Source organism: Pinus tabuliformis, chromosome 3_1, assembly GCF_031772625.1.
Source record: "Pinus tabuliformis cultivar Carrire ecotype Pingquan chromosome 3_1, CPIR1, whole genome shotgun sequence".
Taxonomy (NCBI): Eukaryota; Viridiplantae; Streptophyta; class Pinopsida; order Pinales; family Pinaceae; genus Pinus; species Pinus tabuliformis.
In genome coordinates, this window is record NC_142301.1 from 521,129,498 (window position 1) to 521,201,586 (window position 72,089).

At 38.5% G+C, this 72,089-nt stretch overlaps 1 pseudogene; it reads right to left on the reverse strand.

Moving 5' to 3' along the window:
- Positions 1 to 2,381: 2,381 nt before the first annotated feature.
- On the reverse strand, positions 2,382 to 31,513 carry LOC149188117 (rac-like GTP-binding protein ARAC4 pseudogene; annotated as a pseudogene).
- Positions 31,514 to 72,089: the final 40,576 nt, after the last annotated feature.

The window sequence follows — 72,089 nt, forward strand, 5'->3', positions numbered from 1 at the left end:
ACATGCAGCCATGCCTCAAGTGGAACATAACACTAGCATCCCAAACTTGCATGCTTGTTCGATGTTTTAATGCCTTGTTGAAACCACATTATCACACTGCTTAAAATGAAATGTTTACATCTTGAGGCAAAACATCTACTTTTCACATGAAAACCTAAATTGTGTGAGTGACTTGGAGAGCACTCCATTTTCTCAAGATAAAAACATAGGGTCTTACAAACCCATTCACACAAAAATTTGAATATATTTAAACTAAAGAAGGGTACCATACTCCTTCCAAATTTGTCATAGGACTTTTAAGAAACGAACACATATTTGTAATTATTAAATCTTTAATATAGACTCTCTTTTGTTTGCACCCACCTAATATGAAAGAACACTTAAATATTTTCAATACAAACAAGTTAAGAGCACATGTTTCCTTCTTACACTTAAAGGTTTCAATAAAATGAACTTGTTTCCTTCTAATAACAATCAAATTCCAAAAATACAATAAGTCTACCTCCATAAACTTTGATAACAAAATAACATTCAAATTTTCCAAAACTATAATATATTTACATCCATAAACTTTAACTAACAAAATCGTTTCATAAAAATGATAATCTTAAAATTAGATTATTATTAGGATGATCTTTCCAACCCAACCAAAAACATATATGAGGGTGCTAGTTTATTAAATGAAACAAAAAACATAGTATGAAATTGAAAATAAAATAATGTATGTACATCTAGCTGACCACATGGAAGCGCAACCTATTGAAAACTAATGTTTTGATTGAAGTGCATCCTATTGACCAAGTCGAAGCTAGAGTTCCAATTGAAGTAGTCGAGATATTTATTTCCTTGGCTACTTCACCTCTTTACTTAGTGGAGTAAGCCCAAAAAGAAAATATAATAAATCCATTGGTTTATGTCTTAGAGGTCAAGCAGAGTGAAAGGAAAAGGCATACAAGATCTAAAATGAATCGGAGAATAAAACTAAAATCCCCCAGAGAAATGTCTGTGATTCCACTTGCTACCTGTTGGGAAAACCTCCCCTTCATTATGCTCTTATTTAAGTTATGGAGGAACATTTTGGCATAATTGAAAAAATTAAGCATTAATTTTCCTTTACGAAACTGCTCCCAACCCAATGTTCATTTAATGTTCTAGAATAGGTAGTGTCTTCTCACTTTTTAATAGGCGGGAGTGAAAACTAGATTCAAGAGGTCATAGGTGGGAATGAAAACCTGATTGAAAAAAATTTACACATGAGTGTTTTAATGGTAGCAAACCCAGCATCGAACCCCAGCCGATCTTCAGTCCGTTAACTGTGACAAGGTATGTTTCATTTATAACTTCACTGCATTTACTGCATTTTGAGTTTTTGATGCAGAGAGGAGTACACACATATCAAATATTTGGTTCAACATCCACTTTTTTTTCCATCCACACTTGTATGTTTATTCTTTATTCACTTGTATGTTTCGGCCTTAATCTCTGTGTTGCATTTTGCTATTTTTTGTAGGCATGACATTGGCATTTTATGAGTTTGAGAGGCCATTTGTCATATTATAGGAGCAAGTGCAAAAAATCCAAATGAGACACTTAATGCTTAGAAGGGCAACAATGTGGCTGTTAGGGCCATTGTGAGAATCCTTTGCACCTAACTCAACCTCAAGGGAATAAGAAAGATGCTACAGAGCCCCAATGGTGATGTCACTCTTATTAAGCTTCTATTCCATTTAATCATTCTCTATTTTTGGATGAGTGAAACCCATTATGTTATGAAAATAAGTAGAATTTACTTAAAAAGCCTATGAATTATAAGTAGAAATTACATGAAAAAAAGTATGTAGATATTTTGCAAGGAGTGGAATAACTAAATACTCTGATATTTTATATACTAAAGTAAATCTTGCACATTGAGACAATACAACAAAACTGAGTAATAAAAAATTACATGGCTTTCTGATAGGGCAAAGCGCAAAGCACCTCCATGCCTTGAACATGATTCTTAGTAGTATGACTTCAACTATAATTGAGAAATCACATGGTAAAGAAAAATACTTGACCACTCTCATCATAATATCCAATGCATGTACACCCAACTTTCATTTACATTTCAAAATAGTTCTCCATAACCACAATAGCCAATGATATAAAATGAAAAAAACTGAGGCCTTTCATTTACATTTCAAAATAGTCCTCTATTACCACAATACACAATGATATAAAATGTAAAAACCAATACCTTTTTCTAGAGCATCTGGATTTACAATAAATTCAACATACTGAACATAGAGTAAAAAATCATAAGTACTTGGGAAATATTATGCCAACCTTTGATTAAATAATGCACTGTAAAGTTCTGTAGATGAAAAATATAGATAAATCCCTTAATGAATAAAGCATGTTCTTTTCTTGTTTTTCCATTTCTTTTTCTTTGGTGGTTGAAGAACCACCTTTATTACAACACCAAAAACAACCTTAACATTTTGTTTTGTTTTATAACTACATTCAATGTATGTCACAACCCCAATTTGCCTCTTCAAATCTTCACCTTCCACTATTGAGATTTGGGCTTCTTTGGCATGATAAAAAAAAAATTGTTTGTATTTTCATAAATCTAAATTTGTCCCCACCAAAATGATAGGCATAGATGGTGCGTAGTGTCTTAATTCTAGAATCCAATTTTTGGAAATGTTTTCATAAGTAGCCTTGCTGATCAAGGAGGAAGCCAGGAGGAAGACATTTGCACCTCTATAACTCAGGGACCTGATCCTATTGTAATCCTCTTGCCGCATCATGTCCCAAAGGCCAAGATTCATTGTACTTCCATCCACCACTACATTTGCACTAAAGTTATCAAAAACTATTGGTAAATAGTCTGTTGGAAATGTGTTTCTTGTGTAGGAAATAAGCATGCAAATATTTCCCACAACACCATCCCCCACAGTCACACACTTAATAAATCAGCAATACTCATGGTTTCTCTGACTCTTCAGAAAAACTAACTATATTTGTTGCAACATTTCTTATTCAGTGGCTAAATTCACAAAGGCTACTTAGATCAGCTAACATCGCAGAATAGATAGTCAAAATTTTTAAAGCACCCAGAGCGATTACAAACTAGAAAGAAAAATGGTTCTCAAATTAATATTTAAAAGGATGTCCTAGAGAGATTAATAACCATTAGAAAATGGAACATATTTTGAAAAGAAAGAAATAGACATCTCAATCTAGAACATCGAAGTTGGGATCTCTACTCACAAAAACCAAATAGTTTATGATATTCTCACTCTTCTCACACACTACAAGGCCCACCAAGTTCCTATAGAGAAAAATAAATTTTGATAGTTAAAGGCCATTGTAAGATATTGTCATAGTCCATGATGTTATTTCCATGCTCTTCTATGGGAAGTTTTCAAATGGATGATAAAAAATTGTTATCATACAATCAAGTGTTATGTTAAGCACCTTCGAGAAACCTTCCAGAGGAGAAATGCAATGTCATGAGGGGGGTTGGGGACTACTGTTAGAAAATTATATATTACAGAGAAATGGAACACATAAAATATATTGCAGAAATATAAACATAGAAAAAACATAAAACAAGAGAGACACAGATATACGTGGCTCACCCAATTCGGGCTACATCCACGGGAAACAAAAACTCCTTCTTTTATATTATCCAGCAGGCTGAAAAGATACAACCCACAACAAATCCATTGTAATTCCATCTTTTCTCTCACACAATCTCCTCTCTCTTGCTCACTCAGAATAAAGATCTACATATACGAAATACAATTCCCTCATATATATAGCGAGGGGTTACCTTCTAGGGAAAAAACCATGAACTAAACATAACTTCTACCATCAAATCTCTACCTAATGAATGGCCTAGATTGACTATGAAATTACAACATTTTACAAGGCAATTTTATATCTATGTTTAGCTTCGGGGGCACCTAAAGATCATTGCCACCCCCCCATACCCCCTTACAGTGAAAATATTATGTGAAACTTTGCTACCAGATTACAAACTAGGGTCTAATGTGGTGATACCTCTGAATAAAGAAGATAGTTAGGCTCCACACCCAAAATCTACTTCTTGTGCGAGGCCTGGATCTAGGAAAGCAAAGACACAGACTACAGACGCTTTGGTTTCTTCGGTAGGAGGGCTACTCCTGTGCTTACATTTAATTGATGCTAGGAGTATAAACTATCAAGGGAAGAGAGAGAATGAACGAGCATAAAATATTTCTAAAAGGAGTGAAGGGAAGCTAAAACTTGAGGCTCACAAAATGTTGAAATAGAGCCAAACACATCTCATAATCTACAACTGGATCTAGAAAATGGAATCCAACGCTGTTTAGAACATGTAGGAAGCTACCTGAAGGGTGGCTCCTTCCTGATGGCTCAAAAAAAATTGTGGTAAAAAGCCATACATGTCCAGTGATTTTCAAAAAGTACAGTCTTAACAACACAATGGAAATTCACTTTCATGAATAACTTTCTCCCTTGAAATCCCAAAATTATCTCAAAACTTCTAGCTTTGCTCCTTTTTTTGTGACTCCTCAGTCACTTTTCCTTTCATGAAATACGACCAATGTTCTCAAACCATAAATAGATATATCAAGTCCTACTTTATAAGGCATCTTTGATGACAACCAGCTCCATCCTACCTAAATGTTGATGCGATAATTTCTCACTTCCATTACTGGAGTGCTAAAATATGATCTTCCACAGTATATTTAACTGTAAATCGGGAGACCATTATAGGACACATTTGTAAAATTCAATGTTGTCTATCAATAGATTGGTCTTCAGTTGTTGGATTCCACCAAAGATTTATAAAAATAACATAACATGTACCAACCAGGTTCAGAGCAAGGCTCACAAATTTCAGGGACGTTGCCATAACAGTTACCTTATGGAGTGTCGTAAAATCATTCATAACTTTATCCCGTGCTATTACAAACATAGTTCCAACTTCCATATACCCTTCTATGTTGTATGCATGATTTTTTTATTGGAATCTCAAGAAAATATGGAATACTCATCCACTGGGAGAAAAATATGGCTTTCTTTGATGTCTCTATAATCTGCTTCTTATAATCCAAGCTCAAAAATGGATCATAAAACAACCATTAAATAAAGTGACCCAAACGTAGGAGGAGGATGATTTTCCTTAGAGATGTGTCGGGACAGGGTCCCCTAGGGTCAATTTTGGGGCTGAAAGCACAAGTTTTTGTTATGTAATGGGTAAACTCTATGCAAGTTGTGGTCACAGAGTTCATAGATGGTAAAGTGTCATAAAGGGTTTTACCCTTCGTTTATGTAAATTGTGTTGGCTGTAGTAGATCTACCCATGGTCTATGGACCATGGGATTATATAAAAAGGAGAGTATTAGTGATTCTAAGGCAAGTAAGTATTGATGAAGACAAATATAATGGGTCAGTAGGAGCTAAGAGAGAAGAGTCTAAGAGTATAAGAGAGGATCTGCAACTGTGTGCGTAGAGGGCTAGAGTAGAGTCTGCAACTAAGTGCGCAGATCCCTACAGCTGAGTGCATAGGGTAGTCTTTAGTCTATAAGCAAAACTGAAGTATCAATAAAGAGGATTATTCCAGATATATCTGTGTTCTGCCTATTTACTTCTGTTATGAATGAATTCGATTATGTTATGATGAATAATGGGTTTATGATTTAATATTATATTGATGCACAATTCTGCATGTTTTACATTTTTTTTTTATGTTGTGGTTCATGGACACCCTGGTCAATGGGTGGCACTATGTCCATGGAAATATCTGGGTTGATTGACCCCGAAGGGAATCTAGCCCCATGGCCCACTAGCAAGACCTGACCCCAAGCGCTCCGGGGAGATTGGACCCTCTGACCTCCCGATGGCGAGGCACTGATTTTGACCAGCTGAGCTAACCCTTGGGGCTATGTTTTACATTATTATATGAATGCAAGTAGTAATATCTATTTACATGAAGAATATTTTAATGCATGTTAATGTTATTAGATACTTAAGCTGATCTGGGTAAATACAGAAGTAGGAGTAATCACATATGCGTGTAAGGGGTTGATTCACCTATTTAGAGTCTATGAAAAATAGTCGTAGACTTTCGCAAAGGTCTAGAGGCAATTAAGAGAAGTATATCGATAAGCCCTAAAAGGCTTATCGATCTCCGCAAGGTATGTTGAGGGCATAAAATAAAATTACACTAATATTTGGGTGCAGAAACTTGGTTCCAACATCCACCCATACTGCTTCGCTTGAGACTTCAATCCGCGCTCCATGGATTGATGCCGAAAGGGCCAGTAGTGTAGGGATTTATTTAGAAAACTTAAATATGAACCTGGGTTAGGACCCACTAAGCCAAAAAATGGTTCCATTTCGAGGACTGGGATTTGCATAAAGAGATGTGTGATTTTGCATCACTGTAATCTGATGAAGAAGGAAATTAACGATTGGTTGGATAGAAAGGTTCATGAATTCGTGGCTCAAGAAAACATAAATCTACAATTAAAGAAATAATAGTGGTTGTACAGGTATCCATACACAGAGATACACGAAATTTTGTTTTGTTCCTTCCCAATCGAACTATACAAGTCGATCACTAAATTGGTAAGTGGCCAAGGAAGATGGAGGCTTGACAGTCCGACAGTGTGGACCCCAGAGTTAGTGTGGATATTGAAAGCCTCTGAAGATAATATCTTGTGCACTATCGATCACTGCCTTGATCGCATCATAGGAGGATTTGTGATAGAATTTGGGGTCGATACCTCGGTCAACTACAATGACACAGAACGATGCCTCTTCAAGGGACCACGAGGTAAGTATTTAAGGTTTTTGAATACTTGGATTAAGATGGTCTTGTGTTAAAAGAGGTTTATGCAATTGCCTTGATGTTTGGAGCTACGCAAAGTGGAAAGATCTTTAGGGATAGTGGGAGAATAGGCCTTGAATACAACCCGCTGATTGGACCTCCTCTGAGCGATGACGAGGAAGCATCACAAGATTAAACATAGAGCATTTTCCAGTTAATACGACAAGGGTTTCTGTGAATACCACTTCCATCCACACCACCTTCGCCCACACCGCCACCACCTCCACCACTGTTTAATATGGTGAACGCAGTAAAGTTTCCCATTTTCAAAGACCTAGGAAATGAGGACCCAGACCAGTTCTAGTTTGTTGCAAAGGCCTTATGGATAGCCCAGAATATTTCAGATGATCAGATAAAGAAAGCAACGTTGGTTACCGCACTGCAAGATTGTGCGCTAACGTGGTACGTTAAGTACTATACTGATAACTTGACCACTGTGTTGCAGACATTTAGACAACACTGAATAAGAAATTCAGTAGGCCCAACTCCAAAGCACAATCAGTCATTGGATTCAAGGAAATCATGATGAGGCTTGGTAAAACACCTTAGGAATGGATGAGAGACTGAAATGCCAGTTCCGCGAAGCTAATATGAATCTTACAGATGGGAAGCACCACGAATGGTTTGTTGCTTCGTTGTTACCTCATCTAAGGGTTGTGTTGTCACAACAAAAGATTGGGACCCAGGCGAAGGCCCTAGAGATTGCAATGAGATTGCATGAAATAGTAATTTAAGATGTTGCTTTGGGAGTTCAACAGATTCACATGGAGTTCCAGAATCTTTTCCTATAGGTCCAAAGTCTAAAAAAGGATAGAGAGGCTAGGCCAAAGGTGTGCGAAGAAGTATGGTGCCTGAAATTTAAAATCCAAGGGCATGAGAAGGATCAATTTACCTGATTTTCACCACTTCCTTCTGCATGGTCTTCCATATCTGCCTTTTTTGTTCTTCTACCCGAACCACTCTCAACACGCTAAGAAGGTTGACTATGGATTCCAACAATCCTCTTCTTCCCCTTTATGGGCCGTGTCACACCTAAACCACTGCTACCAGGGCCTAGGTGGACTCTTCCTATGTGATGGGTGTGAGTTTTTTTGGACTTTCTTCCTGCAAAAGAGGGCCCAATATGAGTTTTGGTTTTAGATTTGTCAATTTTTCTTTGGCCCCTTGTGGGCTTCGGACCCCTACCTCTTTTAGGGATTCATTTCAAAAAATGACAAAACAAAATTCAAATAAAAGCTGCACGTTTCAAAAAAATAAATCGGCACCTATGAATTCCTTCAAACAATAGAATCACATTGCAGGAAAAAATAATAGCAGACTTACCCCTATTGTAAAAAAATGGAAAACTCTTACCAATTCAAATCGCCTCCCCAGAAACGACACCAAAATGTTGGGTGCAAGAATTTCACCTGAGTAAACTCCTCAACACTTAATTGTCAACCGTAGAGATGAAGCACAGGCAATGCTAAAAATGGTATGAACTTGTCCTATCTCGAACCCTACTTCTTAAAGCAAATGCTTTACAGAATCATACAGAAGACAATCGGAAAGGTAATTGACACCAAAGCAACTCTAGTGCTGGAATGTAAAGGACAATTTGCAAGTAAATCAAGTAAATAAATTCCACACAATAGAAGCAATATTAAATTTTGTAATGAAATGTTATTTTCATATTCATATGGATGGCTAACAATCTGATAAGTGGGTCCTTGCAGAATTCTGTCTTCCTTATGATCTTCCTTCCACACAAACAACCTGTCCTTGCACTATTGCAATCTGCTTGCACTAGTGTAGGTACAATATCTTTATGCAAAAGTATATATGACCTTCCTTACTGAAGACTTATGTCTTAGTGAAGGTTCTTTAAGCCTCAAGGCTTAGAGTACTCTGTTTCTGTGACAAGAGGCCAGCTCTTCCATTGAGGAAGAGCTTCCTTCACCCAATGTACAAATTACCTTTGAAAGGACTGAAAGATGAGCTGAAAAAGGATTGCAACTGTAAATGAAATTTTGAAGTAAATTATCCGTGAAAAAGGAAATGCTTCAATTCATTAAACCTTGCAAAGGAAATAAAATTCATGAAATAAAAGCACTTCAAAAGAATCAAACAATAGCCTAAGTGTTTTGCATGTGTTAACTAACTTTAGTAATCCATTCAAAAAATCTTATGTTCTTTGAAAGTATAATATGTTTATGATAATTTTATGCAACTGCTTCCAGATTCTCTAAAGATGTACTTCTAATAATAAATACAATTACTAAGTTAATGATTTATTCACTTGCAAAATAACTAGAAATAATATGCAGAGAAGTGGTTCACTGTTCACTACAAATAAATGATTAAACCAAAGTGCAGGAAAAAACATGCACTAGTGCAGGAAAGAGTTCCTTGCACGATCCAATCAAAATTGAGCTAAAATAGAGATTGAGAGTAAAGGAAATGCAAGAAAGATATTTCATAAACAAAGTAAACACAACTAACTCTAAAACCACAGATCTGTTTCACACATTATCTACAAAAGATATTTTAAATTAGAACTTGAAAAAGAATGATTAAAACTATAACATCACATAGTTGCAAAAAAAATATCCACACCTTATTTCTGAATAATGAAAGCGAGAGGGGTAAACAAGCTGGGTTGGCTGGGCCCTAGCCAACCAGATCATTACTCTTCTAAGGAACAAAAAATCTCAGCACTTCAAATATACATCAAAGATAAATTAGATGTTGTGTATGCAAATCATGGTAGTTCTCTTGATTACTCGATTTAGCAAATATGCATAACAGTGCAGTCCAGCCCCAGAGCTGAGGCGATAACCAGATTAGATAAAACAAAATTACAATCAATGATTCCTGACTAGCCTCCTCATACCTATAATCTATATCTTATATGTCCTTTCAGCTCTAGCCATTTTCACTAATTACAGACATTTCTTGTTTAGGCCTTTTGGCCGACCAGACTTAGAAACCGAAATTATAAACTTGGCCAACAATTATAATACACACGAATTTCTCTTGGTAGTATCCTAACTTTGGAAAATATTTCCTGATTACACATCACTTGTTATCCTGCTTCAGTTCATCAGTAGCTAAACTTGGAGTCAAGGATCGAGACATGTCCTTGTGGAAGATTTGGCTTCTCGGAAATCTCGGACAGTCTTCATGGCGGTGTGGGAATCTACTTGCACTAGTCACACTCATTCATCATTAATACTAAGTTCCATGATTACTCTAGGAAATTTATATGAGTTACAAGATATATGTAAATAGGCATGAAATCCATATAAAATGATTAATAAAGTGTTGTAATAAATCTTAATATAAAATATGAGCATGTGCAGGAATGGGTAACTATCTTGTACTAGTGCGGGAAACAAGGGTCTTTTATTGAGATAAAACATAGGTTGATTTTGATGGAAATGGGGTAGAAAATAGGTAAATTTAGGGTACCAACATCCTCCCATCCCTAAGCTATTGTGTGTCCTCACACAACGTTTTACCTTTGTAAAAAACCTTCAAAAGTGAATGACCAGCTCCTCAATCCTGAACTTCAATGTTTATATCTGCCTTTACTATCTTTGGCTTCTTGTCTCAGGCTTTTTGTAGCTACTTAGTCACCTTCTTGAGGCGTCTATAGAATTTGGAAGCCCGATACTTCCATACCTTTACTTGCTACTTCTACTTCTTTACTTCTGCAAGTAACTCCACCTCGCTCTATTTCTGCTAATTCTGCTCTTTCATGGCCTAGTTCAAAGCCTCCAGGTCATGGACTTGTTTCTCCAGATCTACTATTCTGCTATTGAGGAAAAGAGTGGAGGGTGTTGTGCTAAGATCTTCAGGTGTGAACATCTTTTCTGCCACGAACTCGAAACAAGTCCCATCATCATCAAGGTCAAGGTCAAGGCTAGCAGATAAAAAAGACACTAGTTTTCCCGGAAACAAAAATAAATTGAATCTTATTTCCTTAGTAGCTAGGATTTTCATTGCCAAAAGTAAACAACGATTGTTTATCATTGTAGATTGCATATTTAGTAATTTTACATCTACATCACGCGGTGAACCATTGAAAGGCAAACTTCTAAGGAAGATCAACTCTAAAATAAATTTCAATGAACTTAACAACGCTTCAGAACCTAATGTAACAAATATAGAGGTCTAGGCTAGAGACATGTTTCGGCATCTAAAATCTAGTAACTATCATTTTCATTGAATATTGGGTGATTCCTCCTCTTTGATATGACAAGTGCTAGCACAGACTTGTGCTCCTCGTACCGTCGAGTATATATTGGGAGACCACAATAGGATTATATCCTTCATCAATAGGAAGCCATGTATGCCACCCTATCGATCAAAATGCACTGAACACCGCATTCAGGAAGATTGACTGCCGTACATAAGTCCTTGGTAATTTCTCTTTAATTTATCACCAAGGTGTATATTGTAGTTTTGCAATTGGTTTGGTAATCCCTCTGTCTAGATTTCCAGAGTAGTCACTTTCATTCCTTTTTGACTCCTTAAAATAAAAGGTCCATCTGAGCACTTGTCACTTCAGGCTCATTAAAAACCGAAGGGGACTAGAGTCATGTTTAGATTTTTCTCAACTCTTAAAAATTTTAAAAACAAAGTTGCATCAAAGCGTCATTAAAATTTATTTAATTCGAAATAACATCCATGTTCCTTCGTTGATCTTAGGTTGAGATAATGGAGTTCACCAATCAAGGAATCCCTCTTGAGGGGAATCCTAGTCCATTTTCCTCTTGGGGAAATATTGGTGCTTCATATATGGCCACATTATCCCTTCTAGGAATCACAATTGATCTGCTGGTATGGCTATTCTCAACCTCTGCCATTCAAAACACCGTGATTCCTCAACAATCAAATCAACAACCAGTTAATACTGAAGTTCACCCTTTTCCTTCTTCTTCATTTGTTTCTCCCTCCCCTTCTTCCTCTTCACTTGGTGAAAATAGTGATGTTAGTAACCAAGTGACTGAGAAGAAGAAGAAAGGGAAGGAGAAGAAGAAGAAGAAGCCAATTAAGCAAGGGGGCAACCATGAATCATCTGGTGAAAATCCGCACATTAAATCTCCTAAATTTCCTTGTGTAATTTGCAGAGGAGACCATTTTCATTGAGATTGTCCTTGCCTTCTATGGATCTTGAGAGACAGGTCCCCATATTCGTACCATCCAGTGTCATCAACCTCTGGTGATCATGTTGACATCACACCATCAACTAGTGAAAATGAAGTTCATGGACAAAAAGGAAAAGTCAAAATTCCATGTAAGTTATGTGAAGGAGACCATACCTTCCCCTGTTGTCCTTTTTTGGATGAGGCTAGGAGAATCTTGCATAACCATCCTACTTCACCGCAGCGACTTCCACCTGGATACAAGAAACTCTCCTCAAGTCCTTTACTAGTTGAAAATCTAATTGACATGACTCAATCATCGGTCGAAACACCTATCGTTGAAAGTGAATATTTTGAGTCCATACCAGACCAAAGTCAATAGGTCGAGATGGCAGTCGACCTAGTTTTACCTTCAGAAAGTTCACCTTTAGATGATACCATTCCCAAAGAGAGTGAGAACGATACTGTTCAAATTATTTTTGTCAGTTCAGAGTCCGATGAACTTGGGGGCAATCTGCCCATTCCTTCACAACAAGAGGAAAATCCCCCGGTTCCTGCTACTCAAGGGATTAATACTACCATTTATTCTGTACCCCGTCCAACTAGTCTAGTCACTTCCTTTGATTGGAATGGACTAGCAACATCCCTCCTTCCTTCTAATGTACCATTCCAAATCATCGTACAAGTTTACAAAATCATTGTCTCTGGCACTATCATAGATGAAGGGGCTTCAATGAGTATCCTTTCCTCAATTGCTTGGAAAGTGCTTGGTTCGCCATCACTTATGCCTATTACATAGAATTTGTTAGGCTCTAACAAAGGAACCAGTCGACCATTAGGGATCCTTCCTAAGTTGCTGATAATTTTGGGAAGGAAAACCGTTCACTTGAGTGTGATGGTAGTCCAAGGACCATTAGATTACAATCTACTCCTTGGACGCGACTATGTTTATAGAATGGAAGCCATTGTTTCCACACTCTTTCAACTGGTGTGTTTCCCACATGAGGGCAAAATTGTCACTGTTGACCAGCTTTCATTTCCCAGTTCAAACACAACTTCAAGTCAAACATCATCTCTAAATTGTCCTTTTGCATCAAGAGTCTCTTCAACCTTCATTCCATCCACCTAATTACCACAAGTAGTCCGGTCAATGTAACAAAGCTTAGGGGGCATGCACCCTTGTCCGTTTGATGGACGAAATCAGCTGAAAAGAGATGAATTTCCCTGTAAGTTAAGTGATTGGTCGGATGCACCACTCACCTTTGTCTAATTAGCAGACAAAGCCAAGGAAGTGTTTTTGTCTAATCGCTGAAAAAAACAATCTTGCTTAACCACAATGATTCCCATATGGTTACTGGAGATTCTCCTTTTCTCGATGCCTTGAGGCATGCAAACCTTTTATGCAAACTAAAAACGACAAATTTCATTTTTTTAGCTTTTTAGCTTCTTAGCTTTTTAGCTTTTTAGCTTTTTGGATTTTTAGTTTTTAACTTCTTAGGTTAGGTGATTGGTCTGACACACCATTCACCTCTTTCTACACCACAGATGAAGCAAAGGAAGTGTTTTGTCTAGCTGCTGAAGAAACCATCCTACCTAACCTCAGTAGTTCCTTAGCTTTCTATTTTTTCTAGCCTTTTTTTAGCTTTTTAGTTTTTGTCATTTCTAGCTTATGTAAAAAGAAAAATGAGCAATGTTATCACACGGTTCAAGCTCGTTAAAAAATAAACCTACCACTGAGCATATGTTCCCCCATAGTTCAAGCTCATTAAATAATGGACCCACATTCGGTAAATAACCTTTGTTATTGCCCAGCTATCAGCCTGTTGAGCCTTGGTTTTGTTCTCGCCATCGCCTCTGTTCTTTTGGCTGATTATATGCTTCCACTTGATTATTTACCTTTTTGAGGAACAACTGCGATGAGTGGTCCTGTTAGCCACCCTCTTCACATCACCATGTTTTGAGAAGTTCCAAGATTACCTGGAACCAACAGCTACCCTAAATGCCACTCGTTCCTAAAAAACAAGTCTCTTTTAAAATCTTTTCAGAGTCGTTAAATATGAAAAGATTGTCGAGCAATGGCCTTTACAACTTGTTAAAGTGATTGGAAGTGCCATCCCACTTGTATATTTTAATATTTTTCTGACCTGAGGGATTATCTCACGAAAAAGTTTGAGCGCTTGTCTTTTCGGCTCGCTAAAGTTATCAAAAAATCATCCCTTTTGTATTATTTTATCCCTTTTCGGACTTAAGGGATTATGCTATGAAAAAAATTGATGGAGTTTCCTTTTAGTCCCTTTTCAAACTTTCTAAAAATGAAAAGGATCGAGTTATCCTTATCGTTAAACTTGTTAAAAACAATAGCGACAAACTTGTCCACCTAGACAAGAAGGAGTTTCACTATCACTAGGCTCACTAAAACATAGTGATAGGTTTTCCCGAAGGGAAAATTATAGAACAAGCATATATTATCCTCCTAAAGCTTGACAAAAATAAAGAGGTACTAGTTAGCAATGACTGGGGAAAAAGGGAAGAAAACTTGAAGAATTTTATTGGTAGCAGGTTGCTCTTGAACATGACACTTTCACTCCATCACCATGATTGAGTCGGGTTAGGTTATTTTGTTCATGGTCATATCACCATTGGTCTTCCATACCATCCATTTTTTGGGGTTAATGCTACCAATCCATCTCAGTGTTGCCAGTATGTTCAAGAGAAGTCATTCAGAGAATTCACCATCTAGTTAATGTGTCATCCACTGCAATACCTTCACTCTCTATTTTTCATGACTGCCATTCTTGAACCTTGTGTCGTCAGATTATTTTTACCTCCAGAAAATCATTTTGTTCATTTCGTGTTGTTGATGTGGGATACATTAAGGCCCTCCTATGATGGGTCACTTCTTGTCGACATCAGCTCATTATCCAAGAAGTTGACTTAGAAACAACCCTTTCAGTACTTTCAAGCTTGCATGCCTCAATGGCAAGTTTCTCATTTCCGGCAACAAGTATACATCAATGGCCTTCAATCGAAAGATTTTATGTGGTGTTCAAGATCATATCATATATTCACACCACATTAATTGTACTATAGTACCTTGAGGGTCATTAACATTATCGGTGATTCCTCTCACAACTGTTAATAGCATACATTATTAGCTGGTAATCAGGCAATTTCTATCCATGTTCGACTTCAGGACATCTTTTCACATGGATCGACTTGTACATCGATCAAAGATTGAACGAGATTGAAGACCCCAGATCTAGTTTCATCCATCTGGGCTGCGATATATTCAGGAATATAAAGACATAAAATGCACACAGAAGCTGTACAGATGATCATTCAAGCTAAGGGATGATGACTCTACATATAAAGAATCACCAGTCTGCAACTACAGATGATTATCTATTCTATGTACATGAAAATGAATTTATAAATCTGAGCATGGGAATGCCCACCTCAGCTAGATCATGAAAATAATATGATGATGATGTATTGTATTGTATCTTATACATGTCACCTTCCAGTTCGAATACCTTGGATCCTCATGACAAAGCATTTCACTCGACATCAAAAGATTTACGACTTCATGCTTTAGGGGGCAACTGCTATAGAAATATTTGGGCATTGCAACCCCAATCTTATATGTCAATAAACCAAAGGCTCTTTAACCCCTAAAAGTGTTGTTTCATACCCTAAAGGATCATATTCAACTGATTACATCATTCCCCAAAAGTTCCACCTGAAAAACCACTCAAAACTGGCCAAAACTGGACCATACTGATTGTTCCACTGTTAGGGTGCAATGCATACAGACTCCTACACTAGCCAGGTGTGATGCATACTGACGAGGCCTTCTGGGAGTGCGATGAGTAAGAATGGACAAATGTCTGAGACAGTTTGCTAAGTGGATGCTCATGGAATCTTCTAGAAACTTCTCCTATGACACTTGCCTCTCTGAATTCACCCAGGGATGAGTAAGAGATCCAAGAAATATCCAAGTGGAACCAAGAACAAAAAGTGGAATGACACTAATCAAAAACCCATATATGACTCACACCCTTGCAGACATCTATAAATGGATCCCTCATCTGAGAGATTTGGGGGCTGGAATTTTGTAATTTTTAAGGAAGTGTTGATAGTTTGTCTTTAAGAAGGAGCATTTTATTGTTGGGTGATCTTGATTTTCATGAGGTGAAGAGGGCTTTGATGCTAGGAGGATGATGTTGGATTAGACAACTAGGTTGTAATTCTCCCTTCTATTTTAATAATGTTCTTTGAGTTTTCCTCCATACAATCATGTATTTGTGAATGTTGTTATTTGTGAATGCCATTGTATGTTCATTGTATTTCTGATTCTGCAATGCTTATGATATAATAGATCGAGATGCTTTGATGGTTTTTTTGTTGCTTTGTCTCTACAGGTATTATTTAAGTGAGCTAAGTAGGAGAGGAGTTGCAAGCTTTATCAAGGGAGAGAAAAATCAAGCAAGGAGTCAAGCGGAAGACTCAGGTTGGTTCCTTTGCCTCTCTCTTATCTATCATACATAGAGGAAATCACAAATCACTTTGATTGTTTGTTTCTAGTATAGCTGCCAATCCTAGAGGGCTAGCAGATCGAAAAGACACTAGTTTTCCTAGAAACAGCCACAAGTGGAGTGTTCTCAGCAACCCTCTTCTCTGCTTGCACTAGTGAACTTTACCTTGCCACTTGGCAGGAGACAATGTCCCCACCTTTCTCTTCTTACCTGTACTGGTGCTAGTAGACTCTTCTACACCCCTCACCTGGAATTCTTTCAGAAACTCTCCCCACATTATCCCCTTTTCTTCTAACTTCTTCTTGATCAGAATCATTATAAGCTCGTGATCCCAGAGCTTGTTTGTGACCTTGGCTTGCACTTCCACCCTGTACATTTTTCGCCATCTTCTCAAGGCTCTTGAGCAAGAAGTGAGGAAAATTAATCAATTTTATTACCTTGAAATGCAACAAAAATCGAAGGCGATATACAAATTCCAAGGTATAGCGTCCTTCTCATGTTACAAACTTCTAAAATATAAACAGTAAATGTTGCTACTTCCCAACCATGACAGTCTATGGAAGTCCCTTTCTCCAATTGACCTTAATTTTCTTATCGACCACGAACGAACACCAATGCTTCTTTGTGATCCACTCCTTTTTAAACCAGTGTTCCCCTGTAAGTGGCAAGCCTATGGCTTTTGCAATGACCTCCTCTATAATTTTGAATTTTAAGGACCCGACCCTGACTCGGCCTTCTTTGAACATCCTTGCAAACTCTAATGCCACTGCCATGTCGCACCCATCAAACTTCTGTAGAAATGGCAAGATCCCAGATTCTTACAATAGTGCAAGATTGTTCTTGTACTCAGCGATTTGTTCAATTTCCTGCAAAGACAATGATTCACTCCTCACAGGTGCCATTTTGAACCACATTCCACTTCACTCTGTTCACACCCTCGGAGGAATTTCTGAGCAACTCCAACGTTTGCCAAGAGTTTTATGCTGGAGGTTCATCTCCCTCCATCTTTTCAAACCCACTCACCATATCAGGTGTTGATTCGTGTTAACCCGCTATGGGTGAATCATAGTGATTGGATGCAATGAAGGTATAGGCATGGTGGTGCAACGACTACAATGATCAGATTGTGGGTAAGCTAATAACGGTCAGCCAGTGTGGAATCATTTCAAGGAGGGTGTGCAGGTTATTGGACAGTAGTACCATCCCACAGTCAGCATCATAATTCAATCAAACATACTCCAACATTTATTAAAAAGATTAGATTTTAAACATTAAACCTCTTACACTTTAAAGATTTGTTCCTAGATTAGTAAATAATGAAACAAAGCATCAATTAAAACATGGAATGAGATAACATATTAAAACATGTGCAAGAAAGTACACCCCCATAAATATCCCTGATAAACCACTCCAAGACTATGTAAATTTCTTTCACAGTCAACTGTGTTTCTGCACCAAACCTGCTTGCACTGTGTTGTGCTTACACCAGAGACTTTTACCAAACAGAGAATCTAATAGAACATACTTCTGTAGTTGGACTTAAAAAAAAATTGCCTCATTATACAAAAAAAATTTATTCGCCATCCTTTGGTGTTTCTTGAACATGCCTTCTGGATTGACTACATCAAATTCTGTAATCAATTTATGAGGTAATAAAGAGGTGGGAAAGGGGTAAAAATATTAGAATGGGAAGGAATATTACAGTAGGGATTTTAGAAACAATATCACCAAGAGGGATAAATGAAATAGGATGTGGAAAAAAAATCAAGGGAAAAGAGGGATTTTACAGCATTATGTAAGGGTAGCTTCTCAGAAGAAAGAGGAAGGTAATTCATTGGGGAAATTAGAAAAGAAACTAGTAGGAAATTTTGAAATGGGAAATAGAAGAAAGACAATATTTTTACCTTGAAATCTTCCTGCACTGGTGCAAGAAAAAATAACTGCAGTGGGAAGTAAGCATTTACTTGAATAAAAATGTCCATGCTAGTTACCCCAAACTTGGGTAAGTGCTCGGTTTTGTGAACCTGCTTCTTCTTGGTGGCAGCCAGCATATCTAAAAATCAAGTAACATTCCCTTTTTATTAAAATTTTATCTTCTTGCCATCATGTTGGTTTTCAGGTTGATCCTTCTAAAATCATGTCAGCCAACAGATTTTCATAATTACAAGAATTTTTTTCTTTGATTATTTTTTCTTTACAAGGACAAGAAGGAATCAATTATTCAACAGGTTTGTTACCACCTACCAACTCCTTTTCAAATTGTTGTTGGACTTGCCGCATAAAATCTCCTTTAGTAAGGCACTGAAAATATGCCTTCAGTCTATGCCCATTTACCACGAACACAGAATTCCATCCATCAATAGTTTTGATTTCTATCGCTCCATATTCGAACACTTTGACACCTCAGAGGGTACCATCCAGCATGTATGGAATTTTCCTCTAAATTGTTTGAATCTCAAATCATAAAGGAGTACCCAATCACTTGGTTGGAATTGCTTCTTCTAAATGGACTTGTCATGCCACTTCTTGCACTGTTGTTGAACCAAGATGTTATGTTGAACATCATCCCTTCAAATTTCATCTAACTCATTTAATTATAGAAGGTGATGTCGCTGTGCTTCAGAAAGATCTAGTCCCAATTGGACTGCAGTCCTGAATGTCTTTATCTGGAATTCTATCGGCAAGAGGACTTCTTTCCTGTACACCAGCTCATATGGTGTGTGTCGTGTGTTGTTTCGCCAAGTGGTTCGATAGGCCCACAATGATTCCGATAATTTGTCAGTCCAATCCTTTCTGTGCATGTTTACCATCTTTGTGAGGATGGGATTAATTACCTTATTCATGGACTCCATGATGCAGGGGCATTCAACTCAGTAATATCATTGTATTTTAGTAGACATAGGGGGTCTTTTGTTTTCAAGGAAGTTGGATTCCTATGTATTAAATTAATGTATTTATTAAGGTTTTGAGTGATTTTAATGAGGGATATTCAGAATAGGATTAATTTAGTATTGTGAGGCATATTTTTAAATATTCCCGAATGTTGGGGAACATGGGAGAATTAGCATAGTTGAGAGTTCATAGGGATTAATAGGTCTGGAAATTAATTGTAAAGCTTAGAATATGAATTAGCTGATGGTTTTGTGGATTAGAGAGGATCCTTAGAGATAAAGAAGAGATTTTAGGATTTTGTTGAGAAGGTTATGGATCTAAACCAGGAATTGGTTATAGAATCCTTTTCTATAAATGTAAGCCTAAAAGGAAAAGAAGAGGGTTGGCTAGCTAGGAATTAGTTTGTGAGTTAGATAGGTTTGATTGTAAGCCTACGGGTAGGAAAGGGAAAAGGCCACTGATAAGAAAATTAGGCTAGAGAGAGATAGAGACTCATGATGTAATTATTTGTTTATATACACAGAGATTTCGACTCCTGAGTGTGTGATGTGTGTTGATTGATGGAATTATAGATTATGTGTGAATTAGAAGTAATTCTGCATAACATAGGGTTGCAGGTGTGAAGAACTAGAGATCAAGTGTGGGGAAGAGTGTATTGGGTTCATACACAGACAATATTGGATAAACCTTTAATGTTACAGTGAAGGTATACTGTAAGGCTCTTTAAACCTAAGGAGTTACACAATGGAAGAATAAAGGAGTGAAGCAATAAAGAACGAAGTTGAAGATTAGATCAGAATGATTGAAGACTAGAAGGCGAGAACAAAGACACAGGTCGAAACCCAAACAAATGGACTATTACATAGTAAGAACCAAAAGAAAGTAAAGGCACGAAGAAATGAAGTAAACATGCACAGGAGCCATTGGATCAATGAGATCAATGGGCGAGATTGTGTGCGATAGACAGATAAGATATTATTGTGAAAATAAAGTAAGAAGTTTAGCAATGAAGATTAAGCCACGTGTTAGTAGAAGGACGGAGCAGTTTTCGTAAGCGTGAAGTTGTCTGTCACGCACCCTCAAAGTTGTAAGCGGTATTCCAAAATCGAATGTGATAAGGTTTTATGCAATGGAATTAAACCCTCATTAAATTCTAGCCATCACGACCATCTATTGGGTGATTGATCGGATGCATATCACTTCTGAAAGTGCGTGCTAGTTAATTTGGAATTCAGACATGATGAGGTTTTATACAATAGGCTTAAAACCTCGTTGAGTTTCGATAATCGTGATCTTTCAATGGTTGATTGATTAGATAGTAATCACGCTCAAATGTGTGCATAGGTTAACATGTCAGGAAAACTAGATGAGTTATTCAAAGAAATTTAACTTCTTTGAGTTTTGGTGAGTGAATGTGTTAAGGTTGGAGTTCACATGATAGCCATTGATCTGAAGGAAGAAATCAACGATGCAGATTTGAAGTGAAAGGTTGAGCATCGATATATGTGCCAAGGTCATGGAATGGTAGAAAGGTAAGGGTTAAGCATGGTTTATGTGTAATTTCTATTATATGGAACTATAATAGAAATAAAGCGGAACATATATATTATGGGTTAAGTCGAGGTTAACCAAAGTCTAAAAGACCATGCTATGGTTAATATGCACGGGTTGTTAACCAAAGGTTATGAAGAGTCGTATAAAGTTTCACTTAAAGTTTACCAAAGGGTTAGACTTTAAAGAGTCAAATGAATTATTTCCGCTTAAGGAATTAAACTTTGATAAAGTGGGTTTTTATCAGATATTATATTTTTGCTGGTTAAACATTGATTTTTGAAGGTTTCCATATGTATGGAATTTTAGAATTCCTGGGACAAGTATATGACAAGAAATTGAATTTTCATAATGTGTGTATTGTCAGCTTAGGTTGGCATCACTCCACCTAACCATTTTCTTGCGGGTGATACAGTGTAGATTTCCTATGTCGTATTTTGTATTGCTCCATCACACCCTGTACTAGGGTAGAAATAAACTACGATCCATTATTAGAAACAATTTCTCTAGGAACACCAAATATAGTAAATATTTCAGTAAAAATAAAATCAAAAACAACTCTTTCAGTAGTAAAAGAATCAACTTTAGCTTCTACCCATTTTGTAACAAAATTTGTACAAACCGAAATATTCTTTTTATTTGATGATGCAGGATTTATTGGTCCTACAAAATCAATGGCCCATTTTTCAAAAGTCTCAATCATAACCTGAGGACATAAAGGAATTTCATTGGTTTGATTAGGCTGGCCAATTTGTTGGCAACTATCACACTGCTTGACATATTGTTTTGCATCCTTGAAGAAGGAAGCCCAAAAGTAGTCAGCTCGTAAAACTTTATATGCAGTCCGCTTATTGGTGAAGTGACCCCCACAAGGTTCATCATGGGAAGATTTTAAAATATCGAACACCTCTTCCTCTCTTACACATCTACGAATAATGAGATCTGATCCGATGTAAAAGAAGTCTCCTTGGATCCAGGAATATGCAACACTTTTCCGAATGTTATTCCACTTCTCACGAGCGGATAAGTGAGGTGGTAATTTCCCAGTGACTAAATAGTTAGCTATGTCAGAAATCTATGGACATTTTTTTGACACAGAAAAAAGGTGTTCGTCAGGAAAATGATCATCAACAGGGATTGCTTCACCAGGATTATTTAATCTTGAAATATAATCTACTACTACATTTTACTTTCCTGGTCTATGAACAATGGTAATATTAAATTCCTATAATAATAGCAACCACCTAGTCACTCTACTGCTAGCTAATGGTTTATTCATCAAATATCTTATAGTGGAATTGTCAGTATCTACAAAAACATCATATCTTGTATTATAATGTCTGAATTTATTAATGGAAAAAATTAGAGCTAAAAAATATTTCTCAGTAACCATATAATTGAGTTCATCGGTTGACAAGTTTTTACCAATGAAATAAATAACATAAGATTGTTTGTCTTCTTCTTGTCATAAAGTTGCGCCTATAGTAGTATCTGAGGCATCAGAGGAAATATGAAATGGCAGGGACTAGTTTGGTCCTCTCAATACTGGTGCCTGAACTAATTTTTCCTTCAATGCCTCAAAAGACTGTTGGTAAGCCATGGACCAAGAAAACTCATTATCTTTAGCCAAAAGTCAAAAAATGGGGCTTGCTATCCTTGAGAAATTCTTAATCAATATCCTATAGTAGCATGCATGTCCTAGAAAAACTCTCACTTCCCTTTGAGTTTTGGGTATAGGAAGACTCGAAATGACTTCTATTTTTGCAGGGTCAACCTGGATACCTTTGACAAAAATAAGATGGCCAAGAACCACTCCCGCCTTGCACATTAATTTGCATTTCTTGTCACTCAAGGTGAGATGAGCTTCTTGGCCATAAAGAAGCACTTTTTATAGATTCTTGAGGGCTTCCTGAAATGAATCACCAAACACAGATAAATCATCCATATATATTTCTACGCATTCAAGGTCAGCAAAGATAGCCAAGACTACCCCTTGAAAGGTAGTCGGGGAATTACATAGCCCAAAGGAAAGCACTCAATAAGAAAATGTACCCCATGGAAATGTAAAAGTGGTTTTGTATTGATCCTTGGGTTCTATTTGTATCTCGTTATATCCTCTAAAAAGTTGTCTAGGAAAGAAAATTACTTCTTACCAGCAAGGGTATTCAGTACCTGATCGATGAAAGGAAGGGGGAAGTAATCTTTGAGAGTGGATTTATTAAATTCTCTATAGTCAATACAAATGCACCATCTCCCATCTTTATTTGGGATTAATACTAATGGAGAGACCCACTGGCTGTTAGAAATGGGATAGATAAACTCAAAATCTAAGAGTTTTTACAATTCTTCCTTTACAAAGTTTCTTAGAGCTGGGTTCATTTGCCTTTGGGGTTGTCAGACAAGTCAGGCTCTATCCTGAATATAGATATGGTGTGTACAAGTTTAAGGAGGGATGCCTTTCATATATTCATAACCCCATGCAAAGGCATCAAGATGCTTTTGCAACAAATTCACAAGCTACTCTCATTGAGAAGGATCCAAGTCTGAACTGATATAAAAGAAATTACCTAGACTAATCTCAACAAGAGTAGTGTCAGGCTCGAGAGTACACAAAGGTGTCACTAGAGATGGTGATGATGGAGGTAGAGAGTCATATCCTTACTGAAAATCTAGACTAAAAATCTAACTCAATGACTTGAAATTAGTCATGGTGTCTATATTGTTTAGGAAGTCTTGAATCTCACCCTCCTGTGCGGACTCAAAATTATGATGTATCAAGGAAAGAGGCTAAGTCTCCTCATCACTACTGTAGTCTAACCATAAAGTGTCTCGTAGCTCCTGAATAGATCTAGTGGGTGGATATAAGGTGACTTTCTTTTTGGAATCTCCATGAGAAATATACACATCACGAGAATGACATCCGATATAAGCATCGGCCGTAGCAAGCCATGGTCATCCCAATATCAAGGGATTCCCTCCCACAGGGTTCTTTGGCTAAAGCACAGTGAAATCTGTGGGATATTCCCAAGAATCTAGGGAAAACACCACATCATACAACACCCCTTCTGGCTTGATTTTAGATCAATTTTCCAGTTCAAGAACCGTGGGAGTAGGACAAATATGGACCAATCCAAGTTGATCCTTCGTTTTCCTAGTCATAACATTAAAGGATGCCCCTAGGTTCATAAGTACATTGGAGACAAGGACATCACCTATCTCAACAGAGACAATAGGGTATACTTTTCCATGTGCATACATCCTGTTATTAACTCTGCTACTCTACCAACAAACTATATGGTTTGTGGTTCCAATCTTCTCCTTCCTGGCTTCTTGAGATAGAGTTCCCTAATGATTTTTGTACAAATGGGGATATATTTGATAGCTTGGAACAAAGGTACCCTTATTAAAAGGTTCCTAAGCTCGGAAGCCAGGCTAGACTCAGGAATGGGGTCTTTCTTCTCCACAACTAACCTCTCTGGATAGGGAGGTCGGTTGGAAGAAGATGACAAGGGCTCAGAATGTACAGGGATAGGTTGAATGGTGTCATATTTTTCAGAATGGTCAGGAGTTTCCTCCTCTCCTTTCTCATCGATAATCAGCGTGGGTTGCTTTTGATTCTTTGAGGTGACTACCTTCCCTGATCTCAATTGGATATCATTGTCTCCAACTGGCATAGTATGAAATCTAGATGAAGAAAGCGGGGTCATTGAATGGATCATTTGTACCGCTTTATTATTGGGGTTGGGTAAAGGTTGAGTAGGAAGCTGAGAAGACCGAAACGATGGAGGTAATGGTAATGGTGGCATAGGTTGACATAGTTGAGGTAATGATGGTTGAGGTTGGGTAAGGTGCATATGTAGGAGGGTATGATTGCATAGGTGCATGATAGGAATTATGTGAATGATGTGAAAGGTTTGTCCCTCTCCATCCTTGTTGCCAAGATTGGGAGGGTTGTCCATATTGATATTGATTACCATGTTTTCAATGCTGAGAGTGACCAGTGTTAGGATAAGAATATGAATGTGCATTATAACCAAAAAATGTGATGGAGATTTAGGAACCATGCCTACACTTACCTGAGGCCAATTCCTTCATGCTCCCATAGAATGCAATGATTCATCTTCAGGTTGTCCCCCTTCAAATACATATTTTAGCCCAGGTATAAAGAGACATTTATTCATAGCATGGTTATCTACACAAATTTCACATTTATTAGTTTCTTTTATATCTAGAGGACATTCTCTGAAAGGATGCTTTCTTCTACATTTAGGATAGAAAATGGACACTATCTCTTGCTCTTCTACAAGTTTCTGCTATAAATTCAAAGATTATATTTGTTTACTAACAACATCCATTATTTCAATTTTCATATTGTCCATTTTGTTTTCTAATCCAATAATCATAGCATTAGTAGATTCGATTTTTACATTTTTATTCTGAATTCCTTTACCGTATCTATATTGGTTCCTCAACAATTTCCTGCACAAGTCACAGATCTGATCAAGAGTCTTTTGAGAAATATCCCCTTGTCCTAAAAGATTTAAATTATTTTTAGCATCATCGGTGAGCCCATGTAAGAACAAGGTTTTAATGGTACTTGGAGAAAATTTGTGCTTTTACCTTTGAAGGATATTCAAGAATCTCTCCAAGTAGCCATCTAAACTCTCATCATCATTTCACACAATAGTAAATATTTCATCTTGAATATCCATAGTTTTACAATATTCCTAATATTTTGAGAAGAACACTCTCTTTATTTTCTCCCAAGAGGATATAGTGTTTCCTCTTAGTCCCATGAACCAGTGGAGTGTTGCACCCTTGAGAGTAGTAGGAAACAACTTTAAATTTTGGGAATCAGATGAATAATCATAACTTCAACACAAAATATCAAACTCAAATAAGAAAGAGTCTGGGTCTTCATGTTCCTTACAATAAAAATGAGGAAGAGCTGATGGTGAAATATTTTTCATTTGTACTTTTGTATGAGGATCCACAATCGGGAATCCAAAAGTGGATTGTTCCTCATTTACCTGATTTTCACCACTTCCCTTTGGATCGTCTTTCATATCTTCCATTGTTTTTCTTCCATCAAAACCACTCTCAACAGGCTGAGAATGCTGACTATGGATTCCAATAGTCCCTTTCTTCCCCTTTAAGGGCGGTGTCACACCTGAACCACTATTACCAGGGCCTAGGTGGATTATTCCTGTGTGATGAGTCTGAGTTTGTTTGGACTTTATGCCTACAAGAGAAGGCCCAATATGAGTTTTGGTTTTATATTTGTTAGTGTTTCTTTTTCCCCTAGTGGGCTTCGGACACCTACCTCTTTAGGCATTCATTTCAAAAAATGACAAAACAAAATTCAAGTAAAAACTACAAGTTTTAAAAAAATAAATCGGCACCTATAAATTCCTTCAAAAAATAGAAGCACACTACAGGAAAAAATAATAGCAGACTTATCCCTATTGCAAAAAAAGGGAAAATTCTTACAATTCAAATTGCCTCCCCAGCAACGACGCCAAAATGTTGGGTGTGGGAACTGTTTTTTAGAAAAATCCTCAACAATTAATTGTCAACCTGATGGTTTCATAAACTTAGAAATGAAGCACATCCAATGCCAGAAATGGTATGAAATTTTCCTATCTTGAATCCTACTTCTTAAAGGAAATGCTTTGCAGAATTAGACAAAAGACAATCAGAAAGGCAATTGACACCAAAGCAACTCTAGTGATGGAATGTAAAGGACAATTTGCAAGTAAATCAAGTAAAGAAATTCCACACACCAGAAACACTCTTAAATGCTATACATCTTCAGATGGATGGCTAACAATCTGACAAGTGGGCCCTTGCAGAATTCTTTCTTTCTTCTAATCTTCCTTCCGCACAAACAACCTGTCCTTGCACTGTTGTAATTTGCTTGCACTAGTGCAAGTACAGTATTTCTATGCAAAAGTATATATGACCTTCCTTACTGAATACTTATGTCTTAGTGAAGGTGCTCTAAGCCTCAGGGCTTAGAGTACTCTGTTTCTATGACAAGAGGCCAGCTCTTGCACTAAGGCAGAGCTTCCTTCACCCAATTTCCAAATTACTTTCGAAAGGAATGAAAGATGTGTTGAAAAAGGATTGCCACTGTAAATGAAATTCTGAAGTAAATTATCTATGAAAAATGAAATGCTTCAATTCATTAAACCTTGCAAATGAAATAAACTTCATGAAATAAAAGCACTTCAAAAGAATAAAACAATAGTCTAAGTGTTTTGCATGGGTTTACTAACTTTAGTAATGCATTCAAAAATGCTTATGTTCTTTACAGGTATAGTATGTTTATGATAATTTTATGCAACTACTTCCAGATCCTCTAAAGATGTACTTTTAATACTGAAGATAGTTACTAAGTTAATGATTCATTCACTTGCAAAATAACTAGAAATAATATGCAAAGAATTGGTTCATTTTTTGCTGCAAACAAATGATTAAACCAAAGTGCAGGCAACAACATGCACTGGTGCAGGTAAGAGTTCTTGCACAATCTGATAAAAAATGAGTAAAACAGAGATTGAGAGTAAAGGAAAAGCAAGAAAAATATTTCATAAAAAAAGTAAACATAACTAACTCTCAAACCATAGATCTGTTTCACACGTTATCTATAAAAGATATTTTAAATTAGAACTTGAAAAGGAATGATTAAAACTATAACATCACACAGATGCAAAATAAATATCCATAGCTTCTTTCTGAATAATGAAAGCGAGAGGGGTAAACAAGCTGGGTTGGCTAGGCCCTAGCCAACCATCTCGTTCCCATTCTAAGGAATGAAAAATCTCAGCACTTCAAATATAAATCAAAGATAAATTAGACGCTGTGTATGCAAATCATGGAAATTCTCTTGTATTACTCTCTTGTATTACTCAATTCAGCAAACATACATAATAGAGCAGTCCAGCCCCAAAGCTGAGGCGATAACTAGATTACATAAAACAAAATTACGATCAATGGTTCCTAACTTGCTTCCTCCTGCCTGTAATCTATATCTCATATATCCTTTCGGCTATATCAATTTTCACTAATTATAAACATTTCTTGTTCAGGCCTTTCAGCCGAATAGAATTAGAAATTGAAATTACAAACTTGGCCAGCAGTTATAATACAGATGAATTTCACTTGGCCATAACCTAACTCTGGAAAATATTTCCAGATTGTGCACCACCTATTATCCTGCTTCAATTCAACAACAGCTAAACTCGGAGTCAAGGATCAACACCTGTCCTCGTGGAATATTTTCTTCTCAGAAATCTCGGACAGTCCTCGTGGCAGTGCAGGAATCTACCTACACTAGTCACACTCATTCATAATTAATACTAAGTTCCATGATTACTCTAGGAAATTAATATGAGTTACAAGAGATATGTAAATAGGCATGAAATCCATATAAAATGATTAATAAATTGTTGTTATAAATCTTAATATAAAATATGAGCATGTGCAGGAATGGGTAACTATCTTGTACTAGTGTAGGAAAAAAGGGTCTTTTATTGAGAGAAAACAGAGGTTAATTTTCATGGAAATGGGATAGAAGTATCTATGCTACGTTGTAACATGATGACTAAGTCATTGCATTGTTGATCCAAAATGGATCCTGTATAAAAACCTCTAAGTCTAAAGTCTTCATATATATTAACTATCGGGAAACACTATCACAGAGGAAAACACTAAAGAATGGAGGAAACCCAAGTAAAGTGAAGGTTGAAGTAATGTTGCACCAAAGTCGTTGGATCAGTGAGATCAACGGTCTAGATTAAATTGGTCATATTGCATCAGTGAAGGCCAAGGGAGTGTCTCAGAGGTATCCCTAAGGGAAATGTGACTATGATCCAGTGAAACAACGTGAACCGTTGATCGAGTGTGCAGATCAACGGTCCAGATCAACTACCAATATCACATCGCATGGAACTAAAGGGAGGACTTAACACATGATGGCAGGCTTAAGTGATATGTGATGGTCAGTTTATCGCATCGCAATGAACCAAGGGAGAAGGATCGGGACCCATAACTTAAATACTTGCAATGATCACTTCCATCATAGCGACTGGATGGGAGAAAGAGATCAACGGCAGATATAGCATCACAAATTTCTAAAGGGGTGACTTAACATAGGCGGACTTGAAGGAGTTATGAATAAAACAATGAAGGATTTGAGTTCCGTGGTCAACGGTATTTTGGGTGGGCTTCAGGCTGTAAGTCGTATTGGAGAGGCTCCACCCGATTCCATACATTGGCCAACATGTAGCAGGGCACATGAGAGAGAAAACCAATTTTTCGGGCGAGTAATCTCTGTGCAAGTAGGCCACCCGAAATGGTCATCAGCTGTTGGATTAGCGATCACAGATGAACGGTGGCGATTGATTAGACTGCTCGACGTTCCGAGGTGGATGTGAACCATCGGATTGAAGACAGATCAACGGTGGGATTGCGACAGTGATAAAACATAAACCCAAGAGGATTATAGATGCGGCACTATAAAGTTTTAAATCTGTTGGTTTTGTTCGGGCCTGACCCAGTTTCAGAAGTGTGTAGCCAACCAAATCCTGAAACTACCGGCCCTTTCGGAAACAGTCCGCAGAGCGTGAAATGAGGTCTCACCCAAGGTGGTATGGGACGGTACTGGAACTAGGTTTCTGCACCTTAGGGATGTCTTAATGAGGTCTGAAAAGGTCGCGAACCGATATTTCTCACTTATACTACTTTGCGCAGCTATCCGACCTTAACATAGCCCTAATACTGAGTGCAGAGAGGCACTATCTAGATCCCTTATCCTCAATATGTTTTTATTATAGATCTGACTTAATTTAGTGGATTTTATTACTCATTCAATATTGGTAACTAGCGTGCGCAAATATAAACCTTAAGAGATGCATAAAACCATAACAGAAGAACAACAACACAGATCTACGAGTAGATGCACAATATTCTAGTAACACTTATGTTTTATTAATCTTTTGTCCCAGTACAATCCAATTCCACCCTATGCAGTTAGCTATAGGGGTCCATTCACACAGCTGTGGATTCTACCAAGCCCCTGTGCACACAACTGCGTATTCTACCAAGCCCTTGTGCACATAGCTGCAGAGCCTCTTCTACTACTACAACCCTCAACTCAAACTTACAGACTCGGAGTGAATATCACCATTTACAACCCATAACACTTCAAATCAGATCAAAGCTACCAAAAACTACCTTCTACACCTAGAGCCTTGCTCCATTTATACATTCCCATGGTCTGTGAACCATGGGTAGGCCGACTCACTTTTTATTATCTTACATTACTTTCGGGCAGACTACCCTTTGGATTGACTCATTACAACTCATGCTTTGTGCACTTCGCGGAGCCTTTACAGTACTAATACCAAAAATTGTGGACTTTAAGCCCCAAAATCATTACGTGGGAATCTGCTGCCCAATAGGCCCACAACAGAAACATCGTGACTCATCCCAAGTCACTTGGCTGGTGTGGCGATCTTTGCTCAGAGTCCATTCAGTAACCTCTGCATTTCGCGGACATCTGTCACACATTTCTCTGCTATCTACTATATCAATTATGCACGGCTCTCTGATGCATCATTGTCAGAGGCACCCTCTTTCCCTTTCGCATATGTGTCCTACATCTAGGCCAGCTTCCCTTCGATCTTGGCGACGACCGTGAATGCTTCCTCGAGCCAAGGCTAGATGTGTGCTTTAAGCCCTGCTTCTTTCTAGCATGCGACTTCCACCTGTTCCTTCAGATCCTGGGCCTCCATTATCTTGGCCAATCATTGGGTAAGGGTGATTGTCTACAAGGTCCCCCAGACATCATGATAGGCCTGCTGTAGCTCCCACACTTCTATCTCTAATTGTTGTAGCATTGGGTCCTCCTGTAGTGAGGTGAGCATTAAAAGGGATTGGTCCAATAATCTCATGCAATCTTGTACAACATGCTCTATGTCTTTCAACCCCAATTGAATGGCATTGTGGTACTGCTCTCTGAATTTCGGGGGTGTAGAGGACTGTGCCTTCAGTCGTAGCTCCACGATCTGTAAGTTCAGCTCCAACTAAACCTTCACAACCTCCTCTTGGGTCTAGCAGACTCCAGCTTCCAGTTGATGAATCTTTTCTGCAATGGTGAGTGCCACTGGCACGGCCAACTCCGGAATGATGTTACAGGCCTCCTCCATTGCCTATTCTAATCCTTGGTTTCGGGTGACCATGTTGTTGCACTACAGGCTAAGCTGTTCTAAATTTACCTTCTGCTTACTCAAGACTTGGAGACTGCGGCCTTCCGTGGCACGAAGCTCAGCAGTTAACCCATCCTGCAGCTGGTATAGGGTTTCTCTGGGAAGGGTGGCCAAATTTAATCCCCAGCCCCTCATGTCACCTTCAGCTTCTGCTAAGACAACACCTTCTAGTAACACCAAAGTGTTTGTTGTGCGTACGCATGGCATCTGCTCAGCTTCGGCTATACCTTCCACAAGGTGTGGTGTCATCGTTCCTGGGTTCACACCTGTAATGTCTACAATTATGCTCTAAGTGCCCCCAACATAATTTTCTACTTCGTCATCAACTCTACTAGAACATCCTTAGTGACATCATGAACTGGTTTGCTACTGTCAATAAGGGTTCCTTCCACGGTCTTTGTTGTCTTTGAATTTTTGTGTGCGGGTGGCTGCTCCTAGACGCATGGTCTCTTGAGTTGGGTCAAGTTTGTTGTAGGGTCCATGCATTGTTATGTCTCCACCTCCCCCTATATGTCCTACTCTGTGGAAATTTCCCGGCCTTCCTCGGTCTCCTCAGTGGGTGTGGTTGTGGTTTGTACCATCTTCTCTCATTCTGCTACCTCATCCGCCTTCCACTGCATGGCTGCTTCCTGTTCCTGACGCTTTCTTTCTTCCAGCTTTGCGGTGCGCAGCTTGGTCTCCCTCTTCCTCTACTATGCCATGATCTTTTCCAGTTCTTCCAAGTCCATGGTGCGCCACTCCGGAGACCATGACGCCATTACTTCGAAGATTGCATCATCTGTGGCAATGAACAACAACTTTTCCCATGCTCTGACTCGATCCTTGCATGCCTGGATATACAAGTTATGCATATCCTCCTTGAATTATGCCATGCTCTATAAAGTGTTATATACTGTCGAGGACAAGTGCAGCCTACGGTTGATCCATGTTCGTAAACTCACCTCTACGAACGTCTGAAATACCTTTATCTCCCAAATCCTCTTTGCATATTTTGTTGCCCAGAGCGAGGTGTACCTCACAGCCTCGGGTAGGTTCCACTCAATGGTGGGAAATTGGCTATCCGCCGGTAGCTCCCCAACAACCAATAGGATGGATAAGAGTAACCACATGTATGGGAAGGTCCTACCCTGGTCCTAGGCTTCCCTGCAGTTTGTTAAAAATTCATTGCAAAGAAATTGCACCTAGTTCAATTGGACCCCTTCTGCATAATGCTCCGCCAATGCAATTACAGATGCTGGCATTTTGTCTGCGTGGCATCTCCTCATGAGCTTGCTGACTAGTAGCTGGGTGGCAACACGCACCCCTCGGTCCTTTATGCTTTCTATTACATGCCCTCGCTTCCTTTTCTCTAGATTATATTTGGCATTCATAGCTTCCGTAATGCCCAAATCATTTCTCTTTTCGGCGATGTCTGCGGGATTGCTTCCTTTAATGAGCAGCCACGAAATTCGGTGAATTAAGTTGGTTGTGATGGGAATTGGCTCCTCCAGCCAAAGATACCCATCATGTGCTAGACACAGTAGCTACCAGATGACAAAAACTGTGATAGGCATGCGGTGGTAGTGGGGTATCCACCACAGATGGAGTAACCCATCCTTCTCCACACCTCGCAACCATTTCTGTTGTAGTAATTTTTCTGCAACCAACTGTGGGAACTTCCCACTATCCACAAGGTCCCAGTATTCAAATTTTATATTCAGTACCCATCCCAACGGCAGACTGTTAAACCTTATTTCATCCGAAAGAAGCGAGGTCTGGAGCGCAGTATTCATGGCCTCCAAGTCCTTTGGTATCTTGGCTATCCCTTTCCATGGGGGAATACAAGGGGGTAACTCTATCACTGAAGGTACTTGGGAGACATTTTCTTCCTCATCATCCTAGGCTATCAAGGCTTGCAAATCTTCCTCCTCCTCCTCTGTTTCAACGGTGACAGCTTTGCCCTTCTCTGTAGTTGATAATTTGCTAACTCTTGGGTTCTGTGGTGATAACTGAACTGGCCCCATTGGTTGTTTGTTTTTCTATGGTCGCAATGCGCATGGGGACTTTGGTACCTCTGGTGCGCCTGCTGCCTCTCCAGGCTCCTCCCGGGTCACCTGGGCTTCTGGGGTAACTCCTATAACTCGCACTTTGGTCGTCGACATAGTGTCTATACTGGATTCACTTTGTTGCATGCTCACAGGTGGTAAGGTAGCTTAGGGCTCACTACTCTGTATTGTCTTAAATCTTAAACAATCGAATGTTGCTTCAAAACAACCCCACGGAATTTTATAGTAACATTTAGGTTTGAATTCGGCCATTCCCTCCATTTATGAGTCATCAGTACCGTTTTGGTGGCAGATCACCCCGAATCTAGTTCTTAATTCTTGTCTTAATGGCCCGCTACGCACTCCTTTTTTCCTTAAATTAGCCCTCTTGTCATGAGCAGTGACAACAATAGTCACCTCCCATCCTACCCGTGCAGCAGCGCAACCCCTTATGCGCGATCACGAAGGAACCTCCTTTCTGCGTAGCTTCCCTGCAGCCTTGTTTATAGTCCCACACCTTCTTTGAACTGCCTTGAGTGCTTAGACTATGCTTCCTATAGATATTCAGGTGGCCACACCCCTAGTGCGAGGCTTTGCTTTTCCTGCTAGCTCAGGTTGCGAGCACCCTTCACATGCCCTTGCATCTGGTAGTGCGTCATGTTCCTCTTTGTATGGTACTCTCCCTTGTTTAGTAAGGTGTGGTTGCAACCATGATAGCAGTGTCGAAACTCTTTCTAATGCAGTCGTAGGGTTGGCTGGACTCAATCTCATCATACTTAGTTTCTCGTGGCCTGCTTGTGCGACTTCAGTTTCTAGTTTACTAATTTCTTCATCCAATGTCATACTTCTCTTCCTCAGTCATGCCCACTCATCATCGAGTTCACAAAGTTTCATGCTCCCTTGTTGAAGGTCTTCTTGCAACTACCTAATTTTGTTACCCAGGTTCGCATGTCTTGTCCCTACTGTGGGGGCCGTAGTTTGGGGATTCTTCTCTGTCCTCCTAGTTTCCTCTCTTCTTGTCACTATTGAGATTATTTTCGCACTCTGGTTTTTTCTTATAGTCCTATAGGCCCATCAAGCCGCTGGGATATGTTGGTCCCAATCTGTTCATCCTGCCTTGTAAACTCTATTCATGATTCCATGTAGCCTTGTGAATGATCCGTCGTGGGGTATTTGTGGTATGCATCAATCTTTCTACTGTCGTGTCAGGTTCTAATTTTTTATCCTTAGCCTGGGATATGCCTACCCAGCACATGACTACACCCATCTACACAGGTGGCCGCACAAACTACTTTTCAATGGCTGCCTGGCTCATGTTTGATACTGGGGACTTTCAAACTATAAGTGCATCCTTCTTATGCATTCGTGTCAGCTCCCAATATTCATCTAGTGTGTATGCCACCATTGTGCAGGTGTCGCGCGCAACGCCCATTCCGTCACACTGTATCGCTGCTATTTTGGTACTGACGTTTCGAATTTGTCTAAGAATTCGTCCATGCCTATTTCCTCATCACATGTTAGTAGTCCCCTCACTTCGGTCATCATGCACCATAGTGATCTAACCATCATGTTGCAATTTAGCATTGTTACTTCGTGCAACAGGTTCTGCCAGCATTCTATTTCTTCGTTTGAATCTGATGTACAAGAACTATTACGCTCCCATGATACTCTCCCATCTTCAATCGGGTTCACCCAATCCTGGCCTTGCACCGTTATCTAGTAAATGCAATCCAGCTCATTGTTACTGTCATCCTCATGCATAGGTTCAGTATAGCACACTACTTCAGCTAGATATAGTGGAACTACTATGCGTAGGTACTTTTTCTCGAAAGTCATTTTCTGCTTCTTCAGGTTGATGACTCCATTCATATCCATGGCCCAGTCTATCCCTAACAAGGCATGGTAAGGGTTACTGTCATCCATAATTTCTATTACCTCAAAGTCCATCTGCGTGCTCTCTCCTTCGATATCCACTATCACCCCTTTCAATCTTCCCATATGAAATATCTTTTGTTGGTTCACCATCTGTAATTGAATAGGAGACCAATATAATGCGGGCCTACCCATGCGTTCCCATGTCTGATTTGGTAACATGTTTGGGTCCGAACCCAGGTCTAGGATTACGTGATCCATCTCATATTCACCAATTTGCACTGTCAACCACATTTCCCTCCTGGTGCGCAAAGCATGCTTCCCCATTTTTCGAACTACACGTGGTTCCCCTGACCCTACGCACCTAGTGATCAGCTCTTGTAGTCCTTTAACTACCTTATTGTCTCGTAGCAGCTTCAAGCATGTCTCTAAAAAGGTAGTAAGCATAGAAGGATCTTCTGGTTGATCCTTACTACCTAAAGTAGAGGCCTCCTTGAAGCTCTTCTTAGCTTCCATAAACATTTCCCTTGCGCGTTCCATGTCAAACTCAGGTTCCTTCGTAGGAGCCTAGTGAACCCATGTATCATCCTTGGGTTGCTTTCTCTTATCTTCCCCTATGGTTGCACTGCTTCTAGGTACCATGTTTACGTTGGGGTGTCCTTCGCATGGTTCAGACCTCATCGTTTAGATATTCTGAGTTGGAGTAGGTTGTAGTACCCCTTTCTCGTGCATCTGTGCAATCAACGTCGGAAAATCTACCGCTTCATGATCAAACTAATAACAATATGGAAAACATGTTCTAGTCAGATTCATATAGTCGCACACGTAGTGCTCGAGTCCTCTGCAATTATAGCCGATTAACTATCCACGCCCTCTTCCGAGTCCCATTCCTCCTTGTCCTCGACCTTAACCTTGAAATCCACTGCACGCTATAGCTGCAGCTAGATCTTGACCTCGCACCTCAATCTGCATCCTGTAGGCAAGTGTTCGATCCACCAAGAATTCATAACCTCGATAGTTTTGATCATCGTGGCCTACTGATCTACAAAAATTACAAAATAGTTGTTGTAGAGTCTGCGTATACTTCTGCAACAGGTGAAAGTTGTCCATCGTGTGCTTTCCTCCCACCTGACAGATCGCACATCAGAGCATGGGTGCTACACTTGGCCCTACTCGAGCCTTTGGTCTCAACGGTAAAATAGTTCGCGAATACCAGGCAATGATCCTTATCGTGGTTCTAGCCTTTACATTTTATGCACCACACTTATTCGCGCGCTTTCATCCGGGCTGCCCTATCCTGCTTCAAACTCTGCATCTCCAAGCATAGGTTCTATAGCTATGTGTGGATTTTTTGGACTCCCAATCCCGGATCTTGTATTGGTGTTTCATGCAACCTCATTTCCATTTCCAATGCTTTTGCCTGGGTTGAGAGCTTCTGTGGCGACAATGTCTTCCTCAGTTGTGGTGTCAAAGACACCACAAACCACACACGGTGTTACGCATCTGTCAATATCATATTAGCCTCACAGATCGTACTTTTCAGGCTCTAATCTAGATCTTAGGGGGTTTCACCCAGAAGCATCACGATCTCCTTAAATTCAATGATCGTCTACATCTCTAATTTGGGCCGGTTAAATTCTTTGTTCAACGCAATCTCGATCTCCACTATTACGGTGTTCGGGTGATCATTTGAGTGCTTGATATACCATGTCAGCACACGCTCCTGCAACACACTTACCAATATGACCTTCTTAATCTTGTCATCCATAACCCCGTGTGCTTCCCACATTGCTCTTACTACGAACCAAAACTGATCTGGATCTTCGTTCCCTACTCCTCTGAATACCGGTAGCTTGATCGCACTTGCCATGTCAAACTATGGGTTTGGTGGAGGTGGGGTGGTTGAAGATGAAGGTGATGTAGGTGAAGTGGGGGATGGCGTACGTGGAGGTGATAACTGTCGAATGTGTTGCCTTATCAAATTGACCTCACTTCTCGGATAAGCCTAAGCACACTCTTCCTTGCTTGCTCGCGGAGGTGAAATTAAAGGACGGTTGCCTAACCCTTCGATACCTTTGCAGACCTTTCTGATCCGTGTCGTTCCACTCATTAATGTATTCGCATCACCTGTTTTTCACATAACAACATGTTAATCTAGGTATTCAAAGATTTGATGTACTTACCTCATGGTCCCTTGAGAAAACATCTTTCTACTTCATTGTAGCTTACAGTCGTGTCTATCGCAAATTCAATGATAAAACCTCCTATTATCCGATCAAGCCAATGGTCTACAACTCGCGCGATCTTATCTTTAGATGCCTCTAGCCTGCACACCAACTCTGGAGTCCACATTATTGGTTGATCAAGCTTGCATCTTCCCTGGCTATCGTCTAGCCTCACGATCCATTCATAAAGCTATGATGAGAAGGTTGCGAATATGATCTCATGGATTTCCATATATACGTAGCGATCCAGCCACCTCTTCTCGGATATCTGCGGGGTTCTATTTTATTGTATCACGAACTTGTGAAGCTTCCGATCTAACCAATCTTAAATTTCCTTCTTCACAAGGCTCTAGTGTCTTGACATCAGACATCCTTAGGCAGATCTCGGTCCTAGAAACATAGCCATTTGTTGGCTTATTGGGGCTTGACCCAGGTTCAGAAGTGTGTAGCCAACCAAATTCCAAAACTACCAGCCCTTTCGGCAATAGTCCACAGAGTGCGGACTGAGGTCTCACCCGAGGTAGTATGGGAGGGTGCTAAAACCAGGTTTCCACACCCTAGGGATGTCTTGATGAGGTCTGGAAATGTTGCAAACTGATCTTTCGCACTTATACTGCTTCGCGCAGCTATCTGAGCTTGGCGTAGCCCTAGTACTGAGCGCGGAGAGGTGCTATCTAGATCTCTTATCCACAGTATGTTTTTATTATAGATATGACTTAATTTAGTGGATTTTATTACTCATTCAATATTGGTAACTAGCGCACGCAAACATAAACCTTAAGAGATGCATAAAACCATAACAGAATAACAACAACACAGATCTACGAGCAGATGCACAATATTCCAGAAACACTTATCTTTTATTAATCTTTTGTCCCAGTACAATCCAATTCCACCCTTCGCACTTAGCTGCAGGGGTCTGCGCACATAGCTATGGATTCTACCAGGCCTCTGCGCACATAGCTGCAGAGCCTATTTTACTACTACAACTCTCCACTTGGACTTACAGACTCAGAGCGAATATCACTGTTAACAACCCATAACACTTCAGATCTGATCAAAGCTACCAAAAACTACCTTCTACACCTAGACCCTTGCTCTATTTATACATTCCCATGGTCCGCAGACCATGGGCAAGCTAACTCACTTTCTATTATCTTACATTATTTTCAGGTGGACTACCCTTTGACTTGACTCATTACAACTCATGCTCCGTGCACTTCGTGTAGCCTTTACAATACTAATACCCAAAATTGCAGGCTTTAAGCCCCAAAAATGTTACGCAGGGGATTCGCTACCCAAAAAAATCTGATATGCAACGTTTTGTCAGGTTTTTGTGTGTTTTGGTGTATTTCTATTATAAAATCAAGATACAAAGGAGATCTTGTGCTTTAAGTGTTTTGTCTTAACAAGATGTGTCCAACGCCGAAAGGAAGGTGAATGGAAAGAAGAGGAAGATAGAGAGCCCGAAGAGGGAAGGTGAACAGACATGGCCAATAGGCTTAGAAAGCCATCCCATAACAGATTAGAAACAAGTCAGAGTTTAGGGATAGAGGGGAGACAGAAAGATAGAGAAAACCCACAGCTACGAACAGTTGATCAAAGGCTCTAAGAGCGAGAGACTGTGCATTCTTTAGACTCAGGGTTTTCGAGTGAAGTCCATGTGTAATATAAGTGTTGTTGTGTTATGGCTCTGATTGAGTTGACACCTATAAACTCTGCTCTTGAAGACATAATATAGAGGTCAACACTGAAAGCTGGACCAGGAGACGTAGCCAGGGAGTCTGGTGAAATCCCTTATTATTTGTTGTGTTGATGTGTTGAATCGTTATATTTTCCAATTGTTAAATGCTTGTATTATTCACAATCTTTTTGATCCATTGCACTAAGTAATATAGTCCTTCCTACACATGAGTCTGTAATACCTTTTCTCCTTAATTTAATATCCATTTTTGGATCAATTGTGTATCGTCAGAGGAAAGAAGTTTTCCTTATTATGATGGTTTAACTGATGTTCATAAATTTATGGATTCCTTTGAAAGAGAAGTGCCAAAGAAGCATCACTTCCAAGCCTTGGACTTGGGATTGCACGCTATGCCTACAAGATAGGGGGGTATGCATAAAGAGAGTTTTGATGACTGACACGGGTAAAAGAAATTGGTGAGATTGCAGTTTAGTCACCCAAAAGTTCGATTAACAGAGAAATATGATGGGCAAAATGATCCGCACTATCATTTGGAAAAATGGACTAAGGTTTATGGAGCAGAGCCACAACCTAAGTGGGTGCATTTGTTATTTCATACTTTGGATGTAATACTAATGAATTGGTACTTGGAAATAGAGATCTGCCATGGCATTGAAGAATGGGACATTTTGCGACATGAATTTTTGATGACATTCATTTTTGAGGATGGGTTGGAATGTATTCATGAGGCATTACAGGAGGTCAAGGTAGTGATCTTCAGAATACTGCAAGATCCTTTGGATTTGATTCAACCAGATTGGACCACCCAGTTGCGCCATGTGCTAGAGTACTACAATGTGACCACTGAAGAGGAAGATGAGGATCTAAGGAATATTAATATCCTAGAAGTTGAAGGTCACCACGAAGTAGGGGGACCACAATTAGAGAATCAAGATATCACCATGCCACTAAAGACTAGACAAGTGAATATTGGCACAGATGTAGAGACAAAATTTGGGAGAATTGGGGACTATTGGGATGATGCCACCGTAGACAAGGTTATTGAGTTGCTCCACAAGTATTAGGATTTTTTCCCTACGAAGCTTTTAGATAAGGCTGTGGAGTTGCTCTGCAATTATCAGTATTTGTTCCCTATGAAGATTTCAGACTTGAAAGGAAGAATAGGGGACTTAGGTGTCATGAAATTTACGTTGAAGCCCATCGTAAAGCCAATTAAGAAATGTCCCTATCACATTAATCCAAAATATAAAGAAAAGGTTCACTTGGAGTTAAATAAAATACTTGCAGCAGGTATTATTGAACCGGTGGAGGAATCTAACTGGGTGAGCCCCATGGTGGTTCAGGAAAAGAGTAGAAGGATGAAATAATGATATTCATAGATCTCAGGAAGCTGAACGATGTTGTGTTCATGATCCTTTTCCAACTTCATTCACTGATGAAGTGTCGGATAATGTTGGTCGGCAGGAGCCCTATTCATTCACTGATGGGTTCTCTGGGTACCATCAGATCAAGATCGTGCCTATAGATAGGAGTAATATGACCTTTGTGACCGAGTGGGGGTGTTTCCATTATACTGTAATTCCTTTTGGATTTAAGAATGCACCAACAATCTTTTCATGTGTAGTCATCGTGATGATCAAGGAATTCATTCACAATTTTTTGAGCTATACTTTGATGATTGGGTGATGTTTGGACTGGTAAAGAGCCATGTGGCTAGTCTATGCTTAATTTTGGACACATGATGGAGGTATCAGATCGCGCTAAACATGAAGAAATGTTTGTTCTGCATTCCTTTCGGAATCTTGCTGGGTGATGTGGTATGCAAGCAAGGATTTATGGTGGACCTAGCTAAGATCATGGTTATAATCAATTTAGAGGTGCCAAGGAGTGTTAAACAACTACGCACAACACTGGGCCATACTGGATATTATCGGAAGTCCATCTAGAGCTATGCCCAAATTACTATGCCGATGGAAAAGTCGCCAAAGAAGGACACTACATTCTGTTGGGATGAAGAATGTTAGTGGAGCCTGGGTATATTAAAGGAAAATTGGTAACCATACCAATCCTAGTCTTCCCAGATTAGAAGAAGGAATTTTATGTGCATGTGGATGTGTCATGTATTGCGTTGGGAGCAGTGCTAACACAGGCTGGTGAAGGGGAATTGGATCACCCTATAGCATTTTCAAGCAGAAATATGTTTATATCTGAAAAGAATTATTCAATGATAGAGCATGAAGGTTTGGCTATGGTGTACGCACTCCAGAATTTTAGACACTACTTGCTAGGCATACACTTTAAGATGTATAAAGTACCTAGTCAACAAGCCTATGCTGGGGGCGGGGGCGATATGCAGGCAACTATTGTTGTTCAGGAATATGATTTCAAAGTAATGGTAAAGCTAGGACGATTGCATGTAGGACCAGATCATTTGTTGCACATTGAAACAGGGGAGGAGCCTACCAATTTCAAGGAGGGGTTACCTAACATGCATCTCTTCATGGTACACGTAGTAGACAATCACTTTGCAGATACTATACACTTCCTAACTACAGGAATGGCTTTAGAAGGATATACTAGTCAACAGAAGAAGGAATTAGTGGTGCACGTGGTAGACTTCTCTGTTACTGTAGGACACTTGTACAAAATGGGATCGGATGAAATATTGCAACGCTATGTGCCTGATTTTGAATGAAACAATGTCCTTGTTGAAGCTCATGGAGGAGTTGCAGCAGGCCATTATGCAAGAAAAGAAACAACGCAGAAGATTTTATGCACTAGGTTCTGGTGGCAAACATTGCATAAGGATTCCAAAGCATACAGTAGGGTGTGCGATGCATGTCAGAGAACTGATAGGCCATCACAGAGGGATGATCTACCTTTGAATCTGTAGATAACATTGCAACCATTCGAGAAGTGGGTCATCGATTTTGTAGGGCCAATTTAACCTTGAGGAAAGAAGACGGGTGCACGATATATCATTACCGTGACTGAGTATTTGACCAGATGGGCAGAGGCACAACTCCTGAAGGATTGCACAAGGGCAACAATAGCAAAATTCCTATTTGAATACGTGTTGACTAGGTTCAGTTGCCCAAAAATTTTGATCAGTGATCGTGGTACACATTTCCTTAATGAAACAATCAGCTTGTTGACTGAGGAATTCCAAGTTTATCATCGAAAGAGTACGCCATATCATCCTCAGGGTAATGGGATGGTTGAATCGTTTAATAAGATATTTGAGAATGCACTGACAAAGTTGTGAAATGCACAACAAAATGATAGGGGCGTGCACGTACCAACGGTGCTATGGGCTTATAGAACTACTTGTAAGAAGATGACTGGGAAGACACCTTTTAGGCTGGTCTATGGCGTAGAAGCTGTGATTCCAATAGAGTACATTGTGCCTAGTCTATGCATAGCAATGTTCATAGGAATAGTAGACTGGGGAGCCTTAGAAGAAAGGCTCGCGTAGCTAACAGAGGTCGAGGAAGATAGATTTTTGGTCGGATTCCATTGGCAAGTGCATAAGGAGCATGAAAAGGCATGGAATGATTAGCACATCAAAATACGCACCTTCAAGATAAAGGATTTAGTTTTATTATATGACAACAATTTTGATAAGTTTCTAGGAAAATTTTAGATGCATTGGATGGGGCCATATGTCATCAAAGAGACTACTGATCATGGAGCAAATCAACTTATGAAATTGAATGGAGATCCATTTCCTGGAAAGGTAAATGGAAGCTGATTGAAGCAATACACCAAGGATTTTACCAGATGACTATATGATAGTAGCAGAGTCTTAGTGCTCCAGGCAGATGGAAGGAGGTGTGAGACTATAAACTACACTGCAAGGGTGGTAGAGCTATGTGGCAGGGGGTCTATGCGAGATAGGAGTGTGTCACATCATCAACAAAAGCACGAAGGGAGATGTTCTATAGGAGGATATACCACATACCGTAGCTAGAAAGCGACCGTTATTGTCATTGTTCATGATTTGACAATGAGGAGACAGCTAGGAGGACTGGGGGGGCAGCATTTAAGGTTGAATTTAAGATTGAAATCTTGGAAAATCTATCGATAATCTAGCATTTATGGAGTAATTTTTGGGGGAACAGTCGAATTTGAATTCGAATTTGCCTATAAATTACAGATGGCCATCTAGCGAGAAACACTTTGCATTATGAGAATTTCTGTGTTGTTCTGTCTGCTATGCATTTACCGTGAATTATTTGAGGATTTTCTTGCAAGCCCCGTGTTTGATCAGTATCCCGAGTGCGACCGCAATCTTATTCACGAAATCATGTTAGGACCAAGTCTCACATAAATTATAAGAGTTGGAGGAGCTATTGCCTCTAAGTTACCTTCCCCTGATGTTGTAAGTATGGAGGTTCCAGTAGCAGTTCCTACAAAGACGAGGTCACCTAGGCTGAAGCCTACGCGAACGAGAGAGGCTCCCAAGCCTAAAAAGGATAAACAAAAGAAGCCAATGCGAGTGTGTGAGTCACCGAGGAAGCATGCAGCCACACAGGCTTAGAGGAAAGAAACGTCGAGAGCTAAGGAGAAAGGGAAAGTGGTAGACTTGGAGGCAGAGGAGGGCACATAAGACATTGACATTGAGGGGGTGTGTTATGTGGAATTTTGCATCTATGGATAAAAAAAACTTCCCTAAGTGGCTAGCTACACTTAGAACAAAAGAATTAAAGAGTTTAACCTTTTCCTATAGAAGATACATAAGACAAGGGACCTACTTGTTATCTTTCACTTCCCTTTGTCTCCTTTGAATATCTCCCATCACTCCTTCTCGAACTGAATCCACTCAATCAGTAACTACAATCATAAACAAAAGAAAAAAACCAATCAAAGCAAGAGATCTATCTACTATAAGAAAATGGAATCGAAAGCATTTACACATATAATCATCATACATAAAGACAAGAATATGGGAAAATGTGTAACCAACTTTATTAAGTATAAGGAAGAGTTACAAGCAAAGAAGTCTGATCCCATGTCACTCATACAACTTTAGCTCCATCCTTCATCACACCAAAATAACAACACTCCGACAACATAACAATACTTGCTTATGATCTCAAACCTCAAACCAACATTATCTCCTTACAATTCTTCGAAGTCTAGCCCCTGATCACTATGATGAGTGCTCAATTTATAGGGAAATGGAGGCAATTTTGTCATAAACTAGGCATTGAATGGATTTCTAATTTTGGAGTTAGTTTCCATGGAGGAAGGGATGAGAGGATATGAGGTTATTTGATTCATTACGTATCCAATTTCGAGCTCATATGAGAGGATAAGAGGTGGGAATCTTCTAGAATAGTCTAGAATGTAGGAATATTCCCAGAACCCTATGACGATTTCACTCAATCTCGCCAAGTGTAGATCAAACTGGGCCTAGGTGCTATACGGAGTAGGCTTGAATGGGCCTAACTTCTCTGTAGTGGATTTACCCCTAAGCAAGGCTGCGCTAGTCCCTCAAGGAGTCATTTTAGGATGCCTTCAGGCCATGAAAATCTCATGAATGATGGCATTCAATGTCATGACTTTTATAGGGCATGTAACAACTGAATTAGGGCTTGATGAGACCTAATAGTACTGATCTGAATGTTTGGAGTAATGTGCCCAAATAGACCTGTAACAGTTGTCCCCTAAAGCATGAAGTTGAAAATGATAATGTCAAGTGATATGCTTTACGATGTGATGGGGAGGTCCTTAAGCGGATTGTGACTTGCATGAATTACATTACATAATATCATGATATTTTGGATTTTTCATGAATCACTTAGGGAAGGCATACCCATGCTCAGCATCTAAAATTTTTCATTACATGTACATAAATAAAATAGTTGTCTACAGATATAGACCCATGATGAAATGACCATCAGTGTAAAGCCATCGTATAGATGATTTAGTACTCTCCTGAAATCGTAGCCCAAATGGATGAAACTAGATCCGGGGTCTTCTATCTCATTCAATCGTTAGCTCAAGTACGAGTCTAACCCTGTGAATATGTGATCTGAAGTCAAGCATGGGAAGACACTGTCTAATTACTAGCCAACGATGTAAGCTATTAACAGACGTGAGAGAAATCACCGATAATGATAATGATCCTCAAGGTACTGCAATACATTTTGCATGGTGTGAATGAATTTTTTGATGCTGAACACCATACAAAGTCTTTCGGTCGAAGGCCAGTGATGTCAACCTATCGTCGGAAGCTGATGTCGACAATAAGCGACTTGTCATAGGAGGGCCTTAGTGTATTGTACATCAACCACACAAAATGAGTGCAATGATTTTTGCAGACATAATGTGACTAATGACACAAGGTTCATGAATGGTAGTCATGAAAATGAAAGTTTATGAGTATTGTAAAGGATGAATTTAATTGAGTGACTTCTCTTGAACATGTCAACGACACTCAATGAATTGGCAGCATTGACCCAAAACCAAATTAATCGATGGTATGATAGACCATAGGTATGATAACCATCAAGCAGATAACCCAACCTAAGTAGTCATAGAGATGAAGTGAAAGTGTCATGTTCAAGAGCGACCTGCTACCATAAAGTAGTTTACCCCTTTTCCCATTTTCCCCAGTCATTGCTGACTAATACCTCTTTATTTTTTATCAAGCTTGAAGAGGATAACATATGCTTGTTGTATAATTCCACCCTTTGGGTGAATCCATCGCTATGTGATGTTTTAACATGTCTAGCGAAGGTGAAACATGGTCTTGTTATGATGGACAAGTTTGTCACTATTTGATGTTTTAACGAGTTTAACAACAATGATAACTCGGTCCTTTTCATGTTTAGAGAGTTTGAAAAGGCACAAAAAGAAAACTCCACAAGTTCTTTTTCACAGATTTGTCTCTCAAGTCTGAAAAAGCATAAAATAATATGAGAGAGAACCTATTGACCATGTTTGATCAACTTATTCCTTTTTCATAAGTAATCTATCTCAGTCGGGAAAAGGTTTAAACTTATATTGAGTAGATGTCATTTCCAAGCCGTTAACGAGCTGAAAAGGACAAGCGCTCGACAATATTTTCATATATCAAGAGTCTGAAAAGAGCTGAAAGAGGACTCCAAGGGGGTTCCTTTTTCGATGTTTAGCAAAGCTCGAAAAAGAGATAAAAGTATGCTCTGTGGTAAAAGATACAATTCACGATAGTTCACATCAAATTCAGTAAGTCAACTATAAACCTGATCAAAGAACCACCAAACAGATCAAGCATACCTGTTTCATTGGTAAAAATAGGTAAAGACTAAAGTTTATTCATTTAATGATCATGAAATAAAAATAAAACAAGAATTTACCATGTTATTTTCACCATTTGATATTTACCATTCAGGTTTGTCCTCTGAACCAATTTTTTACCTCGAACTTCAACAACTGAATGTGAGAGGTTCTATGGATCATTTCTTGTGCTGTCTAGACCAGGTAGAAGATCTACGCCTTCTTTTTCTGCTCATTTCATTATTTTTTAGTTTCAGACAAAATGTTTAGGTTTTTGGGGCCCCTAGGGTTAGTATATTTCACCCTGGGATCAGCACAAACTTCCACATCAAAAACTGTGCTACAGAGCACCCAAACAAAAGGGTACCTTCTCTATAGTGCACTGTCTTCTAGCTTGGGCTACACTGGGTGAGTTTCACAAATTTGATTCACTTGTTTGACCCAAAATTTCTCCAGTTTTTTGCATGAAATGGATCCTAACTAATCTTATCATTTGATTTCAGGCTTTGATTGGATCAGAATTTCTATTACTTGGTGAGAAAGAGAGTAGGAAGAACAAGACATGGTTTCCCTAGACGATCCGAGTACAATTGAGGCCCTTAGAAACTATAGGTTGCTAAAATACTTTAGCTTGTCTGGGATGAGGCAACAGTTTGAACTATTGTAGTTCTTAGTTCATGCCTGGGATCCAGTAGATCAGGATTTTCACATAGGGGACAAAGTGGTCCCTATTATGATCGACGATTTTTACTTTCTTACTAGGTTTTCGAGATGTGGTGCCCTCATTTCTCTTTCAGGATTTTCCCATGGGGGTGAATCAGTGAGGGATTACATTTGAATGTTTTGTCGGATAGGTACACAACCTAGCAAGGATGGGAAAATAAACATCAGGGATTTATGTGATTTTCCTTTGAGAACAATCCTTTTCACTATCGCAAAGTTGGTAGGCAGTGTGACACTTCATCTGGTGAATAAATCAATCATGCAGAATGTGCTTGAGTGTCTTGAGCCAACTGTATTCAACTAGTGTGAGGTCATAATTACTTCAATGAAAGAGCACCTGATAAAGGTAAAGAGTGGTAAAATGAATAATTTTATGTATGGATCGATCTTAATCACTTTTAACTTAGAGAGAATTCCATTGATGCAACCTCAACATGTAACACTGGGTGTAGCTGGTCCTAGAGATCCACGAATGCATAGGTGGGTCGAATTGATGGCTAGACATGTTGTGCAGTCATCAATCAATTTTTTTAGTGAATTCTTCAGTTGGAATGATTGACAACACATTGCCATCGAGGAGAATCCATACATAGGGATGGATTTTCATGGAGATCCAAATTTGAGTTTACTAGTGGGCGCTCAATGGGGTGCTATAGGTAAATTGTTTTTGACCAAATGTTTTTGATTTCCAAGTTTCAACATGTTTTTGTGTTTTTGGTGTTTCCAAGACCAAACAAAAATTGTTCTCATGCATACATATGTTGGTACTATTCGACCTATGAGACATCAACAGGAGGTAGGTGGACTTGTGTGGAGAAATGTCAGAAGAGCAGTTCTCCAGGATTTGGATTTCACCGAGTCACTAGAAGACTTGTAGGATCATGTAGAGGGGATAACCATCGGTACTTCGGATGTACAGACCAAGGAGTTACCTATGAGGCTGCAACACCATACTATTGGTGTTCCTAGCCATCTAATGAGCCTATTGCGCATGATAGCTCAGGCTGTGACTTGTTATCATGAGCATCACTAGGTCTACCTAGGATTAGTTTTATATGCATTTTGAGTTTTGAGGTCAGGTGACCAAACATGCCTTGGACACAAATTTTGTAAAAACTTTAAAACATCTACCTATTTTTACTTTCATAGTTTTTATATATGGTTATGTGCAATCATATTCAACTAATGATGTGAATTGAAAATTTACTTTTACATATGTCGCAAATGTCTATTTAACACATAGTTTGCTAAAGAATTAGTTAATGTGTTAAATTTTATGGAAATATGTTGATATTGAATGTACTCAAAATTTCTTTCCAAAAGATGACCTATAAGGAACAGACAAAGCATAGTTGGGTTTCAGACGATATAAAAACTTGTAAGTTGTAGTACGACAAGTTGTGAGTCTAGCCTAATGATGATTTGGTGAATGCCAAGTGAAATGGCATCAGAGAGAAGTTCGATCAATGCACTATAATCATAGATATTTTTTGTAGAACGACTGATACAAATCCCTTGAAAACTCACTAACTCACCACTTGGGGAAAAATGTTGGCATTATGACACAGATTTGGCACTATGACACAGGTGTTGTCCTTGATAGCAACTCACTCAGATGACAGATCACAATTCAAACTCTTAGAATGAAGAAAGAGAGGTATATGCAGGTTCCTCATTGACCAAGCCGTGTGTACACATGGGTTCGCAGACCAAAAGGCATGTATAGCGTACACATGCACTTTCACAGAAGGAAAGGCGCGTACATGTTGGAAAACTTAGTTTTTCTCCATGGTATTTGGTTCATGGTATTTTGATCCATGGTATTGGTCCAAGGCATCTTGTCTGAAGTGTTGACCCCAGGTATTTGGTCCAAGGTATTGATTATAAGTGGTTTTGGACCATGGTGTTGAGTAAGGCCTAAGACTATAAAAGGAGGAGAAGATCATTAGGCAAAGGTAATCATGAATTGAATATCTAATGAAGAGAAAGATCTAGAATACAGGTTATTGGGTTATGGTGCACAACTAGATCTGAATCAAGGATGAACCTGGGTTCTTAATGGAGGATACGTTCTATTGATGTGTCAAGATCTTAAGGCTTGGACAGAGGTATCGTTGTGTGGTTTTGATCTTTTATCTGAATAACTGGAGCATGTTGTAATCTATAATATGATGATTTGGGTATGACTGATGTCTGGAATTGTTGTAAAATTTAAATCATCATTTACAGATTTGTACATAGGTTCACTTTAGCAAAGGCACGTATACATACTGGTTCTACATATCAAAATAGCATATATGTAGGTTCGCCTTGAGATAATGGCGTATCTACACAAGTTAGACACATTGAAGTAGTGTATACCTAATTAAATATGTTTTATCTACTTCTGTTTGTTGTTGCAGTGCTCTGGGTTCTGGTTACTGTTACTGTATTCTGGTTACAGCATTATGAGAATTGATTGATTGATTCAGTTTTGCTTGGTGCAAAGGATATTGGTTGATGCAGATATAATTGATGATTGATTGATGTTATTGATGGATCCAGTCTGAAAATTTATGAAACATGGTCCCTCGAAGGAAAGAGAAGGTTGTAGCCTTCTGTAGGCCTGCAGCTACGTACTAGTAAACACAATAGATAATACAAGAGCTAGGGGGTTGTAGCTCCCTTCCAGGAGAAGCTAGAGAACGAGAGAAGGTTCTATCCTTCTGCAGGTAGAAGCTTGCATACTGGTATAAGTATGCACCGGTACAAAAATTGTAAAATGAAGTTTCTTATTAAAAGAAGATGTAGACTATTACAACAGGTGGTTTTCACCCACATTGGGTTTCCACCTTATATCTTGTGTTCATGTGTGTGATTGTCTATTCTATTTTACTGCACCCGATTATTGTTTATATGGTTATGATGCACAGATTAAAGATCAACATATGATGAATTAACTAAGTTATAAGTTTGAAGTGTATACACTAGCTACCTTACATACAGCTGCATATACACACAAGTTTAATTAACAGAAGTAGTGTATATAAATCTGATTATGGAAATGAAATATTATTGAGTTACTAATACTGATTCACCCCCCCTCTCAGTATTATTTCCAACAATTGGTATCAGAGCAGGTCCTTCAAAAGAAGCTTGATCTCTTGAAGGGAGATCTATCATCATGAGTAACTACGAAACAAAGGGATCCATTAGACCAGCAATCTTTGATGGGAGAAACTTCATTTATTGGAAGCTAAAAACTACAACCTATCTTCAATCTCTTGGAACATATGTCTGGGAAATCGGGAAAGAGGATATACATTTCCATCAGCAATTCCTACAGATACAGCAGGTAAAAAGCAATATGAAACCAATGCCAAGGCTGTCAATACATTATTGGGGAGTCTGTCACAATCAGAATTTGTCAAAGTTATGCAGCTCAAAACTGCCAAAGAAATATGGGACAAGATCATTCTAAGCTATGAAGGAGACAATCAAGTAAAACGTGCAAAACTGCAATCTCTCAGAATTCAATATGAAACTCTCAAAATGCACAATGATGAAAGTATAGCTAATTACTTCTTATGTATAGATGATATTTTTAATTGCATGAAGAACTTGGGTGAAGAGATAAAATAAGTTACTTTAGTTGAAAAGGTTTTAAGATCCTTGTCTACTAATTTTGAATCAAAAGCTTTTGCCATAGAAGAAAAGCAGGATCTTCAGAGTATCACTATGACACAACTGCATCGAATCTTAACTGCTTTCGAAATGAGAAAAGGAGGTCCACTAGATATGAGAGAAGCCGCATTCAAAGCTTCATGAATGTTATAGACATTTTTGTGCCCTGCAACCCCAAGCATGAAATGTCCATAAACCAAGGGCTCCTAAGTCCCTAAAAGTGTTGTTCTAACCCCTAAAGGAACAAGGTCAACAGATTACAGCTTCTCCCAGAAGTTCTCCATGAGAAACTACTCAGAATTGGTCAAAACAGGATCATTGCAGCTGCTCCACTGGCTAGGTGCGTTGCATCTCACCCAAATACACTATGAGGGTGTGTTGCATTTCAAAAGTCCCTTCTGTGGGGTGAAATGGGTGAGAAATGACAAATGTCAGTGTCATTCCGCGAGGTGGAGTGGCAATGGAAAGTTCCAAAATCTTCTCCTGTGACACTTGCCTCACTGAATTCGACCAAGGATGAGTAAGAGACCCTCAGTCTCCAAGTGGAATCAAGAACTATCAGAGAGAATACACTAATCAAATCATAAGCTGACTCATCCCCCTTACAAATATCTATATATGGATCCCTCATCCCAGAGATCCGGAGGCTGGAATTTGCATATTGTAAGGAATTTCTGTTGGTTTCTAGAGACAAACAACAGATTGTTGGGTGATCTAAGCTTTGTTTGAGGTGAAGAGGGGCTTCTTTGCTGGGAGGTTGATGCTGGGTCAGAACAACTGTTTGTAACTCCTCGTGGATCTTTTCTTGTTTTAGCAATAAAAGCTATTTGAGTTTTCCTCCATGCTTTTGTATCATTGATGCTTGTTACATTTGTATGGTCAATTTACATCTGATCCTAGATTGTTTATGATTATAGATCCATGTCTTTGTATAGTGCTATGCTTCTGTGATCTTACAGGTACTTTGCGAATATGGGCGTGCAAGGGAGCAGGTAGTTGGGGACTATCAAAGAAGAGAGGGATCGAATCGAAGTATTAGCGCAAGATAGAGGTTGGTCTTTCTATTCCTCTCTATTTATAATTCATAAAGGAAATACAAAAGTAGTTTTTCTCTATTTGTTTCTAAGGCAGCTGTCACACCTTAGTGGGATAGAGCAGTTCTATATAGACACTTTTCCCTGTAACAATGAAGGGAAGAACTCAATGAATCAGGACATATTTCAGAAGAAGAGGAAGAAGCAAACTTTGTCAAAGACCTTCAACGGGGTTCTGGAAGATTCAGAGGTAAACTACCTTTCAAATGCTTTTCTTATGGAAGATTCGGTCACTATGCTGCCAAATTTTCACATAAATATAAGCTTGATAAGGTAAGAAATCAGAAAAATGGAATAGAAAATGAAGTGTAAGTAAGAAGAGCTACTATACGCATGAAGATAGCGATGGTTTATCAAATAGTGATGAAGATAATAATGACTATAGACTTCTGATGGCGCTTGAAGATGATGATTTCTTGGATGTTTTAGATGAAGATAATCTTTATGAAGAAATCTCTAAACTCAAAATCTGATTAGAAGAAAAGAATATGATTATAGATAATCTGACATTCCAGCTGGCTAAAAGAGAAAAACACAATGAAAAACTAGAATGTTAAATTGTGGGTCTAAGAAAAGATATTGAGAAAACAAAAGCTCTCAATCTCATATTTTCTAAAGAATTAGAAACTTTAGATGAAATTCTCAAAGTGCAGCATTCTCCTCTAATAAAGACAGGTCTTGGATATACTGAAGAAGCATCTCAAGCACAGAGGCCATCAACCTCGACTAAAAGATATCTTAATGCAGAAAAGAGCAGTGAACAGTTTGATAATCATCAACAAAGGCAAAAAGCAGTTCACCAAGTAAATCGGGTTCAATATACTTCAAGGATGAACAGAAGTTACAACCAACCTCAGGTAAATCATACTCAATTTGCTTCAAGAATGAATCACCAGGTCAGTAGATTCGATAATCGCATGAACTTCTTTAATGGCCAATGTTTTTCATGTCATAAATTTGGACACAAAGCTTCTCAATGTGTTGCTTACAAGACCATCATGACTAGAGAAACACGAAATCAAAGGAATGTGACAGGGATCATGAAAAGGACCTACAATAACTTTTCACTTCTTGAAAATGAAATAGAATGCTCTATTTGTAACAACTTCGATCATGAATATTCTGAATGCAGAAGTAAATTTTGGCAAACATCTCAGAAGGAGCAAACTTCATTGAGTCCCAAAATATGGAGAAAGAAAGAACCACAAATAGAAAGATGTGGTATAGCCTTGTATGCAGAAGGACAAGAAATTCAGTGGTATATCGACAGTGGATGCTCGAAACACATGACAGGTGATAAAGAAAAACTTCAGCCATACAATGCCTTAGAAAAGGAAAAGAAGGTCTCATTTGGAAATGACATTCCTGCTATCAGAAAAAGTAAAGGTTTTTTTCTCTTAAAAGAAAAGGTTAAAGTTGGGAAGTTATGTATGTTGATGGTCTAAAGCATAACCTATTGAGTTTCAGTCAAATGTGTGATCAAGGAAATGAAGTAGTATTTCGATCAAATGGATGTGTTCATGAGCTTGATAGAGGAGAAACTGTGATAAAAGGCATAAGAACTCCAAATAATTTATACATACTCAAGGGAGAACAAAAACAATGCTATCTAAGAAAAAATGATGAACACTGGCTATGGCACAGAAGATTGGGGCATCTAAGCTTCCCTCAAATAAGGAAAGCATGCAAATTCCAGGTTGTTTGTGATCTTCCTGATATCAACATTCCAGAAAATACAATATGCAAATCATGTCAATTTGGTAAGCAAACCAGAGCATGTTTCCCTGAGAAGGAAGGATCAGCTAGTAAGCCTCTTGAACTTGTTCATACTGATTTATGTGGTCCATCAAGGAAAAAGTCACCTCATGGAGAAGAATACTTTATATTGTTCATTGACAATTCTTCCAGAATGTGTTGGATAGGACATCTAAAGCATAAAGATGAAGCATTTGAAAAGTTCAAAGCCTTCAAAGCTTTGGTTGAAAATGAATCAAATTGCAAAATCAAATGCCTCAATTTTGATCAAGGAGGGGAATTTACCTCAGATGAATTCTTCAACTTTTGTGAAGAACATGGAATAAAAAGAGAATTCTCCACTGCATGGACTTGTCAGCAAAATAGAGTGGTAGAAAGGATGAAAAGAACTATACAACAAATGGCTCATGCCATGCTAGATGAGTCTAGAACTCCTGCAACCTTCTAGGATGAAGCTGCATTTGTTGTCATCACTATCCTCAACAAAGCAAACGTTTGGGTAAACAGCACTCAAACTCCACATGAACTTTGTTATGGTAAGAATCCTATTGTAAAATACTTCAAAGTTTTTGGAAGCAAATGTTACATCAAAAGGACTCATGAAAAGCTTGGCAAGTTTGAAACTAGAGCAAATGAAGGCATTCTCCTTGGTTATTCTTCCTGAAGTAAAGGATATAAGTGTTATAATAAAATAATTGGGAAAATTATTGAAAGTATTGATGTTGTGGTTGATGAAGTAGGAAAAAATGCAAAGCTGGTAAAAACCGAAGATTGTGAAGAAGATGAGGATTATCCTTCCACATCAAATAAGAATAATTGCGAAGAAGAAGAAACCAATGAAGCACCATAAGAATAAATAAAGGCAGAAGAAAAGACTCCATGAAGGTATGTTCAGAAAAATCATCCAGAGACTCAAATTTTGGGACAGAAAGAGGCAGGTGTGTAGACAAGAAGAACTATTAGAGAAGCTTCAATCTTTCTAGCATTTCTTTCATCCATCGAACCTCAAAATGTAAATGAAGAATGCAAAGATGAATGTTGGGTCAAGGCCATGAATGAAGAACTTGAGAAAATTGAAAAGAATAATACTTGGGAATTAGTTCCTAGACCTCATGATAAGAATATCATAGGAACCAAATGGATATTTAAAAACAAGCTGAATGAAAATGGTGAAGTTATCAAGAACAAGGGCAGACTTGTTTGTAAACGATATGCTCAACAAGAAGGTATAGATTTTGAAGAAACTTTTGCACCTATTGCTAGACCTAAATCCATAAGAATGTTCCTTGCTCTTTCTAGATTTCAGAAATTCAAAGTATACCAAATGGATGCAAAATTTGCCTTTCTTAATGGAGACCTATAAGAAGAAGTATATATTGAGAAACCAGATAGATTCATCCTTCGAAATGACCCAAACTTGTATGCCGACTTAGAAAGGCTCTCTATGGTCTAAAACAAGCTCCAAGGGCCTCGTATTACCATCTTGACAAATACCTCCATCAACAAGGTTTTTCAAAAGGATCAGTTGATAGCAATCTATATACAAAGATTGATAATGATAAATTGCTAATACTTGTTGTGTATGTTGATGATATCATTTTTGGTAGCAATGAAGAAGCCATGAGTCAAAAATTTGGTTTGGTAATGCAACAAGAATTTGAAATGTCCATGCTTGGTGAGCTCACATATTTTCTTGGTCTACAAGTTCAACAAAATAAAGATGGTATTCTTCTGTCGCAAACCAAATATCTCAAGTAGATCTTAAAAAAGTACGACATGGAAGATTCTAAACCAGTATCTACCCCTATGGTAACAGGATGTAGTCTCAGCTCAAATGATGAATCAGTAGCAGTACATCAACCAACCTACAGATCCATGATTGGCAATCTGCTTTATCTAATAGGTAACCGACCAGACATCATGCATGCAGTGGGAATAGTTAGAAGATTTCAAGCCAATCCAAACGAATCACACCTCCAAGCAGTCAAAAGGATTTTCAAATATATTCAAGGAACATAGAATTTTGGTTTATGGTATCCTAGAGATACAGATCTTACACTTCATGCATATAAATATGCAGATTGGGCAAGAAGCATTGATGACAGAAAAAGCACTAGTGGTGGTGCATTCTATATGGGTTCCAGATTAGTGTCTTGGTTCAGAAAGAAACAAAGTTCAGTTGCATTATCTACAGCTGAAGCAGAATATGTGGCTGCTGCATCTTGATGCACACAACTCCTTTGGTTGATGCAAACATTGCAAGACATTCAGATCACATGTACTCCACCCATCTCCATTCTATGTGATATTACAAGTGCAATCAGTATTTCAAAGAATCCAGTCATGCATTCCAAGACCAAGCACATATCCATCAAATATCATTTTCTACGTGAACAAGTGCTTGAAGAAAAGGTCAAATTGGAGTATGTTCCCTCCAAAGAACAAGTTGCTGATATATTCATTGAACCACTACCTAGAGAGACATTTTAATATCTCAAACAGAAGCTGGGAGTAGTTGATGCATCATCTTGCTATTGAAACTTATCTGTTTCAGAGAAAAGTGGTTATACATGAGTTTCATCAAGTGTATCCGTGTACATATGCTGGTTTTTGTAGATACAGTCACATATATGTTGGTTTGAAGAAAAATAGTAGGCCAAACTCAGGATGAAAGAAGTCTGATATGGGTCTGACAGTGATCATCTGGTATAGGTTCAGGGGGAGCATATACTTTAATAACGCATTGTTGGAATTATCTTAGAATATCTTCGTACAAATTCATAGTTGTTTTTATTCAAGTGGAATAGGTTCAGGGGGAGATCATGGTTGCTGGTTTGGAAGGTGATTAACAGATGCTGCTGATGATAGTTGCTGATAACTATCATGGTTTTGTTTCAGATATTTGGTCTCTATGTCATGTATATCTTTTAATGACAAGGTCATGAAATGACTGATTTTTTTTCCCACTTGGTTGGGAGATGGATGTATGTATGAGTCTTTGGTGATAGGAAGGTCATTTATGATGTATGTATAGAGTCATGTTCTTATTTTAGAACATCTTTTTGCAGACCTTGCTTACATTCAGCGAGAGCATGGACTCGAGCATGGAACTCAATCAGGACACTTCAACATATCATAGAATTCAGCATGTACTCAGGGGGAGCATAACCCGTTTCCCTTGATGACAAAGGGGGAAAGTGACTTGGGGTTGCCATCAAGTCCAAAGGAGGAGATTGTTGGCTTTATGACACAAATTTGGCACTATGACACAGGTGTTGTCCTTGATGGAAACTCAATCAGATGACAGATCACAGTTCAGACTCTCAGAATGAAGAAAGAGAGGTATACACAGGTTCCTCATTGACCAAGCCATGTGTACACGTGAGTTCACAGACCAAAAGGCGTGTATAGCATACAAACGCACTTTCACAGAAGCAAAGGTGCATACATGTTGGAAAACATAGTTTTTTCATTGGTATTTGGTCCTTGGTATTGGTCCAAGGTATCTTGTCCAAAGTGTTTACCCAAGGTATTTGGTCCAAGGTATTGATTCTAAGTCATTTTGGACCATGGTATTGAGTAAGGCCTAAGACTACAAAAGGAGGAGCAGATAATTAGACAAAGGTACTCATGAATTGAATATCTAATGAAGAGCAAGATCTAGAATACAGGTTATTGGGTTATGGTGCACAGTTGGATTTGAGTCAAGGATGAACCTGAGCACTTGATGAAGGATATGTTCTATTGATGGGTCAAGATCTTAAGGCTTGAAGAGAAGTATCATTGTGTGGTTTTGATCTTTTATCTAAATAACTGGCACATGTTGTAATCTGTAAATATGATGATCTAGGTATAACTGATGTCTGGAATTGTTGTAAAATTTGAATCATCATTTATAGATCTATAGGCAGGTTCACTTTATCAAAGGCGCATATAAACACTGGTTCTGCATATCAAAACAGCGTATATGCAGGTTCGCCTTGAGATAACGGCGTATCTACCAAGGTTCGACACATTGAAGTAGTGTATACCTAATTAAACATGCTTTAGCTACTTCTGCTTGTTATTTCAGTGTTCTGCGTTGTGGCTTGGGTTTTGGTTACTGTTACTGTATTTTGGTTACAACATTACGAGAAGTGATTGATTGATTCAGTTTTGGTTGGTGCAAAGGAGATTGGTTGATGTAGATATAATTGATGGTTGATTGATGTTATTGATGGATCCAATCTGAAAATTTATGAAATGTGGTCCCTCGAAGAAAAGAGAAGGTTGTAGCCTTCTACAGGTAGAAGCCTGCCTACTAGTATAAGTCTTCACCAGTACAAAAATTGTAAAAAGAAGTTTCTTATTAAAAGAAGATAGAGACGATTGCAACAGGTGTTTTTCACCCACAATGGGTTTCCACCTTATATCTTGTGTTCATGTGTGTGATTTTCTGTTCTATTTTACTACACCTAGTTACTGTTTATATGGTTCTGATGCATAGATTAATGATCAACATATGACGAATTAACTAAGTTATAAATTTGAAGAGTATACGCTAGTTTCCTTACATAAAACTGCGTAAAAACACAAGTTTAATTAACAGAAGTAGTGTAAATATGATTATGGAAATGAAATATTATTGACTTGCTAATATTGATTCAATCCCCCCGTCTCAGTATTATTTCCAACACAAAAATGGCCCATGTTGCAGAAGATATGTTTTGCGTACTATGATTAGCACAATCAGCGTAACGAACAAATGGTTCCAAAGGTTCTAACATCTACAACAAATTCAAAGAAAATTACTAACCACATAAAATCTCTAAGAGACACACTGACACACACACATGCAATTAAAGCATATATACATTGATTTTACTACACCGAATTAAGCATAGTAACATTTGAGATACAACCTGTTTTAGGGCTGCGACAATGGAATTCAATCATAATCCACCAACTCATAGGCACCTTTTGCCAGAACACACTTGACAATGTAAGGTCCCATCCATAGTGGTTCAAATATTCATGCTCCTAGTTTATTAACTTCCTGATCATAAAGCAAGACTAGGTCTCCTTCTGAGAAAAAGCGAGGCTTGACATTTTAGTCGTATTGCGCCTTGATTCATTTCTTATGTTCTTCATTAGCCGATGCAGCTTCACGATAGGTTTCATCCAGATGGATGAGTTTTAAGAAACTCACTTCTTCATCAGAAGTGTCGGCCAATAGGTCAATTGTGAGTTTAAGAGAGGAAATTCGACATTGTATCGACAAGCTTGCCTCTAGACCATACACCAATTGAAAGGGTGTGAATCCAGATGCATTCCTTATCGAGGTTTGGTATGCCTACAAAGCAGAGTACAGGATTAAGTGCCAATTTCATTTATGAACCCCTATAATTCTTTGAAGCATTTTCTTAAGGACTTTGTTGATGGCCTCAACTTGTTCATTAGCTTGTGGATAATAAGGAGTAGAACTATCATGTGAAAGTCCTAACTTGGTAGTTAACTCAGTCATCATGTGATTATGAAAATGCGACCCATGATCTATAACTATAGCCTGTGGTACACCAAACTAGGAAACCACATGGTTGAAAAAGAAAAATGCAGTCGTCTCGCCACTGTTCTTTAATGTGGGCATCGCCTCAGCTCATTTTGTGAAATAGTCAACGACCACTATAATGTACCCATGCCCCCTGGACGAGTGAGGGTTAAATGTCATGAAGTCAATGCCCCATTTGGCAAATGTTCTAACAACAATGACAAGATGCAACGGTTCAAGTGGTAATCTAGCTTTATGGTCATAGATCTGGCATGCATGACTGCTTCTGATAGCAGTAATGCAATCTTTGAATATGGTAGGCTATAAGTAACTCGCATGGAGAATCCTCTGTGAAATAGCATAACCAGATAAGTTTCCACCACAAGCAACTGAATGGAAATCATTCAAAACTTTGTCAGCTTCCTCATGTGTGAGGCACCTCTGTAAAATATTATCGATACCACAACGGTAAAGAGTGTCGCTAATGATCAGATAATCTTTGGCTTGGTATCGGATACATCGTTGTTGTGAGTGAGAGGTATTGGGCCAAAAAGTTTGGGTCTGGAGATAAATCAATATATCTCCATGCCATGAGTCAGATGACAAAATGAGGAACATAGAATCATCCATAATTGATGGTTCTGATGTTGAACCAATGGCATTTGAGGGAAGGTGGCAAAGAAGCTCAAGGAAAACTAAAGATTTCTTTGACTTGGATTTGATGAATTCCAAATGAAATTCCTACAAAATGATGATCCATTTTGATTATTTTCCCCCCAACAATTGACATGACAAAATATAAGTCATAGGGTTGCAATCCGAAATGACAGTGGTCTTTCGGAGAAGGATATAGTGGCGAAATCTCTATACAACTTGAACAATAGCCAAAGCTAGCTTTTTGATGTAAGAGTACTTATCTTCCGTATCATTGAGGTTGCAACTCAAATAATATATCAGATGTTCAATCCCATCTTCTTCATGGAATAAAACCATCACAATGGTTGTATCTGCAGTAGAGAGATACAAGAGGTAGTCGTTTTGATAATTCGAGGAATACATTAATGACGCTCTAATCAAGGTATATTTAAGAGCATCAGAGGAAGCTTACACAACCTAAACCCAATGAAAGGGTATCCCCTTTTTCAAAAGACGATAAATCCTTTAGCCATTTTAGCATAATTTGGAATGAACCTCCTCAGAAAGTTAGCCTTCCCTTGGAGTCTCTATAACTGTAGTAGATTGGAAGGTGGAGGCAAGTCAAGAATTGCTTGAACCTTAAGAGGGTCGAGTCAAATTCCTTCCTTAGACACTATGAAACCAAGCAAATGACGAGAACCAACACAAAACACACATTTGTGTGGATTGAGTCATATTTTGTAGTGTCGGCACCATAAAAATATAGCTCTCAAATGCTGCGGGTGATCAGTCCCCTTTCATGAATGAGTAGGTAAATCATCAAGGTATGGTTGAAAAATGTGTTTGATGTCATGGAAGGAATAGTTCATTTCCCTATGAAAAGTGGCCCTTACATTCTTAAAACCTAAAGGGAGTTTCCTGTAAGAAAATTTGCCCCATGGACAAACAAAAGTAGTTTTAGATTAGTCCTCTGGGTGGATATTGATCTAATTATAGCCGGAAAAGCCATTCATAAATGAAAATATTTCACATCTGACACATTCACCAATTATCTGGTCAATAAAGGGAGTGGGATAATTGTCTTTTGGACAAGCCTGATTAACATCCATATAATCGAAACACACTCGTATTGTTCCTTATTACTTCATGATAGGAACAATATTAGAAACCCAATCAGTGAGAAGAACATGGTATATGAAACTAGCATGCAAAACTTTTTCAACTTCTTCCTTAATGGCAATTACCTTCTTTGGATGAACATGACGAAGGCGTTGTCATATTGGTTTGACATCGGGATACATTTTAATTTCATGTTCAACTATACTAGAGTCAATACTTGGCATCTCCTCATATGACCATGCAAATATATCTCAGAATTCAAGAAAGAGAGCACTATAAATATCAAGTTCTGATGGAGAACAATATTTTCCAACATGAATATTTTCTACAACTCTAGGTTAGGTCAAAATATTGATAGAATTAGTTTCTTCTATATTTAACAATTTCACTCGGAATCTATTGTATCTATAAAAATAGAATTCAAAAGAAAATAAACAACTAAACGGTGATTAAGTTCATTTGAAAAATATTCTATGTGATCTGGAAGATGGGAACAATGATGATAATATTCCCATGGTTCTTCTTCTGTTATCATTGATTGGATGATTCCTTCATCATTAGAAAATATATCTGAAAAAGGATCAGAAGATGTACGATATTCTAATGAATGATCTACTGATACAATTAGCGAAGATGGATTTGGGTTCGCCATGCAATCCAAAAAGATTGATTTCTATGTGGCATGAAAGTCCTTACTTGATGGTGGTGGAGGAAAAGTATAAGCTGGTCTTGGTGCATTTGGGATCTTGTCATAGAGTGTACCAGACTATGTATAAATCAAGTCCAAATATTGGGCACGAGCAATTCCTTGCTCTCCAATAACTGCTCCACCTTTCGCCACATCCTTGGTGATAAATGGAAACAAGGATTTTATAAACCACTCAGCGAAAATTGGATTAGGAACAAAAGTCTTGACCATTCGATGATGATGATACCACTCATGAATATGATCAGATATGTGAGTAGCAGTGGTCTATTTAAAGTTGGTCAATGGTTCAGTTCTAGTTTCATATCTGATAGGTAACTGGAAGTGGGTTAAAAATGTAGTGGCCAAAGATGTAAAGTTGTCAAAAGAAGCTCATGGTAACTCAATGTACCACTTCGCAGCTAGACCAGTAAGCATTGATGGAAAAGACAAAGTCTAATTGAATCATCATTTAGGGAGTTTGATGAACACCATAAATGAAAAGTCATAACATGATTGGACGAGTCTTCTCTAGGGCTTCCATTGAACTTTGGAATGTCAGAAGGTAATTTATGTGGAATCACCAACCACCAAGGTGCATAAAGAATTGGATCATTGGTGAGTTGGTTTAAATCCAGTAATTCAAGTGTTGCAACAAAAGGCAACTGTAGATTTAAGTCAGGTTGAGTGTAGCTAGGGTAATATGAAATTTCCTGAGAAATAGGCCTTTGAATACCATCATAAGTAATGTGTTGCTAGTAACCTTGATAGGGGCAAGTTTGTTGAGAAAATCTGGTATAAGATGGTTGTTGGGCACCAGGATACATTTTTTGTTGTCCAAACCTAGCATAAGCTTGTTGACCAGGACCTAGGTAAGCTTGTTGTTGACCAAACCCAGCATAGGCTTGTTGACCAAGTCTAGGATGAGGTTGGTACTGCTGGAATTGTTGTTGTTGATATTGGGGCTGCCAAGGTTGTTGGAGCAACTGTTGTTGATACAATGGTTGTTGATATAACTATTGTTGCCCACCAATGTAAGTTTGACTAGGTTGTGAATAAACTAGACCAGTATAAGCCTGAGTCATTCCAGTTAAAGGTACACTAACCTGAGGTTGTTGGATTCCAGACACAAATGGTTGTTGTAAAATAGCCTGAGAAGCCTGAGCCTACAGACCTGAAACTTGAGGGTAAGAGGTTGAAGGACTAGCTTGCAAAGGTTGAGATTCAACTAACTGAGCTTGTGACTATGGTAAAGTTATAACAACAGGTGTAGTAGGTACAGATGAAACAGGTTGCATTGGTTGTGATGGATACACAAGCCTTGGTTGAACTGGCATTGTTGGCTGCCATTGACAGACAGTCATTCCAGGCTGACCTAAATTCGACGGGATACTTCCATATGATGGTCCCCCAGTAAATGGAGGATAAGCAGATTGGGCATATTGCTCTCCATATGGAGGCAATCCAGTGTAAAGTGGATACATTGGACGATAACCAGATTGTCCAATTTGGTATTGATGTAATGGATCAAATTGTTCAGTACCCGTAAGTGAAGAACCAGGTAAAATTCTAGTAGAAGACATGGGTGAATACCATGGACTAGAAGCAACACTTGAGTGAGTTCCAGATAATGATTGGTAACCTGGTGGGATGGATGGAACACCATACATATGTGACTCAGGAGTTGTAGTAAACATTGAAGAAGTAGCAATAGTAGATTCTGCCGCAGTTGCATCAGATGATACAGTCTGGGATGTTCTTGGTTCAACCATAGTTAAAAGGACCCAATAAATGTCCTAAAGAATCAAAAGGTGTTTGAAAAGAAGTAGGATCAAAAGAATCAGTAAAATGTGGAGTATAAGGATAAAGATAAAGCCCAGTTCCAAAATGAAATGGAGTCCTAGGTGTAGTGTCTTCTTCAAACTCCTCCTCAATAGCAATTCAACTAGGTGGAATGATTTCACCATCAAGTCTATAATAGATTTCTGGTGTTTGACTCTGTGATAAAGGGGAAGTTTCAGCAATTACTGATGGCTAAGGATTAACTAGTCGATTGTCTTCTAGTATGGTAACAACTTCTGATTGTTCAACTTTGAAATCCAAGTGTTCCGGTAAAAGAAAAACAGGTTCAGGGAGACTTTCTTGAACAACTTTTGGTTCAGAAGTAACTTTTGGTTGAACTGTGATAGGTTCTAGATTAACTTCCGGTTGAACATATTCAGGTTCAAAAGTAGTTTCTTGTTGAACAACTTCAGGTTGAGGGTCAAGTTGTTGTTGGACAACTTCAGTTACCATTTCACTAGTTTCACTTTTAGTGTCCTCAGGTAATTGTAAAAGTTCCACTTCAGTGGCAAATAAACTAGTAACAGTTGGAGTAACTGGGGTTGCAGTACGTACCGGTATAGGTGACTCTGGTAAATCAGATGAAGAACCAGAAGTTTGTGATGTACTGGACTTAGTTAAACAAGACCGCTTTGACCGACTAGGTGTAGCTTCAGGTGGTAAAGGCAGTTTACTCATTGTCCTCCACGAACGACGGGGTAAGGGTTGATGTTCCTCCATGATTTCTGATTGATTTTATTACAAAAAAGAAATAAACAAAAAGGGGTAAGCTAGGCAAAAGGATTACCAAGAAATTATGAACTGCAAAATACCTCCCGGCAAACTAAGAAGTACGGGCAGACAATCTCCCTGAATGTTGTGTTCGGTGTATCACAGTGTACAAGGTGGAAAAATCAGTTACCTAAGGATGGATATCAACCTAATGTAGTCCTCCCATATATACCCGAAAGTACGTGGAGGCCCAATCCATTTTAGCGATGTCTAATGAGAAACTGCACAGTGAGAGCATTCCTTTACACTTTACGTACTGTAACACCACCCTATATACCTGAAGGTACGTGGATGAGCTACGATATACTCACTTACATGGAATGGGGTATCACACTTGGAATGTATCACAGAAAAGTTAGTGAAAATTGCTATGTTTTACGATGCCAGAACACGTATCTAGCCTAGAACCTATAAATGTTTTGTGTTAGGTGACAATGCTCCATTAGGTTAATTGAGATTAATTTTAAGTTGATCTTGCTTAAGAATTTGCCTTTCAAGTTCACCACATGATGTTTTCTGTAATTACTAGAATGCAACAAATATGATAAGCATTCTTTTCATTCAATTTTAATAGTGAAAACCTTATCTAAAATGGATAGAGCAATCCGTCTCTTTTCATCAAAGAGCATAGAGCACATCTAATGCAATTTCCCTAAACTATTCCTACAAGCACACACAAACTTTTTAATGCACGATGCATGTTTTTCTTTTCAATTCCCTTAATGTTTAGATGAACAAAAGGAAACTAAATGCACAAATCAATCAATACTTTTCTTCAAGAAACGAAGACTTTACGACAGTTTCTTTTGCAAAGAAATGAAGACTTTATGACACTTCCTTTTCAGAAAAGACTAATCGATATAAACTAACTTTGACAATGAATTGATAATGATAAAGAAATCACTTAAGAAACACTAAACAATCAAGGCCAAAGTAGGGCTAGGAAAGGAAACAAAAATTGATTTCAGAGACACAATAATCATTGATCTTTCAGCAAGCAAAAATAGAAGGAAATTTGGAAAAAACAAACCAAAGGTAGGATTTTTTACCTAAGGAGGATCAGCGCAACCCTGAATGGGAGACAATGCGCTTCAGAGCATTGTCATCAAGCCAAGGGTGCTCTGCAGTGCACTGTGTCCAGACCAAGCCTACGCCGATGCCAGAGAGGCCATTCAAGGGACATTCAAGCACAATTTTTTACCAAAAAACACTTCAAAAAGGATGAAATAAGATCAATGGAGGCAAGTAAAGTCTACTAGGGTGTACTAGGATGAAGATAAACTACCTAGAATGATGATCATTCCCCAGTATGGTCGCCAATTTGTTATGTGGAATTTTTCATCTACGGATAAACACAACTTCCCTAAGTGGGTAGCTACACTTAGAACAACAGAATTAAAGAGTTTAACCTTTTCCTATAGAAGATAAATAAGACAAGGGACCTACTTGTTATCTTTCGCTTCCCTTTGTCTCATTTGAATAGCTCCCTTCGCTCCTTCTTGAACTGAATTTGCTCGATCAGTACCTACCATCATAAACAGAGGACAAAAACCGATCAAACCAAGAGATATATCTACTATAAGTAAATGGAATTGAAAACATTTACAAATATAATCATCATACATAAAGACAAGAATATGGGAAAATGTGTCAACAAATTTTCTAAGTAGAAGGAAGAGTTACAACCAAGGAACTCTACTCGCATGCCACTCATCCAGCTTGAGTTCCATCCTTCGTCACACCAAAAGTACAACACTCTGGAAGCATAAAAATACTTTCTTATGATATCAACCCTCAAGCCAATAGTATCTCCTTACAATTCTGCAAAGTCCAGCCAGTGATCACTATGATGAGTGCTCAATTTATAGGGAAATGGAGGTGGTTTTGTCATAAATTGAGCATTAAATGGCTTTCCAATTTGGGAGTTAGTTTCCATGGAGGAAGGGATAAGAGGATAGGAGGTTATTCGATTCATTCACTATCCAATTTCAAGCTCATAGGAGAGGATAAGAGGTGGTAATATTCTAGAATGGTCTAGAATGTAGGAATATTCCCAAAACCCTATGAATATTTTGCTCAATCTCACCCATCGCAGGTCAAAGTGGGCCTAGGTGCTCTACAAAGTAGGATTGAATGGGCCTAAGTGCTCTGAAGCACATTTACCCTTGACCAAGGTTGCGTTGGTCCCTCAAGGAGTCATTTCAGGATGCCTTTAGGCCAGGAAACTCTCACGAATGATGGCATTCAATGTGATGACTTTTCTACGACATGTAGCAACTGAATTAGGGTTAGATGAGCCCAAATAGTACTAATATGAATGTTGGAAGAGATGTGCCCAAATAGACCAATAATAGGGTGGAACCTTTTTCTAAGATACTAGAGTAGATCTCTCCGTGCCAAGAAAAATTGAAGGTCCCAAAGGATCAAGGCAAGGGATAGTATCTCCTTAAAACACCCTTGCTACCAGAAAATATCACCTTTGAAGGTCCATGCTTGATGCGGATCCCACAACTAAAGCTTGAATATTGGGATTTGCTGGACATCGAGCGGTTCCCCACCTGGCTACCGATACCTTCATGAAGTGAGTTTTCTATAAGGAATCTAGTGTCACTGCACTGGAGCCGGTGGAATGGATTTGCATGGTAAAAAAGGTAGGGTTGTTGAACCTGCTATGGGTGCCTCATTACCACAATGCCCAAATAAATTCCATTGTCATTAAATAGTTGTTGTGCCTAATACACGACGGGTAGCTATGGCTAAATGAACCGATCCTTATAACGGACATGTTGATCCATCAAATCACGCTACTCCCTCATTCAGGAACGAATCTGGCCAAGGAATTTGGCAAAAATATGGGTGAGTGTGACCTCGTCGAGAAGATGGAGAACAAGTTCAAACTTGTCAAGAAGTCACATGGGTATTCCATTCCTAATATTACTAACCTTGCGATGAAGGTTTCCACTAAAATTTTGGTGGGAAAAGTCATGAGAAAGTGTCGTGTGGATGAGGTGTCAGCACCGGTGGTTTCATTAGCAGTTGAGCGTGTGGAGGGTGTATAGTTAAACTAGGCATGCTATCTGTGCAGTGAGTTCCTCACAAACTGCAGAGAGGCATAAGACCATAGTAAGACCTTCCATTACTCATGGATATAACTATAAATTGTGTTGGTCACATGGGAGTTGCCGGAGGATAGCTAATTTGTTATGAAACCAGCTCAAGAAAAGATAGAAAAGATAGATCAATGCCTTAGAATTCAGCCTCTTCGAGGGGGAAACCTCCTTTACATTACATAAATGAACAATTCTTTGATGATTCAAATGAAAAAACCTCCTTTCTATATAGAGGAGTCTGAGGAGTCACAATATAACCCAGCCAACCTAACAATAATAATATAAAGCCACAAAAACAAAAATAGAGGGATTCTATGGGGCACAATAATAACGATATGGGGATAATAGGGGCACAACAATATTAATAAGGGATGCAACTACAATAGTAATGGGGTAATCACTAGTATTATAGGGACCCAACATGCCCCTCTCCTTCAAAAAAGTGTTGTCCTCAATGCTTGAGTAGTTGTGGATGCTTCTGTATAAAATTCTCATCCTCCCATGTGGAATATTTAGCGGATAAGTTCTTCCACTTGATAAGATAATCCGAAATTGATTGATTTCATAGCTGTCGAGTTCTTGTTTCTGTGACTGCTTCCGGTTCCAATATAAATTTTTCCTTCCTCATCAAGTTCTGCCAATATTGTTTGAACTAGGAGCTTGTCGCCTATAACCTTCTTTAAACATGAAACATGGAAAACTAGGTGCAATCGAGAAGCTGCAGGAAGCTCCAATGTGTATGCCATAGTACCAATCTTTTGGAACACCTTGTACAGACCATAATACTTTGGTGATAATTTATTATCCTTCTTAGCTTGCTTGAGGGACATTTTCTTATATGGTTGTAGCCATAGGAATACCCAATCACCTACATCAAAACTTCTTTCGCTGCGATGTTGATCTACCTATTGTTTCATTCTATTTTGTGCCAACATGAGGTTATCCTTTAAGAGTTGGAGGACTTGTTGTTGATGTTAGATGTGATGTTCCACTGCTTGAACATTAGAATTTTCTCTTTAAATATGATGTGATGGATGGTGGTTGATATCCATAAAGTTCCATAAATGGGGTCATTTTTGTTGTTGTATGTAAGGAAGTGTTATACCACCATTCAGCCAAAGGCAACCATTTGACCCATTGTGTCTATTTATCAGATACAAAGCAATGAAGATATCCTTCCAAACATTTGTTTACTATCTCAATTTGCCCATCAGATTGAGGATGATAAGATGAGCTATGAGCTAACTGTGTACCAAGACAAGAAAATAATTCTGTCCAAAAATTTCCAGTGAAAATTGGATCTCTGTCATTTACAATAATCTTTGGGTTTCCATGTAGCTTTTGAATTGTTTCCATAAATGCAGTAGAAACTGTACTGGATTTAAATGGATGTGATAATGAACAAAAGTGTGCATACTTGGTATGTCTGTCAACTACCACCATGATGAAACTCTTTCCCTCAGACTTGGGTAAACCTGTGATAAAATCAATTGAAACCTCCTCCTAACGTTGGCTTGGAATGGATAAAGGTTGTAATAGACGTGGTGTCTTAATTGTTTCAACTTTATTTTGTTGGCAAACCAAACATTCCGCCACAAATTTTTGAATATCCGATTTAAGGCCATCCCAAAAAAAATCCTTCTTAATCCCGTGGCAAATTTTTAAAAATCCTGAGTGCCCTCCTAAGGGAGAAGTGTGCAATTCCATAAGAATATTTTGATTTAGTTGGGAATTCTTACAGAGGTATAAGCGATCTTTGTACCATAAAGAATAATTTTCCCAGCTAAATGTATCAGAAGTACGGGAATCTTGTTGTAAATTTCGAATAAGTGCCCACACTTCTTCGTCATTCTTCCATTCCTCCCTTGCTTCATTTATACAATCTGGTTGGATAATAGAAATGGCACACAACAGTGCTTCCACATCCTCATCCTTTCTTGAGAGTGCATCTGCCACCACATTTTGCTTCCCTTTTTTGTAGATGATTTCAAAATCATAACCCAACATCTTTGTGACCCACTTTTGTTGCTCTTCAGAGGATAATCCTTGTTCTAAGAAGTATTTAAGGCTATCATGATCTATTTTTACCTTGAAGTGTCTTCCCATTAGGTAGGGTCACCATTTCTTAAGTGCATGGAGTATTGCCAACATTTCCTTCTCATAAATAGCTTTGTGTAAAAACTTTCCCTTGATTGGACGACTTTCAAAAGAAATGGATCTTTCATATTGCATTAAAACAACACCAATTCCATTTCCTAAAGCATCACATTCCACGCTAAAGGTTTTTGTGAAGTCTGGTGTAGCTAAGACCAGTGCTTGGCACATTGCCTCTTTAAGATGTTCGAAGGTCTTTGTTGCTTCTGGAGTCCATGAAAATGCATCTTTCTTCAATAATGTTGTTAGAGGTGCTACTATTCTCCCATAATTCTTAACAAACTTGCGATAATACCCTGTCAACCAGAGAAATCCTCGCAAATGCTTTATGGATGTGAGGATTTTCCATTCCTTAATGGCTTTAATTTTTCTAGGGTCTACCTTAACTCCTTCACGAGATACAATATGACCCAAATATTCCACCTCTTGTACTCCAAAGAAACATTTGGATCTTTTTGCATATAATTGTTTCTCCTCCAATAGTTGTAGCACCCTGTCAACATGTTCAACATGATCCTTCCAAGACTTGCTGTAGATTAGCATATCATCAAAAAATACTAACACAAATTTTCTAAGGAATGGTTTGAAAATGGAATTCATCAAACCTTGAAATGTTGAAGGTGCATTGGTAAGGCCAAAAGGCATGACGAAAAATTCATAATGACCCTCATGAGTTATAAATGTTGTTTTCGGAATGTCTTCAATCTTCATTCTGATTTTATGATATCCTGAACGAAGATCCAACTTGGTGAAGTAAATTGATCCATGCAATTCATCCAGTAATTCATCAATGACGGGAATGGGAAACTTATCTTTAATAGTGAGCTTGTTGAGCTCCCTATAATCCAGACACATGCGCCATGATCCATCCTTCTTGTGCACTAATACTATTGGAGTAGAGAAAGAACTTTGACTCGATTGAATTATACCAGTCTCTAGCATTTCTGCAACCATACGTTCAATTTCACTCTTTTGCGCATAGGGATATCTATACGGCCTGATGTTTGGAGGAACACTTCGTGGAATCAAATGAATAGCATGATCATGATCACGAATAGGTGGGAGACCTTTGGGAGTCTCAAATACCTTGGAATGATTGTCCAAGACTTTTTGGAGATCTGGAGAAATAGATGATTGCAATGTGGAAACATCTAGTGAACATAATTGTGCAATTACACCCCTTTGTTCCTTTTTTAGAAGCTTTGTCATACTGTTAGAGCTAATTATCTTTCTCGGTTTCCCTGCAATACCCCTTAATTCAACTTACTTTCCTTCCACATAAAATTTCATGAAAAGTTCTTGAAAATTAAAAGCTATTGTACTCAAGGATTGTAGCCATTGGACTCCTAGTACAACATCAGCACCTCCCATTGGAATGGAAAGCATTGGACTAGTCAATACATATTCTCCCATCGATAGCTTGATATTATGGCACTTTCCAGAGAAATTTATTGTTCTTCCATTTGCAACCATCACTTGACACTCTGGTGTTGGATATAAGAAGCAATTCAATTCTTTTGCTACCTTACAATGAATAAAATTGTGGGTACTTCCTGAATCAATCAACACTATTACCTTTTTCTTCTTGATTTGTCCTTCTATCTTGATGGTTTAAGGAGTGGTAATTCCCGCCAATGCATTACAAGATATGGTCAGATTCATTTCTTCTTTATCGAGGCTTTGTTCCTGGAGTATATCCTCTTCTTTTGACCTTTCTTGCTCATTTTCTTCTTCCTCTTGGCAATCTATTTAGAATAATTTCTTCTCAGCACACTTATGACCTTTAGTGTATTTTCTATCACAACTGTAACAAATCCCTTTTGCTATTTTTTCTTCCAATTGTTGTGGTGTCAACCTTATAGGTTGTGAAGACTAGGGGCAACAACACTTCCATATTTATAGTTGTGAGTGGTATGCTTCCTGGTTTCCATAATTTTGCTTTCCATTTTTCTTGCTAACCTGAATGCCTTCCCTAATGAATCAGGTTCCCAAAGGCAAACATCATGTTGGATATTATCCTTTAAAGTCCCTATGAACACATAAATCCTATCCTCCTCTGGAATGTTTTTTACCCTTATGTTCAATTTTTGAATCTCCTCAATGTGCTCCATTATTGAACCCTTTTGTTTGAGACTTATCAATTGGCTAAAAAAAGTGTTTCTTTTTGTATCCTCATAATGTGCTGTCAATTCTTCCATAAAAATTGCCCAAGTGATAATTTGTTTACGAGAGAAAATCCATTGATACCATACGAACTAATTTGGTTCCAAATATAAAGTTGCAATACGTACCTTTTGTGTGTTTTGCACATTATTGAGATCGAAAAATTGCTCCATCTGTAATATCCATGTTGCGGGATCCTTGCCATCAAACTTCCTCATATCAATTTTCGGAATATGGTGGATCTTCGATCCCACATTAGAGTCTAAGAAATCATGATTAAAATTTATTTTGTTCGCATCATGAGTTTCCTTTACTACCTTTTCACCATTACTAAGTATTTCTTGTAGAAAATTTGTCAAATCTATCTTCAAATCTGCCATGTCTCTCTTCAAATCTATCTTCAAATTATCCATCTTATCTTCCATGCCCTTTATCTTAGATTCCATGCCATTTATCTTAGCTTCTGTTAGCTTTTGTGAGAGTGACATTTGTTG